The sequence below is a fragment of the Pelophylax lessonae genome (assembly GCF_965119305.1).
Source record: "Pelophylax lessonae genome assembly, chromosome: 5".
NCBI lineage: Eukaryota > Metazoa > Chordata > Amphibia > Anura > Ranidae > Pelophylax > Pelophylax lessonae.
This window is the reverse complement of record NC_138772.1, coordinates 117,761,746-117,833,834: the sequence shown is the minus strand read 5'-3', so window position 1 is coordinate 117,833,834 and position 72,089 is coordinate 117,761,746.

Sequence of the window (72,089 nt, the reverse complement as noted above, 5' to 3'; positions counted from 1 at the left end):
AAGAATAAGGGAGCCCATGCAAGTTTTTAAGGACATGAGTAGCAGACTCCTTGGGTTCACTGAGGATTACAGTATCTAGAACTGCCTCCTCTCAGCTACGTACTACTCCCAAGGGTTCTGGGGATGGCATCTCTGCGTCAATGCCTCCGAAACTGCCAGAATCCTCCTCCTTCTCCTCTCGTATGTTCTGTGGCATCGTAAGAATGGTGTCTGCATTAAGCGGGCCTTGAGAAGAAAGGAAGTCCTCCTCTTCCTTGCACTGCTCTGCCTCAAGTGCCCTGTACATATTGCCACGCGGAGTCTGCTCCAGCAAAAACACAACAGGGATTCTGTCGCATTGTCACAGCTCACCATACTTTTTGCCTCCTCAAATGGTGACAGTACAGTGCATGCATCCTCTATCAGCAGCCATTGGCGTGGGGAAAAAAGCTGAGTTGGCCTGAGTCTGTCGTTTTGCCATACTGACACATGTATTCATTGACGGCCCTCTGCTGCATGTGCAGCCACTGCAGAATTGCCAAAGTCGAGTTCCACCTGGTGGGCATGTCACAAATCAGGTGGTTTACAGACAAGTGGAATTCCCGCTGAATTTAAGCCAACTAAGCACTGGCTGTGTATGACCTCCCTAAATGGCAGCAGACTCTACTGGTCTGCTTGAGCAGATCTTCTAACCCTGGGTACCTATTCAAGAAATGCTGCAACACCAAATTAAGGACATTTGTCAGGCATGGCAGATGTGTCAACTTTCCCTGTCCAAGGGTGGACAGGAGGTTAGTGCCATTATCACACACCACAATTCCTTGCTCCAGCTGGCATGACATACACCACCTCTGGGCCTGCCCCTGTAGAGCTGCAAGAATCTCTGCACCAGGGTGAGTCCTGTCCCCTTGACAGACTAGATGAAGCACTGCATGGCATCTTTTATCCTGACTCGTTGAATAGCCCCTTAAATGCTTAGGGGGTACTGGTGGTTAATAGGACAGTTCAGCAGAGGAGAAATCTCGCATTATCACCACCAGCTCTATAGAGACGTGGCAGAAAAACAATCTGCAGCCCTGAGCCCTTTCCTGCATCCTTCCAAGTTTCAAGCAGAGTTACCCAGTGTGCTGTAAACAAAATATATAATTCCTGACCATACTTGCTGGACCACGTGTCAGCAGTAACATGGACCTTGCGGCTGACTGCTTTGCCCAACAATGCCACAACATTACCTTCCACATGATGGTACAGAGCTGGAATACATGCAAAGAAAAAGTGACTAGGAACCTGCCATTGTGGTACAGCACATTCTGAAAATTCACAGAAGGGGGCAGAATCCACCAGACCGAAAGACAGGAGTTGTAAAGCCAGCAGCTTTGACAAGCTTGAATTTAGATGCTGGGCATGTGGGGGGCAGTGACTGTTTTTTTTCCGCTGCAGCAGATGGGGCAGAACATTTTGCCTTATGAGTAAGCAAATTTAGTTTGTGAAACGTGTCAACTGCTCCTGTGCGCATGTCCTTGATGTCTGTACCTTGGAACATTATTTTTGTTCAACAAAGTCCATTTGATCTTCACTTCGGAGTGCAGTCTATCTTCCTGTGTTTGGATATTGCTGGGTTCGCGGATCGGGCGTGCACCTGTTATTTGAAGACTTCATTGCTTGCACCTGAGCGGCAGCAGCTCTGTGAGCTATTTGTGACTTTGAGAGAAATTTGCCTGCTATAATCTACAGCTGGTGGTGTGCTACTGGAAGATGTGATGCAAGGACCTGTGACACCCTTTGCTATAGTTTCATCCCTGTCAGTGGATTCTGCTGAGAGGAAAAAAGTACTGTGCAGCGCTAATAAATATACTATATGATAGCATATATATATATATGCGGAAAAGCAATAAAGTCCCAAGTGAAATAACACAAATCATCCAAGGTGAAAAGAGTGATTCAAGAAGGACATCTGATCCCAACACCAACAGGAGAGGTAATGGTTAGGCGCTCACCAGAACATGTGGACCCAACTTATCATATGATAAAAGGGTCAGGAAAGCTCATGTATATCCTGCAATTTTTCAAGCTGTAACACTGGAAATTCAAGTTTGTAGTCAAGGGTCAAGTTGAGATGAGTCTCCTCTTTCTCTCCAGATCATATAAAAATGACAATCCCAGACCAAACAAACATAGTGTAATTCCGCTTTAAACGATTTAATAAATTAATAAAAATACACTTACAAACATCCGGGATCAAAAAAGCAGTGAATACAGGTATACAGATCAGGCAATCTGTGACATAATCCTGGCTGCATAAGGCTAAATGCTGACTAGTTTCATCACAACTGATTTCTTCAGAGGTAAATGCCAAATGATTCTGCTGAGAGGTCAGGAGATAAATCGGAGGTAGACCGGAAAGGTGAGAAGTGAGGAGGAGCAGAATTGCATCCTTTTTGTGTGGTTTTCAGGTGCTTTTTCAAACAGGCTGATGGTGGGTGGTTAAATGCCTTGTCAAGCATGTGGTACCCAAATGACTAATGTTTTCGCCACATTTTATTTGATGATGGCTGCCTCGTTGGAGTTGTCCCTCACCCTCACTTTCCTCCTTTCCTCCTGGCACCCAAGTTGTTTCAGTGACCTCATCATTATCATCCCCTCCATCCTCATCATCACTGGAGCCAACTTGGCAATATGCTGCAGCTGGGTGAACATGACTACCAATTTGTTGTTTACCAGTGTTCTCTCCTCTCTGTGGGCTCATTTTCCTACCTTCCCCAACCTCAGGATCAACATCTGAATCAAGTAATGGCTGTGCATCGTCAAGGAGCAAGTGGCTGACGCTGTGTTCAAATAACTCAGTTGACTCCTCCATGCCTGATGCTGGGGCAATGGCAGCAGTAGCTGTGGACAAGGAGGCAGAATAAGCCACTCTGGGAGCTGTGGTGGACTGTGCACTAGTCTCTGCTTGGCTGATGGAGGATGGGAAGGTTGAGGATGGTTTACTAAGCCAGTCCACTACCTCCTCTGCATGCTGTGGCTGGATAGCAAGGGCAACATCCACAAGCAGAGAAAATGGTGCCCTTTGCTTGTGGACACAGACACTGCTGGCCCCCTCACAGTGCCATGGAAATGTCTGCCCCTTCTTGGTGGCCTCCCAGACAGGATGGGGGGGGCTTATTAACGAAACGTAATATAGATGGGGAAATGTGTAGGTAGATGCACATTAATTAAATGAAAGTGGTGTTTGGTGCACTTTAACTTCAGTACTCACTACACAGACACACTCCACTGACACACTACAATATACTGCAGTAAAACTGCCCTGACACACTTCACTATACTACAGTAAACGTGCACACATGCACTGCAATAAACCGCCATGAATGTGCGCTAAACCACTGAAATGCACTGCTGTAAACGTGCACTAACACACTGTAAGATACTGCGGTAAACGTGCACTAACCCACTGCAATATGCTGCCGTAAATGTGCATTAACGCTCTTCAATATACTCCAGTAAATGTGCACTAACGCATTGCAATATACAGTGGGTACGGAAAGTATTCAGACCCCCTTAAATTTTTCACTCTTTGTTATATTGCAGCCATTTGCTAAAAAGCTCATTCTTCTTCCTCATGAATGTACACATAGCACCCCATACTGACAGAAAAACACAGAATTGTTGACATTGTTGCAGATTTATTAAAAAAGAAAAACTGAAATATCACATGGTCCTAAGTATTCAGACCCTTTGCTCAGTATTTAGTAGAAGCCCCCTTTTGATCTAATACAGCCAGGAGTCTTTTTGGGAAAGATGCAACAAGTCTTTCACACCTGGATTTGGGGATCCTCTGCCATTCCTCCTTGCAGATCCTCTCCAGTTCAGTCAGGTTGGATGGTAAACGTTGGTGGACAGCCATTTTTAGGTCTCTCCAGAGATGCTCAATTGGGTTTAAGTCAGGGCTCTGGCTGGGCCATTCAAGAACAGTCACGGAGTTGTTGTGAAGCCACTCCTTCGTTATTTTAGCTGTGTGCTTAGGGTCATTGTCTTGTTGGAAGGTAAACCTTCAGCCCAGTCTGAGGTCCAGAGCACTCTGGAGAAGGTTTTTGTCCAGGATATCCCTGTACTTGGCCGCATTCATCTTTCCCTCGATTGCAACCAGTCGTCCTGTCCCTGCAGCTGAAAAACACCCCCACAGCATGATGCTGCCACCACCATGCTTCACTGTTGGGACTGTATGGGACAGGTGATGAGCAGTGCCTGGTTTTCTCCACACATACCGCTTAGAATTAAGGCCAAAAAGTTCTATTTTGGTCTCATCAGACCAGAGAATCTTATTTCTCACCATCTTGGAGTCCTTCAGGTGTTTTTTAGCAAACTCCATGCAGGCTTTCATGTGTCTTACACTGAGGAGAGGCTTCCATCGGGCCACTCTGCCATAAAGCCCCGACTGGTGGAGGGCTGCAGTGATGGTTGACTTTCTACAACTTTCTCCCATCTCCTGACTGCATCTCTGGAGCTCAGCCACAGTGATCTTTGGGTTCTTCTTTACCTCTCTCACCAAGGCTCTTCTCCCCCGATAGCTCAGTTTGGCCGGACGGCCAGCTCTAGGAAGGGTTCTGGTCTTCCCAAACGTCTTCCATTTGAGGATTATGGAGGCCAATGTGCTCTTAGGAACCTTAAGTGCAGCAGAAATCTTTTTGTAACCTTGGCCAGATCTGTGCCTTGCCACAATTCTGTCTCTGAGCTCTTCAGGCAGTTCCTTTGACCTCATGATTCTCATTTGCTCTGACATGCATTGTGATCTGGAAGGTCTTATATAGACAGGTGTGTGGCTTTCCTAATCAAGTCCAATCAGTATAATCAAACACAGCTGGACTCAAATGAAGGTGTAGAACCATCTCAAGGATGATCAGAAGAAATGGAAAGCACCTGAGTTAAATATATGAGTGTCACAGCAAAGGGTCTGAATACTTAGGACCATGTGATATTTCAGTTTTTCTTTTTTAATAAACGTGCACTAAGCACTGCAATATACCACAGTAAACATGCACTAATGCACTTAACTATACCGCAGTAAACATACACGCTGCAATATTCTGCCGGAAGTGTGCACTAACGCAATATTGCGGTAAACATGCATTAACGCACTGCAATTTACTGCAGTAAACCCTTTCAAATGCATTGCAATTTACCACAGTAAACATGCACTAACACACTTGGCCATACTGCAGTAAACATGCACTAACGCACTGCAATAAGTGCAGTGCAAGTCCCCAGATACACTACAATATAATGCAGTAAACCTGCCCTGACACAGTAAACTGACAGTAACTGAAACTGGTAAAAATCAACAATTGCACTACACTCACGCTGCACTTTCACTATATTCACACTAAGCTAACACTAATGTAAAAATGAATAGTCGCACTAGACTCATCACTATATTCACGCTAAACTAATACTTTACACTCACAATAGAATCACAATAGCAAACTATAGCACACTAACTCACTAGCTGCAATGAACAGAGCCCTGTTCTATCTCTCAACTCCTCAACCACACTGCAAATGGCTACTTTGGGAAGGATATTATTATAGTGTGGGGTGGGACTAAGAGCAATGAGCCATGATTGAAGTCATTATGACAGGGTCAAGTCGTGGCTGACTGTGCTATGTGCCCTGACTGGGCAAAATTAAAATTTTGCTTCAGCCAATCAGGGCTTCCAATGGATTGTGCGGCGTTCGGCGGGCATAACAAATGGTCGAACGTCCCTACAATTCGGATGGTGGCCGAATGGGCAAACAGCCAATGTTCGACCTGAACTCATGCTCGGGCCGAACCGTTCGTCCAACAATATTTGTATTTGTTTTCACAATATATGTTTTCACATTTAAATATTTTTATTGTAGTGCCCATAAAGTCCATGGATCATAGTCCAAATTTTTACCTGTAAATGCACAATTGAATTAGGATGTGGCACTTGTTTATATTTTTGTATATGAGTATCGAGGGTGCCACCTAGTGGTTTCTTGTCTAATTTTCTAAGTATAGCACTGCAAAACATGAATCAGGAACAGTATATATAATGAGCATATTTTGCTGCCCTTATATACAGTTACTAAACGCACATAAATACAAGTTTTTAAAAACATTAAGGCTGGGCTCCCACTGGTGCAATGTAAGACATTGCATGTGTTTCGCACTGCGCTGCTGTGCAGATCACATGCGATGTCTTTGCAATACCAATTCAGCCATACAGATTGTATGGCTGAATTTGCATTTCATTCGCACCAAAATGGTGCAGGACACTTTTTTTGGTCCGCACTGGAATCGGATCACATTAGTGTTCACACCTATGCGATCCGATTCCTGCACCATTTGGCAGTTCACACTGCAATCTGAAAACCAATCTTGGGGTGTCATTAACTTTTTACTGACACCTGCAGCGGTTTGCAGATGTCAGTGCGAACAGCCAGCAGGTGACATGCGATGCGGGAACCTACACTGGAATCACGCTGATTCCTGCATCGCATATATGTGAACCGGTACTAAAGCTCAATTGAAGTATTTTACAAAGTGGCATTCACTATTTCAGGATGCACCAAAATAAGGTTTGCAATGTCTTTCCGTCATATCAGTGTAAGAATACCACACTGGCATTAATACATCTTTATACCTCCCAACTTTTTGATATGGGAACAAGGGACACCTAATAGCAAAAGTATGTAGGTATAGGACACACCCCCTGCCACACCGCCTTATAGGAGAATTATACAAAAAAAGTTTAGTTAAACCTATAAATGCCTTGCGGCACTGGATTTCCCCGGACGCACCCACTGTTAAGGAATGGGTTGCTGTAATGGGGGACATGCTTAGACTAGAAAGGTACATATACCAACACAGGGGCAGTCCTGCCAAGTTTGAGAAGTTGTGGGCTCCCTGGTTGGCCGTGCCGGGCCTGACCCCGGTGGACTTGGTACTTGACAGATTGGTGGCTGGTGTGGGGTGAGGGTAGAGCTTGGTAGATTGATTGGGGAAGGTACGTAATTTTATGTAAAGTTTGTAACTGATACCTCCGTGTTGATATGTGCGGCTGAGCTTAGGCTTGGCTGCCTGGGGTGCTTTATGTTAATGGTGCAGGTATGCAGGATGCTGTTTTCATTTGCCTGTTCTATATACAATGTGGTTTATATGTTCTGGACTCTGTATTGTTCGTTGCAGAAAAGTTTAATAACGTTTTTTCTTGATATAAAAAAAAAACCTATAAATGCCTTTTTTACCACTACTATTCCTGTATATTGGAAATTTACAAATGCAGCAAGGTTTAGCACTGGGAAAAACTTTTTGAATGATAAATAGTACATTTTATATATAACTATATAGAACAGACCCAAATGAGGGACAAATAAGGAGTAAAGAGATACAGAGGGACTCTGTGCCAATTAGGGACAGTCCCTCGAAATCAGGGACAGTTGGGAGCTATGCATCTTGTATTCTACCACTTGCCTGCAGCTATTGAAGGACCACTGCTCTTACTGGGACATCGGTGGTCTCTCTGAAGCAGGCCTACACGACCTCTGCTTAGTCAGGCCAATCAGCAAAGCTCAGACTCCCTTGGTCTGACTTCTTAGCTGCAGGCAAATAGCACGGGACAGGCTGTAATAGTGTCAGTGCTGCATTCCAACACTGATATGACAGGTAAGTCATTGATAGTTTATTTTTTTGGTGCACCCTAAAATTGTGTGTGCATTTTTAGTAAAAGAATCTGAGTGTGCTTTAACATACACTAAACGATTCCATGCATTTAGCTTATACTGTATAGTTTACACGTGCAACTAAAATATATTGCAAATCATATAAATTCTCTTTAAAATACCTAAAGAGTTCTGTATTGGGATTTTGGCATAAAAATATCCTTCTTATTATAACATTCAGGGCTCTGACTTCTCATTTAATGCTGCTAGGGATAATTCATTTAAAACACACAGAAGCAGATGAGCCAATTATTGTAGTTGCCTAACCTCTACATACAAGAGCTCATACATAAAAGATTTTGCCTGCTAGTTCATCTGTCACCTTCTCCTGAGCACCTCGTCGATCATCTCAATGAAAGTGCACCATAGCCTTTCAGAGACATCAAGCCCCTTTGTTTATGACAACCTTGGAAAAATATTAACTCCTTCCTGCATTATGATAGGCAAGATTGTGCATCTTAGCTGCAATCTCTCTTATTTTACTAACGCTATTCTAAAGAAAATGTTACAGGTTTTATAGATGCATCAATCTCTATTCTCCCATTTTAATAATTAAAGAGTACCTGTCACAGACAGGAAACTGCAAGCTACTACCATAGTTTGGTTTATAATGTATGCAATGTTTATTTCTATATATATCATTTTATATGCATGCTTTTAACCGTCAAAGCTGGAATAGGCATTGACAAAAACCTGTGTAGCACCCTCCTAGACAGGTGCTAGGTAAAAGCATCTATTAGTTCCATTCTTCTGATAAACAGAATGGAGCTAATAGATGACTGTCTCAGTGGGTGGGCATTGTTGCAATGCATCCTGGGATTGGCTATAAACCTGGAGGGAGCATGTGACAGGGCGTCTTTTGGCAGGAGCAAAGCCCCAGGAGGAGGTGGACAGCTGTCTCTCCTCCTGCAGGTGTGAGGAAGGTGGTTCAGGTGGTCAGCCTTGTGAACCAGGTGTGTGGAGCTTAGCTGCAGAGGGCCCAGAGTGCTGGCAAGTGGAGTCGCTGGCAGAGACTGTTGGGAAAAACAGTATTGTGAGTACCCGGAGTTCTGCCTAGGGCTCTGCCTAAGAGAGGGGACCACTCCAGAGAAGTCAGGGGATCAAGAAGCTAGCTTACACTGGGAGTGTTACAGTAAAGGGGGTGAAGTGTAGGGATGATCGAATGGTTCGGGTCGACCATCGGTTCGACCCGAACATTGGCTGTTCGAAATTCGGCCGAATTTCGAACTTTTTGCGGTAAAAGTTTGGAATTTGGCAACCAGAACCGCCCAAAATGCAATGGGACAGGAACTGGGCTTTAAAAGCCCGTGATTGGAGTAAAAGCCAATTGAGGGGGCAGGAGTCTGCTAGGAATGTGATTGGAGTGACTAGGGGGTCCAGAGGCAAATCAGTAGTGAATACGCCACCCAGTATATAACATAGCCCCGCCAAATCTCTAGCACTGTAATAGAGAGGCTGTGGAAGAAAGTGGAAGCAATTCTGTTACTCCTGCTGCTCCAGTGTCATTTAGCAATTATTAGTGTGAGGAAAGGGATATGCAGTGAAGTTAGGGTACTGTATACCACTATAGTTAGATTCAATAATCTAGTTTCTGTAGGGAAAGTGTCAGGGTGACCGTAATGTAGTTTAGGGTGAACTGACTCTGACTGCTATGCCAGGGTGACCGAACTCATCCATGTCAGGGTGACCGCCAGAAGAAAAAGATAATTTTTCTTAGAATTTTTAGTAGAGCAGGGACTTTCACTTTTTTGTTATCTTTTTCCCATTGTGGAGATTTTTCTTCTCTTCACTTCTTCTTGCAAGGCAAAACAGGACATCAAATGAGATCTCTTTTAAAATAAAATAGTCAACAATGGAAGATTCCCCCTCTATTCCCATTCCAGTGACAACTCAAATTTTTTTCTTACTTTCAGCCCTGATGACAACCATGACAAATAGAAAATTCAAATCTTCCAAGTAGGGACACAGACAGCAATAAAAATGTGTAGGGGGTCTAACTTTTGCCTAACCCATTAAACCCAAAATTGGTATTAATACATTTTATTGCAAAAATGCAAATCCCTTGCATATGTAGGATAATAATGCCTAAAATTAATGTATAGGATTATAAACAAAACAAACAGTCATACTTATCCAAATGGTTTTAGCATCGATCCCAACTGCTGCTGTCCCCCACCACCTCTAAGACCGGGAACTAAGCGATCAAACACAGCTGATCACTCAGCTCCCGGTCTTCAGTCTGCAGAGGGTCGTGACTGTTAGGGCTCTTTCACACGGTCCGCCTCTGTAGGCGGATCCGTGTTGCTCAGCGGGGATCGATCCGCAATCCCCGCTGAGCCGGGCGGATGACAGCTCCGTCTCCGCTTGCAGAGCGGAGAGGGAGGTGTCTCAGCACCCGCTGCCCTCTATGGGGGATCTGAGGAGAGCGGACCGCTTGTCCGCTCTCATCAGATCCGCTCCGATTACTGAACGGATGGAAAAATAGGGTTTCCATCCGTCCAGATTTCAGCACAGGATCGGATGCGGATGGCAGCGGGTGTCAGCGGAGGTGTCTCCGCTGACACCCGCTGCCCCATAGAGCTGCATGGAGTATCCGATCAGATCCGCCTAAAAAACTGATAGGCGGATCTGATCGGACCGCCCGTGTGAAAGAGCCCTTAGTCACTGGCTCTCTGCTCTGCACCTTCAGCCCTCGCTGGAGTGCTGGGCTGTACAGGGGGAGGGAGCAGTTGTCTTAGGCTCTTAGCAGCTCTGGGTGGATTCTGACTGTATGGTTGGGATCTTTTCGGAGCCTGGACTGGGTTTGTGACATCAGCCAATAGCGGACTTTAGCCCACTGTCTCCTGAAAATGGGACACAGGAGTGCAGAATAAACTGGTATTTCTCTGGTTTTGGTGGATGCAGGGCCGATCCCAGGGTCACAGATGCCTGGGTGCAGAAATATTTCTGGCGCCCCCACATGGGCGTGGTCATCTTACTAACTCCTCCCCTTTAAAAATGTTTCTATGGCAACTGCTTAAACACAGAGATGCTCCCCTAAGGAGTCTTCCTTACCCCGGGACCCTTCCACGATCTCTTAACAATAAACAAATACTCTAATAGGACCTGGAGGGTGGTCTCTCTAATGGACACAGAGAGGGCCTCTGTTACAGAGTCTGTTAGACAGAGCCCCCAGACATACTATAGGAGATGGTCAGAGACTGCAGACTTGATACAAGAGATGGTCAGAGACTGCGGATATGATACAAGACATCATTGTATCGATGCAGCCTCACCAGTGCCCATCAAATGCAAGCTTATCAGTGCCCATAAAATGCTGCCTTATCATTTGTGCCCACCAAATGCAGACTCAACAGTGCCCACCAAATGCAGACTCAACAGTGCCCACCAAATGCAGCTTACCACAGCCCACCAATGGCAGCCTTATCAGTGCCCACAAAATGCAGCCTACCAGTGCTCACCAAATGCAGCCTTATCAGTGCCCACCAAATGCAGCCTTCCAGTGCCCACCAATTGCAGCCTAGCAGTTCCAACCAAATGCAACCTCATCAGTGCCCACCAAATGCAGCCTAGCAGTTCCAACCAAATGCAACCTCATCAGTGTCCACCAAATGCAGCCTTCACTACCTCCACCTAACCTCCTAACCTCTCCCCTACCTCTTCCCTGCAGCATGCATGCCCCCCAATACTGCACCTTCACTACCTCCACCTAACCCCTCTCCTACCTCATCCCTGCACCATGCATACCCCACTCCATACTGTACCTTCACTACCTCCACCTAACCGCTCTCCTACCTCATCCCTGCACCATGAATGCCCCCCCCCTCCATACGGCTCCTTTACTACATACACCTAACTCCTCTCCTACCTCATCCATGCACCATGCATGCCCCCTCCATACTGCTCCTTTACTACCTCCACCTAACCTCCCAACCCCTCTCCTACCTTATCCATGCACCATGTATGCCCCCCAATACTGTACCTTCACTACCCCCACCTAACCTCCTAACCCCTCTCTTACCTCATCCCGGCACCATGCATGCCTCCCTATACTGCACCTTCACTACCTCCACCTAACCTCCTAACCCATCTCTTAGCTCATCCCTGCATCATGCATGATCCCAATACTGCACCTTCACTACCCCCACCTAACCTCCTAACCCCTCTCTTACCTCATCCCTTCACCATGCATGACCCCCTCCCCAATACTGCACATTCACTACCCCTACCTAACCTCCTAACCCCTCTCTTACCTCATCCCTGCACCATGCATGCCCCCCAATACTGCACCTTCAGTACCTCCACCTAACCTCCTAACCCATCTCTTACCTCATCCCTGCACTATGCATGACCCCCAATACTGCACATTCACTACCCCCACCTAACCTCCTAACCACTCTCTTACCTCATCCCTGCACCATGCATGACCCCCAATACTGCGCCTTCACTACCTCCACCTAACCTCCTAACCCATCTCTTACCTCATCCCTGCACCATGCATGACCCCCTCCCTAATACTGCACATTTACTACCCCCACCTAACCTCCTAACTCCTCTCTTACCTCATCCCTGCACCATGCATGACCCCCAATACTGCGTCTTCACTACCTCCACCTAACCTCCTAACCCATCTCTTACCTCATCCCTGCACCATGCATGACCCCCTCCCTAATACTGCACATTCACTACCTCCACCTAATCTCCTAACCCATCTCTTACCTCATCCCTGCACCATGCATGACCCAAATACTGCACCTTCACTACCCCCACCTAACCCCTCTCTTACCTCATCCCTGCACCATGCATGCTCCCCAATACTGCTCCTTCACTACCTCCACCTAACCTCCTAACCCCTCTCTTACCTCATCCCTGCACCATGCATGACCCCAATACTGCAACTTCACTACCCCCACCTAACCTCCTAACCCCTCTCTTACCTCATCCCTGCACCATGCATGACCTCAATACTGCACCTTCACTACCCCCACCTAACCACTCTCTAGTCTTACCTCATCCCTGCACCATGCATGACCCCCTCCCTAATACTGCACATTCACTACACCCACCTAGCCTCCTAACCCCTCTCTTACCTCATCCCTGCACCATGCATGACCCCCAATACTGCACCTTCACGACCTCCACCAACCTCCTAACCCATCTCTTACCTCATCCCTGCACCATGCATGACCCCCAATACTGTACATTCACTACCTCCACCTAGCCTCCTAACCCATCTTTTACCTCATCCCTGCACCATGCATGACCCCCTCCCTAATACTGCACATTCACTACCCCCACCTAACCTCCTAGCCCTCTCTTACCTCATCCCTGCACCATGCATGACCCCCAATACTGCACCTTCACGACCTCCACCTAGTCTCCTAACCCATCTCTTACCTCATCCCTGCACCATGCATGACCCCCAATACTGTACATTCACTACCTCCACCTAACCTCCTAACCCATCTCTTACCTCATCCCTACACCATGCATGACCCCCTCCCTAATACTGCACAGTCACTACCTCCACCTAATCTCCTAACCCATCTCTTACCTCATCCCTGCACCATGCGCCGTGTCAGGCGCTGTGGTAGCAGGCGCTGTGGTGGCAGGCGGGCAGGCGCTATGGTGGCAGGCGGGCAGGCCCTGTGGTGGCACAGGCCGCCTGCAGCCTGCCACCACAGGGCCTGCCACCACAGCGCCTGCCCGCCTGCCACCACAGCGCCTGCTACGACAGCGCCTGCCCGCCTGCCACCACAGGACCTGCCCGCCTGCCACCACAGCGCCTGCCACCACAGGGCCTGCCCGCCTGCCAACACAGGCTGTGCCTGCCCGCCTACCACCACAGTGCCTGCCCGCCTACCACCACAGCGCCTTTGTTGGCAGGCGGGCAGGCCCTGTGGTGGCAGGCGGGCAGGTGCTGTGGTGGGCAGAGGGGAGAGGGCACTGTGGGGTCTGTCAGGTGTGGATGAGGCCTGAGGGCGGCTGAGGCAGTGAGGCCTGGCTGAGTGAGTGAGCTTCAATAAAATTGTTGTTGTCGTTTTCTTTGTCAATGTCTTACTCTGTCTTACCTTACCTGAAGCAGCAAACCAGACCTGCAGACCAGATGCCAGTTTCTTCAGGGGCAGGGCACAGTACTTCTTGTTTCGAACTTCCTCTTCTCTTCTTCAGGCCAGGCACCACCGAGGCAGATCACGCGGTCTTCTTCTTTTGTCTCAGGGGCTCCTCCAACGCACAGCGCGCCGCTGGAGGGGGTGGGGGTGGAGCGCCAGCCCGCCCCCAACACTGTTTACTTGCGGAGGAATAGGTTCCTCCTCCGCTCTCTGAATGCTGTGGCGGTGGGCCGGCCCGGGCATATGACATCACTGGTTGCTAGACGCTAAGCGGTCCTAGCATAGCAACCAGTGATACAGCGGGACTGTCTGGATGGATCGCGGAGGAGAAAACACTAGCAGTGAGGCTGCGGCTGCGCTTGACTGGTGGTCAGTAACCGTGCGCGCTTGGGAAGCGGGTTAGAGGGGAGCGGGCCGGCCCGGGTAAGCTCTGAGGATGTCACCGGAAGTGACGAAACGCGTCAGCTTGGACCACACAGCGTCATTGCGCCACTACGGTGGAGCGCAAGCCGGAAGTGAGTTGCTGGAGCACGGATTCCGCGGGTAAGACGAGCAGCTCACACCGCTAGACCACCAGTGATTGCTATTTTGGTTATTTCTGCGTTTTTAATTATATTCTTTGGAGAAATAAAGACTCTTTTAAAACGTATTTCACCATCTGGAGCCTGTTTTGTCCTTTCTCCCATATACGGATTGGAGTCAAGTACCCCGGCGCAGTGGGATATCCTAGGACCCCGGAGGGCCACACAGAGGGATTACATCCTCCAAGCCCAGAGGGCTTTACAAGTCTGAAAGGTTCTGGTGCCATACGGCATACAGAACCCACTGAATCTGGTAAGTGATTTCATTTCACTTATTTCTAAGGGAATTTACTGGATGGATTAACCACTTACTATCTGAGATTGAGGATATACTATACCTGGGATTAAGGACATTTCTTTACTTCCATCAATATTGAGCAGAGGAATCAATTTATTATTGGATTTATTATTAAAAACATTAGCCACTTTATATTTAATGGACTTTGTTTATGATCACGTTAACAGTACAATATTTTTTTATATATATATATATGTGATTGCTATATTTTTATTTTATATACAGTTTTATTAGTTTTTTTATGAATTTTTCTTATGAGTTTGTTATGATATTTTTATATTTATAGAGAGGTATTAACACAGGTTTTTACCCCCTATAGATTGTATCATTGATTTATTTGTGTTGCTATTTGCACTGATATATTTTTTTGCTGCTTGCACCATTTTGCACATTTTGCACCAATTCACAGTATTGATTCGTGAACCTCTATTCGACAGTTTATGGCCACCTGATGCTTTGATTCATTTTTCAAGCAAGCGCTGTATTTGACCTCATTTTTGAGTTCATTTATACTCCAATTCAATCCTATACATACAGCGGCTGCTATAGCTACATATACTTTTAAAATAGAGTCAGTGTTTTTAAAAGAGAGTCAGTTTTTTACATTTATATTATTAATTTTAAAAATAATTTTTTAATTCCTTGGCGTGTGGAATATACTTTGTATATCAATTTCAATAATAATTACATTACAGTAACTCTGGGTCTCTGGCAGCTTCGGCCGGCCGGCGGTGCCCCCCCTTTTTAACACACTGAAGCGCCTGGGTGCTCTGCACCCTCCGCACCCGCTTAGGATCGGCCCTGGGTGGATGGGATCAAGTTTAGAGGCTTCAACAAAAGGTTGCCTAATGCTGTCTTAGATCCCAAGAGAACTCCTTTTTCTCTTTCCTGACCTATGCAGTGTCTATGACTTATGACGTTTGCATTTAGGCTAAGCTGCTGTTGTTAACTGCTTATTGTTATAAATAAATCTCTATATGTACCCTATAAAAGATCCTGAGTTGGATGCATATTACAGAACGTTTATATATTTCTCCCTCTAGTGGATTCTCCATTTAAAATTCTTGTTTTAGGTTCTTGTTGAAGTTGTTGAGTTACCTTCTGCCTGGCTTCATACAAACTTTTAAAACCTTTTTAAAAAAGTTTAGACTAAATAAAAGAAAAAAAACTAAATCAGCACAAGGGAAATGTCTTACTATTGTAATTCTATTTGTCCTATGTGCTGCTGGCTTCTGGATTCCTTGCAATCTTCATCCTCCTATCACCCCTTCTGCTGCCGCCATAATCTTTTGGTGTGTAATAAAATGGAGGGAGCTTTAACAGACACAAAGAGTGCCCCACTATGCCCGCCCTTTCTGCCTAGCTCCGCTATTCATAGAAGCTGTGCTACAGCTCCCAGATAGCAAGGATAACTTGCCACAAATTTATGGCAGTGTTAAATTGTAAGTCTGTTAACTTGCTGCACATTTTCACTGGGAAGTTGTACACTCGCAGAGCACTTGAAGCACAAGTTCTAGTTGACACTTTTCCAATTTGTAGCAAATTTGCATAGCAAGTCTCTAGCAAGAGCAATGTTCCAGTGGTAAATCTACAGCAAAATCTAAAGGGGAGGATAACCGCTCTAACTAGGTAATGAGCTGCAGCTTCAGGCAAGAGAACACCAAACAGAGATAAGGGGAAAAAAGACGCGCTAGTACAACTTGATAAAGAACCACATAGAGCTACAGAAGACGGCGTGATTGGACGGCGAAACGCGTCTAGCGATTAGCTGAGCGGACCTGACGTCACTTCCGGCCGGTGAGGCACATGCTGTGAGAGCAGTGAAACCACCGAGCCGTGCTTTATTGTTGCTCGTTTTGTATTTATGTTTGTGAGTATACTTCCTTGCCACTTTAATAAACCTTAGTCTACGTACTTCACTATGTTTGGGCTTTTGTTTCTTACTTGAGGGAACTTGGAGCATACACTAAGAACCAGTTTAGGATCATTTCCAACCCACTCATGTGTTCAAGCTGGCAAAGAAAGCTGCTATCTTTTGATTGAACTGCAGATGACCGAGCGTTTTGTGGTGAGTACATTACCACAAGGGGATGAGCACCCAAATTAACCCAACAGAAGCACTATTTGCACTTTGATGCATTTATATGGACTTTTTTATGAAATAATCACAGTTTATCTGAATGTTTTTCTGATTAGCACAATACTTATGGAATTTTAGCAGGATGGTTTAATTGATTTTAACATTACTGTCTAGAACATATTGCATGAATTATATATGTATTAGCACTTTATATATATATTGTTTACACAGTTCACATTTGTTTAAATAGCAGCGCTGCGACACCAGCATCACATTCACTTAAAGGCACATGCACTTTAATTTGCAGCTGGCAGCTATTGCACAGTCACTTTGGAGTGATAATCACACCTTTTATTTATTTATTATTTGGATGATCACACCATAAGCGCGAGGGTTATTTACCGTTTTTTCATGGTTTAGATCCAGCTTATTGTTTTTGATTTAAATCGATGTACATTTTCTGTTATTAGTGGAGTTTTTCCTCAAAGGTTTTTTCAAGGACCCTCAACTTCATGTGGTTCTTTATCAAGTTGTACTAGCGCGGCTTTTTTCCCCTTAAATCTACAGCAAGAGCATTGCAAGTCACAGTGACCCCTTGTGAATCCTTGCAAGTCTAGCAATAGCTTTGCAAGTCATTTTCAAACGTGCAGCTTAAATCCTTGCTATCTGGGCTTCTATGAATGAAAGGTGATTAATGAATGGAGGTGTGGTCCTTTCAGTCTTCCGTCCCTCCTCCATTCATTTATCACGTTAGATTAATAGTACTGTAAGTCATATCTCTTGTGCTGATTTTTTTTTTAATTTTGTTCAAACTTGGGCTTTAAGTTTATTGGCCTTCACCTAAAATTGGCAGTACAATGTGTTGACCAGTAGGAGTATTGGATTGTGAGTTAGGTTGTAGTATAGGCTTATTAGATGTGTTAAAGTAAGTCCAAATGTACAGCCCAGAAAAGGATATGAATGGTATATAGATTTGAATTTTTTTGGTAAATTGCTCTGGAAAAATGCAAGAGAAGCATACAAATAAATAAAATAAATTACTTAACCACATGATATCAATCTCACAAGTAAGAACTCTTTTTAATGATTTATCTATTCTAGATAAATATTAAATGAGATTATGGAAATTTATGTTCTTAGTTTCCCTTTAGCATTTTGCTTTTTATGTATTAGAATTATTTTAGTGAATTCCTTTATGATGAATCAAACTGAGTTGAGTCATCGTAAAACACTTATAAACAACTTCATCATGTAGCTCAGCAGAGGGCGACATAGACTGCTTACTGAACACACTCAGAATCGTGTTCAGACTTTTCACTTCTCGCTGATAAATACTGCCAGCGTGCCCAATTATTTAAAGAACTTCATTTTTTTTTAAGCCCAACTAGCAATTTAAAATATGCATAGGCATGATTATCTGCACTCCAAGGGTTAATTGCTTATTATGTCCAGGGGTGCATGAATAAGGTGTAAATCCTTACCTTATTCTTTGCTCCAGCAGGGTCCCTCCATAGCGGTGATTGGGCCCTGGAGTCTGCTCTGTAAGCTACAATTGGTTCTGGTCGCCCTTCAGCCTCCTTTAGGATACAATACAGGGTTAATGTTCCTGTCCTGTATACCATCCTGTGATGTATGTGCTATGCTGTAGCATGCGTGCAGAGTAAATACTACAACCTGTACTTTAACCCTTAGACATGACCGGCATTTAAACCTTGGAGTGCAGGGTGGGGGTACTGCAAGGATGTATTTTTTACAATTAAGTTTTAAATATAGTTTGCCCAGCCTTTTTAAAAATAAAAAATAAAAAATCTCTTGCTGCTTTACTAAATTTGTCTATAGTAAAGCAGCATGCCTAAACTGGCTATACACCAGTAGAATTCCATTTTATAAAAATGTCATTTTTGGAACATTTGATTTTTTAATAGTGACAAGAAAAATTTAAGGAGAAATATTGTACATATTGTAATGCCCATGTGCATCCTGAAATTGAACGGATGATTCAAATCATTGTCATAGCAATGAAACAAAATTTGTCATGGTTTTTTAATAAAAATTGCTACCATCAATGCTTTGACAAATGATTTTTCTGAATTTCCATACAAACGTGCAAATTAAATTTTACTGTTGTATGGTCAGTTTACTCTTCTGCTGCTGGTAACTACATTGAATGATGGCTAATATTCATGCAACCAATTTCCTGTGAGCTCAGGCTGTCGTGGACACTCCCCCTAGGGGTGCATCAGCATATGAGCCTGGGCTCACAGTACACAGCTGCAGAGCGAAATGCTGACTTTAAAACATGGCACTGTTCTTCGTGTTGTTGAAGATCGCCCACTGTCAACTTTGGAAGAAGAGTATCTCAGGATGACACATAACTTCTGGAAAAAATGTTTATATAGGATGAACTGAAAAAAAAAATGTATGTGAAATATACTGCGTTCTGCTTTAAGGTACAACTATCTTTCTCACACGTTACTTACTTGAATGTAATTGGACAATTCTTGATATATCTATGGTGAGCATAACACGCGCCTCTACCTGTGTTTGTGATGCCATTAAAAAATAATGGCATCACAAGCCCAACGCACATTTTGGCACATTTTTCATGTGCTTCCGGGAACGCACAAAGAAATGTGTGTTTCTGCAAGTGTTCATGGAACACAAAAATATGAATAGAGCCTAAATGATGAATTCTGATTTGCTACTCTAGATTATTGTATTTTTTCAGTAATTCCCAGTTTCTCTTTCAAGGTTGAGAATAATTTAAAGATACAGTATCTTGTGAATATAAGTTTGTGGAGTGGAATTTTAGAGCAGAGCCAGGGGGCAAGGTGCGATTGAAGGAATTGCTGTGAGCTGGGTTGAACTTTATGGGTGGGTAGCACTATGAGCTGGGGAGTGAAGTAGAAAATATGGAGGCACTCTGGTGTAAGGTGCTGTAAGCCAGCGGGCAAAGTGGGTCGGAACTAGGAGCTTTACCTGGAGAGGTGAGGTGGGTGGAAAGGAGATGCTGGGGGATGGGGAACAGGGAGGGATGCCCTGTGTGTGTAGGGAAGGGGGTTAGAGGCCAGGGAAGTATGTTCTGTTTCTGGGGATGAAATGAGTAGGAGGGAAATGCTGTAAGTTTAGGGGCAATGTTGGTGGGAGGCACTGTAACTCTGTGTTGGGGTACTGTGAGCAAATCAGGTAAAGTAATATATAAATAAGCTGCGCTACTAAAGTGAACAGTGCTATAACCACACATATGTATATGATAAAGTGATAAAGTCCATAAAAGTCTCTTATCAAAAACTTTTCAATGTGATGAGTCCAATATTGTTATTCACTAAATACATTGGGATCTCCACCAATGGTACAGGCTGCTTACCAGAACTGAATATATAATGCGCAGGTTAGAAAATTGGCACATCCAAGGTCTCCAAAGGGATATCCCACTTCGAGAACGGGTGCTTCTGCTGTATTGCCCAAACTTGGACTATAAGGTAGACTCAGCTGATATCATACCACGTACACATAAAAAAGGAAATTGCATCCCATAGCGTAAAACTGATATAATTAAGGACGTGAATAGAGGAAATATATATAGTGTTATGCGTGAAAGTGGATCACACAGATCTATAAAGGATCCACAAGGTGGCAGATGTTCAAAAGATTCCAAACTCCTCCAATAGTGTATTACCACCACCAGATGTACAAACTGCTTACCGGATAAATGTACGTTTCGTCAGATATGACGTTTTCAAGGTAGCGTACCTTGAAAACCTCATATCTGACGAAACGTACGTCGGTCGTGGCGTGCTGACGTCATCCGAGTGAGACAAGAAGGGCAGGCAGAAGAGCCGACCGGCCGGCGGCTCGATACTTTCCAATCTGCTTTGCATCTATGTTTGTAAGTGTGTTTCTTTTTTTAATTGATTAAAAAATGCGGTTTTACACTATGGGGCATGTCATATCTTTTTTATGATCCGGTGACTGACGCCCATTGAGTCTGAACCCAAGTATCGATTGGAAGTCAATTGAGTCTCCCTTTATGAATTGCTGGATCTGGACACTGGATTCAAGTGATGGATTTCAGGAGACCTTGTGGTGGATCTATTTGGCTTAATTTAAATCTACATCTGGTAAGCGGTTTGCAGATTTGGGTGGTGGCAACTGTCCCTGCTGGCTGAATTGATCCACTTCTAGATTGCCCTTTCTTTCATCTTCCTATGGCAATTTATATGATTACTTCTGGTAAGCAGTTGGCATTAATGGTGGTGGTCACTGTGCTGCTAATCCTTCGGTGAAGTCTGGTGTTTAAATATAATTTATTATTGTGCACTGACCTTTTATTTTTATCCGGTAAGCAGTTTGTACATCTGGTGGTGGTAATACACTATTGGAGGAGTTTGGAATCTTTTGAACATCTGCCACCTTGTGGATCCTTTATAGATCTGTGTGATCCACTTTCACGCATAACACTATATATATTTCCTCTATTCACGTCCTTAATTATATCAGTTTTACGCTATGGGATGCAATTTCCTTTTTTATGTGTACGTGGTATGATATCAGCTGAGTCTACCTTATAGTCCAAGTTTGGGCAATACAGCAGAAGCACCCGTTCTCGAAGTGGGATATCCCTTTGGAGACCTTGGATGTGCCAATTTTCTAACCTGCGCATTATATATTCAGTTCTGGTAAGCAGCCTGTACCATTGGTGGAGATCTCAATGTATTTAGTGAATAATAATATTGGACTCATCACATTGAAAAGTTTTTGATAAGAGACTTTTATGGACTTTATCACTTTATCATATACATATGTGTGGTTATAGCGCTGTTCACTTTAGTAGCGCAGCTTATTTATATATTACAGTTTTTTGGTGTTGTCACACTTGAAGCTGCTGCTTCAACCTTTCTTTACTTAGCGCAGTTATATTCTTTTTATTAATCAGGTAAAGTGGATGGGTATAAGGTAGAGGGGGTAGGGAGGTGGATGGAAGAAAGGTGCTGTAAATTTGTTTGACTATGGAAATGGTCACCAGGGAGGCATTGTAAGTGGTGTGGTTGAAGTGACTTAGAAGTATAGAAAGGGGACTATCACCAGGGACAAGGTGGTCAACTGGACAGGAGGGAAGCACTGTGAGCTGGGGTGAGAAATAAAATGTATACTCCTTCATTCTGAATGGATGCTTGGAGAACCATTATTGCATTTTAAAATTATTTATTTAGCTTTAGATGGAATACATTACTGATATACAAATTAAGCTTTAAAGAGGAGTTCCGGGCACAAAAAAGATTTTTTTTTTTGTGCCCCTCCGCTAGGTATGCCTCACCTGAAAAGGAATTGGATAGTTATTTTTTTTTTTTTTGTTTACTCACCTTTTTATTGAAGATCGTAAATACTCACCTATGACAGCTTCCTCCTCCAGCGCCGAGGCTCACCCCGTCACTTCCTGCCTCGCGATGATTCCTGGGAGCTAAACGTCATAGCTCCCAGGAATCAATGCGCCGCACCGGCCCCACTCGTCATTTCCGGGCGACGCCGCATTCCCCTGCTAAACAGCTTCTGGGCATGCCCAGAAGCTGTTTAGGAATGCGGCACCGCACCGGAAGTGACGAGAGGGGCCGGTGCAGTGCATTCTGGGACACGAAGACGCGGAAGAAGACAGAGAAGAGGACCGCGCCGGCTTCAGCTGCCCACAACCGAGATGGAAACGCTGTGGAAGAAAATTTCTAAGTAAGTATTTCTTCTTACAGGTAAGTGCGAACCGGGACAGATCAGAGGCTAGCCATTGTGGAATGTGCTAGCCCTGACTGTCCCGGGGGTATGTTCAGAAAAAAATCGTTTCTCTGCCCGGAACTCCGCTTTAAGGGCTGTGGATTTGTATGAACTTTTGATTTCCTTAATCACCTCTGCTATAGAACTCATTGACAACTTACTGCCTATTTTACAGCTTTTCTCTGTGGCACTACCTGAGTTATGGTAGGGACATGTTGTGTGTATGAGTGAATTAAACAGGCAATAAACTCATCTATGGAAGTTCTCATGCATTCAGGTCATGGTATACCTAGTAGTAGTCACATTCAACTTGTTATATAAGGTAAAGACATTTTATAGCTTCTCCAAGCCACTTAGAACTGAAGGAGTGGCTTGGGCAAGCTACAAAATGTCTTTAATGTTACAGAACAAGTCAGGTTGAGTGTGACTGACTGCTACTAGAATAGGGCAATCAACTGATACTAAATAAATTTACCCCATAGTAATTTACATGAGAAAGATTAAGAGTAGTTGCAGGTGGGGTGAATGTATTAAAAAAGAACATGTCGCCAACTAAAAAAATTGTAGATAAAAGCACAGATAAAAGCACAGATAAATCAAATATTTTAAATAGTTACTAGCAGCATTTTTACTTTCCACAAACACTTTTTTATTCACTTGTAATGTGCCTTTAAACATGCTAGACAACATGAATACTTCAGGAAAGTAAAATCTCTAGCACAGTCCTTCATCTTATTGCATATCATAGTGTCTTCCCCATTTCTGGGAGTGTCTAATAACTGTCTGTGCTGGTCTGACTCCTCTGCCACCCCCTCCATCTCCCATACTGTTTTGAGTTAAGTTACGCTTAAGGACCCTTTCACATGGACCGATCGGGTCTGCCTGTCAGTTTTTTAAGGGGACCTGATTGGATCATTCATAGCTCTCTATGGACATGTGTCCACTGACACCCGGCAGAATCTGATCCGATCCGGTCTGCTAAAAACAGATGCATGAAGATCCATTCCCCATCCATCCAGCAGATCGGATGACAGTCAGATGGAAACAGGCAAGCAGTCCATTTCTATCAGTCTGCCCCATAGAGAAGAGTGGACTGTGTCCGTCTCCGCTCTGCATCAGTAGAGTGGACACGGACCTGTCATCCGCCTGCTTAGTGGGGATTAGCAGATCCCTCGCTGAGCAGGCGCATTTGCTTGATGGAGTCCGTCCCATCTGCAAGGGGCCTTAAAGAGTACCGAAAGACAAAACTTTTTTCAGTTTTAGATTCCAGGGAGGGATTCCAGTTTTTATCCCTGCCCCTGTTAGGGAGATTCATACTCTCTATTTGTCTTGTTTACAACTATCATTGAACGTTAAAGTAAAAGAAAATGCCAAATTTTTGGTTGACATCAGAACAGTAATACAGGAGAAATTTTCCAATAGGGACACTAGTTCTGGTGACTTTGGTGACACCCCAGGATTCCCTCACTTTGGAGGGATTTTCGCTCACTTTGGGTTTTTTAACTATGGGACAGGAAGTGAAGAGAAATCTTCCCTATGAGACAGATGTAAAAAAAAAAGAGAAAAAAGGTTATAACCTTCCCTTACTTTACCAAAAACGAAAAAAAAAAAAAAATGTTGAAATTAATTACACTTTAAAGGCCTAGAAAAAGTAGATGTTGGGTGCTGGACTTGTCTCTTTTGTCTATGAAGCAGGAGGTGTTGGTTGGGCTTGTTGACTCAACCTTGGCCGCTCTATCACAAACTGGAGGTCCTCAAAAGGGGCCGTAGTCTCCCAAATTAAAAAAATTAAATTAATTTGACAAAGGGGTCATCGTAAGGGTCCATAACCATTTGCTACACAAGTATCTCCAGCACACGTCTATTATGAATACCAATGTTCCTTTTTCTGATATAGAACACCTGCAGGAGTCCTTAAATAAGGTCCTAAAGAAAGCATTATTATAATTTAAACATGTTGGCTACCTTTTATCCTCTTGTTGTCACATATCAGCACTTAATGACCATTAAGACATTTTTTAATTTCAGCAATATATCTAAGATTTTAATTTGGAAATAGCATTGCAACAATTCTAAGGTGGATGTAAAAAATTTGGTAATTAAATGTTGATGTGTACATAAACACAAAACTTTTTTAACCCCTCTTTTTGACCTGGTGACCATTGTCGCCAAGAGAGAAAGTAGGTAGAATTTTTACTACTTAGAGTTTTCATTAGAGCAAGAGGAGAGGGCATACAGTACAGTATATATCACTTCTAGATATAGATGCGGACATGGATTCAGAAACAACAAAGTTCTTCCATCCTCCAGGCTATGCACAGATTATATTTCTCTAAATAATGAAATATGCATTCCATTCTCAGTATATTTGTGTATTGTTGTATGTCATTATGTCAGTTAGATAAATAGTGACTTTGTTGCCAATGCATAATACTTGTCAGGGCGCTGCACGCGGAATGCTGCTTGTTTTGACTAACACCCATTTATCAACAGAGGCTGTATACAGGAGAACAGTGCGCTGTTGGAATCTCCTCCAACTTGAACACCAGATACTTCTCATGCAGAGAGACTCTATACAGAGGCGAAGTGGGTGGCTGGCCTGATGGAGCCTGTTCAGTGGTTAAATAAATGGATCCGAGTTATTTACTTTTTCCACTGCTATGTCACCTCTAGAGAGGGGGACTTTAAACCCCTAGAATAATATACACAAGGCTGTGTGTTATTATACAAAGCAGCTGTACAGTGACACAATGTACGTTCTTGCCAAACATCTTCCATCAACTATTTCCCCAATTGTCTCCCTTGTAGTCTCCAATGGTTTGTAGAAATGTAGATATTTCTACTTCAAGTGTTTTCTTTTGTACTCGAACGACTGATCTAATCTAAGCCAATTGAAGTACAGATCCTTAGGACATCATCTTCACTTTTTAACATAAAAGTCCTACCTTAGCCCAGGGTCACACTGATGCAGTTGATGAGTGCCTTGTTTGTGCTGACACAGCAGCCCCTTCATTTGAATTTACCTACGTGTAAAAAGTCCCTGACCCCTTTTTTCAAAATGTGGCAGCATGGAACTGCAGGGTGCTTTTGTACCCCTGAATTAATGACAACCCCTGCGCATCTCCAAAAAGCAGCGCTGCAGGTGCCTCTGGGTGACCATTTCTGCAAAAATGTGAACTTACACTGCCTGGCTTGCCCAGGGCCTGACAGTGCTTGTAGGCTGCAGTGTTGTGGTCTGCTTTTATCAATTAAGCTGGCTATACACCAGTAGAATTTTGTGCTAACTTTGTGCATAAATTCTGTAAAATAATTTGTCAGAGCATTTTTCCTTGTCGTTAATAACAGAATCCTTAAAGTATTAAAATTGTTGTAAAAGCACAAGGTTTTTTACCTTCATGCATGAAAGTAAAAAACCCTCTGTGTGCAACAGACCCCCCAGCCCAACTAATAATTACCAGAGCCCCCTCTCGATCCAGCGATGAGTCAATCAGGAGACAGAGAACTCCATGTGTGAATGGACACACAGCGGCAGGTTCTGTAGCGTGCCTGTTTGAGTGCCCCGAGAGCAAGCCGTTCGCTGTGGGGGCACCGGGCAGGAGGGAGGGGCCAGGAGCACCAACTTGGGACCCGAGAAGAGAAGGATCCAGACTGCTCTGTGAAAAATCATTACACAGAGCAGGTAAGTATAACATGTTTGTTATTTTAAAGCAAAAAAAAAAAAGGCTTTAACCACTTCTGGACCAGAAGATTTTCTCCCTTATGACCAGGCCATATTTTGGGATTCGGCACTGCATTACTTTAAGGGACAATTGCGCGGTCGTGCGAGGCTGTACCCAAATAGATTAACAAAAAACACAGCGCTTGCAAAAATGAAAAAAAATATATAAATATGTAAATTGAAAATCAATCAAAGTCTAATAATATAGTGCAAAATATTGCAACAAATTACACAATCCCGTGCCATACATCAATAAAGTGCCAATAATACTGAAATAGTCCAATGTAAAGTGCAATAAAAAAGTGAAATCACTGCTGAATAGTCCAATATACTGTGCAATTTGAAAAAGGTGCTGGTGATATTTTGAATAAGAGCTGAAGTGCTCCAAAGTGCCAAACGTCTCAGTCCCCTTCAGGGACCCTACTCACCAGAACTGTTGGACCCCTTAGGGGTCAAAAGAAGCTTATCAAAAGATATTTCCTCCAGGAAGACTCCCTGTTATGACCTTGTATGAAATATTTGAGGAACGGAGCAAGGGATCCTCTCACTGAAGTCAGATTATAGCTCCCTGTAATTACGGCCCCTTACATACAATGGCCCTGGAGAGCTCCAAAACAATTGAAGTTCCACATAGTGAAGCCCGTATAAAAAGAAGTTTATTAAGACATAGAATACTACTTACAAAATAATGTAGTGATCAGGCATGTAAAAGAGCATAGAGCGCTGTAGTACAATCAGTTCCGGGAGCACTGCATCAGCGTGTGTTCCATGGAAACCAGGAAGTGATGTCAGACTCTGAGCACCGGAATTTATGTTGACGCGTTTCACCCTACCACTTGGGCGTTACCAAAGACCGCGGCGTATAACTGTGGCGAACGGTCAGGAAGTGGTTCATATCCTGTCAGGATCTGGACTTGAACCTGGGACCTCCACTGTGTGTGACAATGACTCTACATGCTGAGCCACCTGGAATGTTGGACGGTTCCCTGGACAAATCCTTGAATGATCCTTGCCTTGAACCTTGAACCCTTTGGTCCTCCCATGAACTTCCTGATTTAAGCCATGTCTCTGCACTACCTGTTTGCCAGAATATTGTGCCTTTATAGCCAATATCTTGCTTGTCTCTCCTGCTGCCTTCCGTATCTTTGCTTGGAAAGGCAACAGGAGGAGATTCATACACTGCAGAGACTACTACTGGACCGAGGTGATACTAACACACACATGCCTCAGCTTCTACCATCTAATTTTAATGGAGACCGTCATCATTACAGAGGTTTCCTAAATCAGTGTTGTTTTTATTTCCAAACGCACCCTGCTTCATTTAATTCTGAAAAAAGAAAGGTAACCTTTATTCGCGAACTTCTGACTGAAGAAGCTCTAGCTTGGGCCTCCCCATATATTGAACAGGACAGTGCCACTTTAAATAATCTGCAGACTTTTTTGAACGCAATGAATCAGGTTTTTGATGATCCCAACCGCTGTGCTACTGCCGAAGCAGTAGCTTCTACATTATATGTATGATTCTACATTTGTGAGACTTTTTCACAGCCTAGCCACACAGAGAATCCATAAATACAAGGAGCATTTTCAAGTGTTCCAGGGGCCCTGATTATGCATGTAATTTCCTGACTACCTATCACATTTTTGGAGGCCCTGGAGCACCAGGACAGTGGAAACACCCACAAAATGACCTCATTTTGGAAAGGAAACACTAAAAAGGCATTTTCTGAAAGGCATAGCAAGTCTTTTGAAAATGTAATTTCTTTGCTAAAAGTGTTTAGAGAATTCAGGAAAGAAAATTAGATTGCAATTTTTTACATAAATTTGTCATTTTGTTAAGATATTTCTCACACACAGCATGAGCATACTTAGAATTACACCCCAAAACACTTTCTACTACTTCTTCTTCTTCTGAGTATGGGGATACCACGTGTGAGACTTTTTAACTTTTGGACTGATTATTTCTTTGTATCATTGTATCTTGTGTATCACACAAATAAACTAATTGCATCAAAACCAAGTACTGTTATGGTGTGGTGGAGATAAGGGACAATATGTGTGGCATGGCAGTGATAAGGGAAAAAATTACTGGCTTCGTGGTTATCAGGAATACTGAGACTAGTGTGGCAGTGACCTGGGAGACTGTAACTGGTGTGGCGGAGATTAGGGACAATATGACTAGTGTGGCAGAGGGCACAGGCACAGGCATTGTTACAGCCCTGGTGATTGGCAGAGAAAAGGGCCTCCGTGCCTTCTGGGTGACTATATAAATGCCAGGAGCACATGTACTCGGGGTCTTTGGCTGGAGAGCGGGGTCCTGGAGGGAGGGGGTGGCCCCTCCTCTGTAGAATCTTCCATGTGGCCTTGGGTAGTCGACCTGAAACCCGAAAGTCAGGTTGAAGCTGAACCCAGATGTCCTGCAGAGCTGACTGGAAAGGATCTGATTTGGTCTCTAGTGAGTACAGTTCTGTGTTATAGGGCCTATCATGTGAGGGCCACCCCTTCAGTGGAAGAGTCAGTGGACGGTTGTCAGTTAAGGGATGCTAGAGAGTGTCCTGAAGATAAAGTAGTTGCATTAAAGCGGAGTTCCGGCCTCGGAAAAGTTTTTTCAATAAAAATACTCCTGGTACAGTCAGGGCTAGTGCATTTCAAAATGGATAGCCTCTGTACTGTCCCAGGTCGCACTTACCTTTTAGAAGAAATACTTACCTTGAAAATTTCTTGTCCAGCGCTGCCATCTCAGGTGTGGGCAGCTGAAGCCAGGGCATCCTTTTCCGTGTCCTCTTCCGTGTCCTCTTCGGTCCCAGAATGCCCTGCACCGGCCCCGCTCGTCAGTTCCAGTGCAGGCGCGTCATCCCTGCACAGCTTCTGAGCATGTGTCAGAAGGTGTGGCATTGCAGGAAGGGAGCATTGCCATCTGGAATCAGGGAACCCATACATCAGTGGCTGTGGCTCCTTTTTGGGTAAACACTATATATACAAACCAAAACCTCATACATCCCGTCTCTTATTAATAGCTACATATTTGCAAATGACACACACAGTCTTAATTATTCATGAGTAGGAAAACCTTTTATAATCAATGCATAAAGATTCCACTAGTACAGTGGGGGTTGCAGACTTGCAGATACATTTGAGCTGGAGCCTTCAGGAACCATGGTACTCTTACCCTAGTTGCTTTTCCAGTGTTGCTGTGGGTAGTGGAACACTACTGTAAATTGCGCTGTTACTAACAGATCCTTGCATTGTGGCCATGTTATAATACTTTATTCAGATAATATTCCATTTCAATTTAAACCTAAACCTTTACCAAAGTTGCTAATCCAGTCTAGATGTGGTCTACCTCCAACGTGTAGTGTACTCTGGAGCTGCTATATTTGATTATGTATCTATGAATATTTGCACAAGCATTCGCATGAAAGTCCTGGGTACATTTGATGACTTGACAAAATGTAGTTTGAAAGTCCTTTTTTAAATTAACATTTGATTTCGGAATAAAGGTAATTTCTTGAATGAAAACCACATACACTGTCAGAAATTTGTTGCCTCGAGAAAACTTTTCTATCCTGCTCCTTTGAATTTCCCAGTCACTGCAATTGAAAATAAACACCGATAGAACCCCACCAACAGAGAATTGAACAAACATTCTTAAAATAAACATTTCAAACATACTGTAGTTCTACTAATACATAACCAACTTTAGTTTTTTGTTTCTCTTAAAAAGCATTTGTTGTAAGATTTCAGGCCCACAGAGATCATTTGAGAATTTATGTAATATTAGATATTACGTCAACAGCGCATACCTTAAAGCAGGGTGTTATGGGAAAAAATTTTATTTTGCTGCATGAGGTGGTATATGGATATCAGATATGTTGGTATTGACATCAACGAGTCTACCTGTGACTTAGGGGTTACTACTGCCAGTAGACCTAAAAGTGTACATATAGTACTAGGTAGTATGTTAAATGTTACCTACAGCGTGTACCAAAATATAGGAAGTATCTGATACCACCTATATGTTGTTCCCATGTGTTTATATAAACCACAAAAAAATTATATTATATATTGTGCATATACTGTGCTATAATTTGACTTTGCAGTCATAAACAATAATCATGCACACGCTAAATCCAGTGTGCTTGCTTAACCAGATGGAAATTGTATAAAGTGCATAAACTGTGCTTATTCCGATTATTACAAATAAAAAAATCTATACATTTTGTAAATAAATATGCAGTGATAAAAAGTTAATTAAAGAGTCCAAAAAAAACAAAGGAAAAGTGCTCAGTGCAAAAGAGTGGTGTCCGTATTTTTCAAAAATAAATAGTTCCAAGTGACTGTTCTGATTTCAGTGTTGGTTCAAAACAACAGTGCAATAGTGGTGTCACCCTCCGTGCTCCTGTATATATGAGGTGGGCAATACAAACTCACCAGATGTTGTTGACCCCCAATGTCATACGGCAACTGGGTCAAATGACCTTGTATGGTGAGTATCCAGCTGTCCATGCTCGGGTGGTCCTGGATCCTATTGGTTGTTGTATGGAGACAAAAGTATCGCACTCCTCATGGTGTAGTATAAAACTCCATGTTTATTTTTAAAAGAACAAAAAAAGTGCAATAGTGCTTAAAAGTAGTTCATATATAACGTTGGTGGTACAATTTGAGTTAACAGTGGATTACCGCAGAGAACTGAGTACTTGGAAGCCTTGCGGGACGCTGGTGAGGGTTCGCCCGCTCTCTGCACGGAGCTTCCGGGTATGACTCAGCTTGCGTTCCACGTACCACAGTGAGAACGAGGCTACGTGCGGTTCAACTTGACGCGTTTCGTCATCAAATCGTGACGTCTTCGGAAGTTTTATTTCCACAGAGATCATTGTAGCCCCGAGCTCAGGAGGAAAGACTTTACTAACATTTCATCAGATGTCCATTATAGGAGAAGACATTCAAAGTCACCTCCCTGCTGCAGCATGAGACCAATGCTGCAGCTGTTCCCCACATGTAATAAGCCTGAGAACTAAGGGATCACATGACCAGTAAACGCTCATTTCTCTGTCTTTTCTGAGCAGAGAGCAGTGACTGTCAGTCACTCGCTCTCTCCTCTGCCCCTCCAGTGCTCACTCCAGGATTTAGCCTGCTGTTGGCTGTTTCTTTTGTAGAGGTACCCCCGTAGGAGTCACTTGATATTAGTTTGCCTGGGCCTCCCACTGATTAATCCACAGCCAATTACAGGGTATTTTCACACAGCCAGGTGCACACACTCTTCTGCTTGTTATCTTCAATGACCAGTCTGGGCAATTTGTTTTTGTAATTTATTTGGAGAACCGGGATAGGAGAAGGGAATTAATAGGATGCTCCAAATCAACTGTTCACTGGTGAGGACAACATTCTCATTATAATTGTGTAGCAGATTATCTGTAGGACCATACAGCGCCTGTATAGGATGAAAAAGTCCCTTCTGTAGCTGAAGGTACTCAGTGAACCTCCTCAAGACACTAGCCAATGTCCCCTTTAGCTTTCACCCAGCAGCTGACTTCTACCACCCAGAGGGGGATTTCCCTCCTTAGATGATGTGCACTGTTACATTTTCCAGGAGGCAGATCCAAATTTTCGGTAAAGAGAGATAGATTTATCTGTTCTTAGTAAAAATGGCCACCATGAGAAGAATTTTAATAAGCTTTACTAAGTATTTACTGATGGTGAATGGCTTTATGTGGGACTGATCATTGAATGTACACATACATGACATATCACCAGTTCCCTTTCCTGCGCAATAACAGGTGTTATGAAATGTATTCCCATCATTGAAAATGATATGTTTCGTTTCTTTCTCTTACCTAATAATATACACACGTATTTTCATATCTCCCTTTCAATTTCCCTTCTAGGAAACGTGACTCAAAAGAAACTTTCAAAATCAGTTTCTTAACTTATCTAATGTCAAGTACAGGTGTTATAATGTGTTAAAGAGAATATATATGTATACTATATTTATATTTTTTTCTCTATTTATGTTATGTTCAGAGCTAAAAACACATCTTTGAAAACTATTTTTCTGTTTGGTCAGGCAATAAGAAACAGTATATAATAATATATACAGTAAACGTCTATGTAGTATAATATAAATTATATATTAATATACTAGGCCAGCAGATGGAGCTCCCGGCATATTTTTACATGCTTTTTCACACTATCCTTAAAGCTGAATTGCATCTTGAAATGAAAGGGGAAAAAAAAACCTCAGCCACATATAAAAACATTATACTACCTCTGACCTACTTGTTAGTTTTTTCCAGAGCACCCTGATTGTATTTTTAGTCAGTGTTGCTCTCAGTATCCCGCACACTAAAGCTGATGTCATAATAATCACAGATCCCTGCTTCTCTTCCTGGTAATGCTGCCTGCTCTTGTGCTTGCATCTACATGTACATGCATAGTTCATGTCTGTTTTAGGCATCAGCGATACAGAGAATGAGAAGAACAGTGCACAAGCACAAAGGAGTAATTTTCTTCTTGAAATACCATCTGTTGTACTTCTGCAGCCAAGTAGATGTCTGTAAGTAGCCAGATGTTACATTGCATTTAGTGCATTGCACAGTTTATGGCGAAGGTTCCACTTTAAAAGCTTTACCTCAACCACTTGCTGACCACCCTATAGCAGTTTTACTGCTACAGAGCTGCAGCTGTGCACCGAAACACATATATATATATATATATATATATATATATACATACATAATCCTGCTCTCCAGGGTAGTGGGCGTGAATGCGCCCTGCGGGGGGCTTGCTCCTGCTGTGGCTCGATGTCCGCCGCCACCCGCCGATCATCCTGCAGAGACACAGAATGGCGGTCTGCCTATATAAACAAGGCAGATTGCCATTCTGACAGGAGGTAAGGCATGGATCCTGTGTCTCTGCAAAGCAAGGACTAGGATCCATAACTTCCACTAGTAAAAGCACCACCCAAACTGTAATAGGCACACAGTTAATCCCTTTTATTGCCCCTTCCCAGCCAGTGTGGATAGTACAGTGACAGTGCATATTTTTCTAGCACTGGTCACTGTATTGGTGTCACTGGTCCCTAAAAAGTGTCAAAAGTGTTAGTTAGTGTGTGAATGTCTGCCACAATATTGCAGTTCCACTGTAAGTTGTTGATCACTGCCATTACTAGTAAAAATAAATAAATAAAAATGAATAAAAATATATGCTTATTGGGATTTTTTTTTTTACCAAAAATATGTAGCAGAATACATGTTGGCCGGAATTTATAAAGAAATTATATTTTTTAATTTTTTTTTTATAGCAGAAAGTAAACAATATTGTTTTTTTTTTTTTCAAAATTGTCGCTTTTTTCTTGTTCATATTGAAAAAAATAAAATATGCAGAGGTGATCAATTACCTCCAAAATAAAGCTCTATTTGTGGGAAAAAAAGGACATACATTTTATTTGGGTACAGCGTCGCACGACTGCGCAATTGTCAGTTAAAGTAACGCAGTGCCGTTTCACAAAAAGTGGCCTGGTCATGAAGGGGATAAATCTTTTGGAGCTGAAGTGGTTAAAGGCTATCTAAAGAGCTTAAAGCTTTACCTTCAGTCATGCATAAGTGTACAAGTTCCTCTCTGGTACCCACGCTGCTGACTATGATTTCATTGTGCACTGCAAGCTTCTCATAGTGTGCATTACAAGCTGCAGAAAGTCAGATTGAGCCTACCTAGTTTCCTGGCTGAAGAACGTCCATCAGCATCCAACTTTTGCCCACCCAACTCTACTGTTCCTAGTTCACGCCTTTCATTCATTGGATTTCAGTTCAGTCAATCATGGAGCCTCCAGCATTATTTGTGGACCTTACCTAGGGCAGTCTGCATGCAAATACAGTCTATCTAGGAATGTCCTGCCTAGAGATGTAACATTTCCTGAAATTTTGAAGCCATGAAAAAAAAAGTTTTTTCCTCAATGTTTTTTCTAAAAAAAAATGGAAATTTATAGGAAAATTGTAGAAATTTTTTTTACCGTGGAATAGTTTTACAAATTGAAAACTGTTTTGTTGCACTGTGAATGTGAAATGCAGTATTATATTCAAAATAGAAGTGCAGCCTATTCAATAAAAACATTAAACTGGCCTTTCAAAATAGTTTTCTTATTACAAAAGGAATATCAAGGACTGCATTAGTTAGGGACATTTTGCCTACTGTATACTTGAGAACAGGTAACCACCCACCTTTCCCTCATAATAATGTAAAAGCGTCCTGCCAATATGAATTTTCAGCTATGGATAATGCATATATTGCCCTTGCCAGAGCTTGATCAATTTTCTTCTGATTGTTAGGTGTCATTTTCTCTATAAATAAAGAGATTGTGTATTTTTTGGAGGCCATGGTTTACAACACTTCCTTAATTGAAGATACTGCTGGTGAAGAAACACTTTGTGAGGATCCAGAAGCAGCAGAAAGAGTGTTTCTGGAATGAGAACGTGCACTTTCATTCTGGTCCTCATCATTGAATCAAATAAAGTATTTTTATTGTCTTTAGGACACCTCTGGCATGCAAGGATGTGTTCTGTCATCCTTGTAGCATTTGGAAAAGAATATTTCTTCTCACAATATTTTCATATTGCAGCTTGGCTCACAGCAGAAATTGCACTGTGTAAATGTTTCCAAACTCTAGATGTTGGTCTCACGATTTGTCATCTACTGTATCCGAACAATCACCCAAATCTAGGAGTTGCAGTTTTCCCAACTGTAGGCAAACTAAACTGGAGCCTTTCCCCCGAAGTGCCCCCTAGTGGCCGAAGTGCATATTTCTCTTGTTTGAGAACTGCATTGAGAAGTACAGTGTTATTTGAATTGTATTCCAGGATGACTCTTTCTTCAGCTGAGAGAACTTACAATAATTTAAGACTTTACCTAATGTTTCAGAAATCTTTCATTAAAATCTTCATGTTATATAAATACCATGTCATATATATTATTTATATTTGTAAAAGAACATATTCCACACTTTTTTTTCAGTTTTTTCAGAAACAAAAAACGGCTTTGAAAAAAAATGGAAAAAATATGTATTTTCCCCAATTATTCCATTTTTTTCCAGGCCTTCCATCTCTAGTCCTGACTGATACCCACCCATCAAGACCTGTGGAATATTGAGGCAGCGTGCTGTGATGCCTTCAGGAAGCTAAGTACTGCCTTGCACAGAGGCTAAGTGATTACATTACTGGGTCTAAAATAGGGTATGTAAAAATTTCAGTAGCATGTTGATGCCCTCATCAGCAAAGACCAGAAAAAGTAAAAAAAACAATAGCTCAAGCTAAAACATGCACTAAGAACTAAACAATTTAAAGTTCTTAAAGACTTTTCTTCTTGTTTCCCCAATGCACCTCCTCCTTCAGAAGGCTCTGTACAAAGTTTCATTTAGAGGCAAAAAGTCTGAAAGCTAATCCTTTTTGATGTGCTCTCTTGGGTAATGCTCTGTGAATCCTGCCATGTCATGGGTGAGCCTCGTATTATATTTTTTTTGTATTTTGTATATAGAGTGGGAAAATATAAAACTTGACTTGTACACTATATAATCTTAAAAACAATTAATAAAATGGCTACCTGCTACTATAGTTTCCCTTTGATCTTTGCATTATTTTTTTTTCCTGTAGTACAGAGAGACATGGGCTTCTGGTACCACAAATGGTCTTTCTTAGGGCTTTTTTTTTTCAGGTGAATAGGTGCAGGAGTTCCTTTCTTCTGAGTGACCCTTCGTCTCTACCCCCTTCCCACCTCTGATCTCCTTCCCTTGGTTTCACCCCCTACCCACCTCTCTGTTCTGCCACTTTTAGAGAATACAGAACCAATGATCATTTTGTGCGACTAAGTAATTTGCAAGGAATTTGATAGACCCCACACCCCAGCAACAATAGACCCCAACACAACAATAGACCCCCCAGCAACAATGGACCCCCACACAATAAAATACAACCCGAGCATCAATAGACCCCAGCAGCAACAACAGATCTCCCAGCAGCCATCATCAATAGACCCACCAGCAGAAATAGACCTCTCCCTCAACAGTAGATTCCTCCCAGCAGTGTTAATTTTGGCAGAAAATTTTGATTTAATTTTAGTCATAGTCTTTTGACTAAAATGCCATTTTAGTTTTGGTCTTTTAACTAAAATGCTATTTTAGTTTTAGTCATATTTTAGTCATTTATGAATTGTTTTAGTTTTAGTCATATTTGTTCCGTATATCCGATCAGATCCGCCATGCAGCTCTATGGGGCAGCGGGTGTCAGCGGAGACACCTCCGCTGACACCCGCTGCCATCCGCATACATAATTATTAAAGTGAAACTGAAAGCCACATTTATACATGGTGATCATATCTTCAAATAATTGTCTTTTCTCAAGAGAGAATAAATTCAGTTAACACATACTTTATACATATTTGAACTCCTCCATGCCGCTTATCAGTTTGGTAAAACTTAAGGAGTCCATAGATGATACTACTTTCTTTCCTGCAGCCCAGACTCACAGTCAGTGTTAATGGGGGAATCCCTCCCACTGAGCTATTGTTTTCTCCCAGCGGGGGAGGGGGGCTGGGGAGCTGTCCCTGCTGGGAGAACACAGTGATTATTGCTAGCGGTTATATTCTAAAAATCCGACATGCTGGTTGTACCCAAGTTGATTGATGATTGACTTGGGTACAATCAGCCTGCCCATACATGGTTTGAATCTCAGCCAGTCCCTGCTGAACCAGCCAAGATCTGAACGGTCTATGGCTGGCTTTAAACAAGGCCATGGATGGTTACAGATCCACACAAATGGGATTGATAGAGCAAGCCCCCCCCCCCCCCCCACCAGCATCTAAAATATTGTATTCTGATATTGGGACCCACCACTGTCAGAATACACTGATCAGCAGCTGTTGACTGATTTATCTTTTCCAACTTGTCCTTTCAACAGAAGTCGATCAAACTATCAATGTCTGCCGAGCGAGGATAGCCACACACTGATCAAAACTCTACCGGTCCTTGCTGACCTGGTATAACTTCGATTTGTGTATGGCCAGCTCTAGATACAAAAATTTAGTGGTGGCCAGACAGGAGGAAGTGAAATAAATAATAAGGACAATTTGTAACTTTTGTATTTTAATGCTGACTATCTTTCCCCGTATTGCTCTAGGAGGTATTAGTCCCACCGCATCTGCTATGAACCAGCCTTCAGGAGGTGATGTGATGCCTTCTTACCACCTGTTTTAACCCAATAATTGCCACACCAATGTACCACAACCACATGAATTGCATGCGGTTGTGGGGCATGTGCTTTACTCTTCCATTCTCTTGAATTGCAATAGCAATAGTTTTGCTCTTTACTTTACCTACAGGTTGAACGAAAAAAGATGACTCACCAATGGCCCGCTTAAATCAGGTTTTTGCTGCTGTTTGTGTGCCTTTTGGGGAGATTACCGTTCTCTTCCTTTCTAGGTGAAAAGTGTCATACAGAACAAGAAGTAATGGAAAATATCGCCAAGAGGGAGACAGATTGCAATAATGATGGTTTTTTAATAGATTGAGTACAGCTTACGCTTACATACAGTACCTCCCAACTTTCTGAGATGGGAAAGGCAGACATCTATTAACAAAGGACACCCCCTGCCACACTTCCTAAAGGAGAATTATACAAAAAATTGATTGGTTAAACCCACAAGTGCTTTTTTACCACTAATATTCCTTTATATTTGCTTTTGGAATTTACAAATGCAGCAATTTAGAAATTGGATAAAAGGCTTAGCACTGGGAAACACTTTTTGATAGATAAGTAGTGCATTTTACATACAACTATATACAGTAGATCAGACCAAAATGAGGGACAAAAGAGGAGGAAAGAGGGACAGAGGAAATTTATTCCGAGATTCTGAATACGGGACATTCCCTCGAAATCAAGGAACTATGCGCTTAGCAGGTTTTTGGGAAATTTTTCCCATTGTTCTGCTTGATTGACATGTCAGAGAAAACAGGAATTGTGGGGAAATCTTACTAAATAGGACACAACATTTAAAACCAAGCAGAAGTTTTAAACCTTTTACACTCTATCCCAAACTATAAAAAGACAACCTTTTGGCTGTAGTTATTTTACATAGCTTCCTCTATAACATACTGCTGATAAGGAAGAGACACTCCTATATAGAGAAGCTTTCCTTGGATAGTAATGCCATTTAGTTATGAGTTTTGCATGCTCTAAAAATGAAAGCTGAGACTATGGATAGATGTTTATTCTGGGCAATAAGTCATTCATTGTTTTTTTAACATTGCAGATTTTTTTCCTGGACATGTGACATGCTGGCAAATTACTGAGCCTTTACTATCCTATGTTCTGTCCGGCTGTAATTTCTATTCCTGGAAGACTTTCTTCAGTGCAGGCTTCTTAGGGAAAGCCTCCAGTAAATTCATCATATCTTTCAATATATAAAGTCAGTTAATCTCCTGTAACTACAGAGCTGACAGATTTGTAGAATGTCTGCAGGTATTCCCACCTCAAGGGAATACGGTACTTAACTGTGTGACTATAAAACATGCAGCTAACTGATGACAGTCATAGTAAAAATAATATAATGTTTTATCCTGTGTAGCAATGTCACACACATATTGCAGAAAATGATGTCTGCCTGTTCTGTATTATTCATGATGATCCAGTCAGTCTTATCAAAGATGATGAGTAAAAAAATATGTAATCAAGATTTAAAAGGGCCAGTACATTTAGACTATACATGCGAAAAGACTACATAGACCCCAACTCAGAGCAACAAAGTTTGTGCAAGTATAGAAACAAATCATCTTCCATCCTGTTACGTCCTTACCTCAAAATATTTGCAATATTTATAACTGAAAAGACGTATAGACATTAGAAACTGACACTGGCTGTCTGTTTTTGAAAGAAGAAGAAGAACCCAGGTGCAAACCAAAAACCATCAAGTGATGCTCACATGCACAAGGTGTCATGACCCAAAGGGGCTTTATGTATAGTGGAAAGCAACATTTGGTACAATATAATGTATAATATAAAGGGGATATTAAAAACTTGAAATGTTTGGCTATGATTACAACAATCATAGAAAACATCTTTGAATAACAGTCATTCATTCATTCTTTCCTGCATAAGGCATTGCCCCTCCAGACACTAGCCTAGAGCTAATAGGGTTTTATATGTAAAAGTATTTCATTTAGCAAGGTCAGTGGCCTAAGAGGGCGCATAGTTAAATTATAATTATACAAACAAATTACAGTTTGGATCTATAAATAACTTAAAGCTACCATGTCATATAAATCAATTTGGCCAAAAAGAAATCCCTTTTAAAGAAGAGTTTAAATACTTACCTTTCCCCTACTCCCATGCTGCTGAACACTGCCCCACTGAAGAGAAACCTCCCTTTGAATTCTGCTGAGAACCCAATGCTTCCAGCATTGTCAATTCCCTTTCTCCCCCACTGTGCTCAGTGGTTCCTCCTCCCAACCATCTCACCAGTATGTAAGGGGGGCAGGCGGGAGATGCCTTCTATATTTTTCCCTCCTCGCGCCAAGTAAGGGTCAGTGAGAGGCCTTTCCTGGGGTGGGTTCTTCTGGGCATACACATAGGGTACCTTTACTTGAGCAACCTACACGACCCGGTAAATGACAAACATAAAAAAAACTCTAGTAAACTCTCTTGATATAATAAACATCACCACAGTTATTTGTGCATTTATGAGGGACATGCAGAGCCAATGCCCTCTCCAGCGTATCACCACTACCTTACTCCCAGTCATGGTATGGAGTTCCGCCATGTACCTAGCGCGGACTCCATGCATGCACTTCACTTTATTCTTTCTCTTCAGTACTTGTGCACAAGATAAAGGTCCCGGCAGTGTAGCTCTGCTCCCAATGCTGTTGGAGGCCGAAGGAGTGCCGACAACATCTCCCTCGCTGCAAGAGGCTGTCTTACATGCCACATGTACATGCTTATGACAGACTGCTAGAGAAACCTTTGTTACAATTGGTAACCACTGTTTCCTCATACTGCATTAACCCTTGTACAAATGTCTTCATACCCCAATGTGTTTAGTGACCTGGGCTGTAAACAATATGTGCTGGTTGCTTCTATTTCACCCCTTCAGTAACTTTAGGCTAGACAAAGACAAAGTTTCAAAATCTTTACTCAATTACCTTAGCATGATGGCATTCATTGGTAACAGTTCAGAAAAATGGACTAACATCCTTAGTCCCTAACTCAGGCTTGTGGCTGACCCAGTATACCTGTATAGGAAAGAGTCCACTTTTGGCAGAATCCAGGAATTGGCATCTTCAGGTAGGAACACAGGTTCCTTCAATCTTCCTACATCTTGCTAGCTGCCTGGGTCTTTCCTCCCATAAAGACTGTGAGTGTGACTTCTCTCTTGCGCCTCTCTCTCTATCTGGATCCAGGCCCCCTGTCCCTTTTTAAGCACACAGGACCGGAGGGTCAGACCCAAGAAATCCCACCAAAACAAAACACACGGAAGTGCAGTTAACCCTGAACTTCCCACTGGGGAAGCATTACCCACTACCTGCCTACAAATACAGGACATTTTGGTTGTCAGGAGGAACCTCTGAGCACAGTGGGGGACATAGGAGTTCAACACTCCCAGAAATGTACTTACATTGTATATTGTTGATAATAATTTATTCATCTTTTAATGAAGTGGCTGCTGTGGCCATTTAAACCCAATAAAGTCCAGGTTTTATAGGGACGGTCTCTTTGGTGGATACCTTTGTAACCCTAAGCCATTAATGACAAATCACTCAGTCATGGAGGACAAGAATTTTTCATGCCCTTCTAGGGGCTAGACTGCCTTTCTCAACCTCCAGCATCATCATTTGGTTGAGGGGGGAGAGAAGTGGCGCAAACAGACAGTGGAGTGACTGCAAGAATATACTGTGGATAGATGGTGGAATGTAATCCAATGGCTGGACACTTGGATGGCTGCAGGCTTGTAGAGGGTGAAGCGACCCTGTATGGTTTCAGGAGAGAGAGAGAGAGAGAGCCAAGCGCCGATCACAGCAGTAATTTTAATGACACACAATAAAATCGTTACTCACAAGAGGTCCATAAAAATAGGCATTGGTAAATTCCAAGAGGGGAAGGTCTCTGGGGTCACATCCGAGGTGGAACATCCAGTCAGGCGGTGCCGCTGTGATGAGGGAGGACAGCCACAAGAGGTGGACCTCTTGTGAGTAACGATTTTATTGTGTGTCATTAAAATTACTGCTGTGCTACACTCAGATCATCATTTGGTTGGCTACAATGTGACTTTACTTTGGTACAAAGGGTACCTAGTAGACTTGAGTAGAAGGAGGGACTGCACATTACAATTGGCCTTTGTGGGGCAGGAAGCATAAATCTGCTTAAAAGTAGATTACAGATCACAGCAGCCAGTCAGATTTATCCTTTCATTTGTCATCTGCTCTAGAAAAAAAAACGCTCTATGTTGTGGTCAGATCGCCATGAGGTCCTAATCAGAAAATCTGAGACAGTTGTAAAACATATCATGTTTTTTTTAATCAAGTGGTATGCGTCTCAGATGTAGCTTTTCACTTTTGCTCATGAGTCTATATTTCAAGTGCTTCTGTGGTGTTATAAAAAAAAAGCCAATGTGGGAGCTGAGGACAACTGGAGTGGAGAGGAATTTGTGCACAGAATTAAAAAGGCCTGAGACTTTGGAAAAATGTTTTCTAAAATAACGGTTTCATGCATAAAAGGTTTGTCATTCTGATCAAAAAGCAAAACATTTTTCTTTGTTAAAGTCACCAAAAACTACACTAGAAAACCGAAAACATGTGTCAACTCAGAGATTTCAAAGAGGTCTGCCTGTTGGTTTATGAGGAAATGAGGTGAGAATGCTCTCAGGGCGGCCTTTGATGGGGTGCCAGACAAAAATGCTTTACCTAAGCTGCTGAGACTCAGGGAAGACAAAAGTGGATCAAGATGAGCTGAGGGGGGTTTTATTTTTCTGATCTAAGTGGTTACACAGCCTGGAGCTGACCTCTCATTTAACTGACTATAAAAGATCCTACAAGGAAAAGGAAACCACATTTGTAAGCTAAATAAAACAGAATGAGCTGTTTACTTTACTATATATGTAAAGTTTGCTCATTTTTCCAACATTATATCATTAGTTCAAATTAAGCTTCTGCCCAACATCAGCCTTCTGGTTGTTTAATCAAGTACTAAGTCAACAAAATCTAATTTACAACAGGTGGTTTATATACAAAAATACGGGTTCATGTTCTTTTGTCATACCAGTGCTTAGAATATTGGCTCTGTCCAGTTTTACCAATCTGCATGTACGCAGATACCTACAAAGGGGTTAATGCGTTTGCTGTGTATGCACTTATTTTCCCCTGGCTGAGCTCATTTCTGAATGTTATCTGAGCCAGCCAGGGGCCAAATATTACAATGTTGAATGTCCCCTGTGTACTTGGGTTGACCTGAGAGCTAGGGGTAACCAGGCTGTAAGGGTTAATGCTTTTCTCGCTATATTCAGCCGGGTTACTGCCCCCTAAAGGTCAGTCAACATAAAAAGGGGAACCCTGAGTCGATCCGGGGGTGGGAATACTGCCAAAATGTATTGCGGGGGTGTGATAGGAGCCTTATGGGGGTCCTGGAGAGGGTCTCATGCCCTCATGCCTGGTGACCTTATGGACTTGTAGCTGTTAATTCTGGACTGCCTTTGTGGATTACTGCCAATCATGGACATTAAGGGACTACCTCTTGTGGATTATTGCCTAATGGACTATTGCATTAAAATGGATTGCTTTCTGGACTTGCCTTCTGTATAAGGTATGCACACTCTATTGATGTTAGAAGAGCTCTGTACAAGATTTGTGTTGAAACTGCTTTTTGAGAACTGAGCTCTATTCAGCAACGACCTCAGTAGAGGATCTTGTTTGTTTAGTTGCTTTGCCTGGTCTAAAGTCTCTCAAAGGGATGCATGCACAGCGTATCAGCAGAACAGGCTTGTAACACAAGGGGACTGTGCTAGAGGAAGATGCAACACATGGGTCTAACACACAGAGTACTGACCGATGGAAGTTAATGTGTTGTTGCTAAGGACTACAGTGTTGTGTCATTGCAGCCAATTGGCCAGGAGATGGGTGACTGGCAGGTGTGACGGTTCCTCTGGTAGTGGGGGGGATTAAGTGCTTTGCACCTCCACTAGTGGCCGGTTTCCCACTTATTGGGATCTGCAGCACTAGGTGCATATAGACCCAGCCTGGAGTCAAGGAAAATAATGTGTAGCGGGGCACATAGAGAAGAGAGCAAGCAAAGAGGTTGGATAGAGAAAAATTGCATTTCTGTATCCAATAGCAACTATGGGATGTGTCATTGGGAGAGAGGTGACATAATCTGCTGGATTGGTGGTGCCCAGTACAAGCTCAGTGGTACTGGCCTCAAAATACTACACACTTGGTGTCCTCTAGGCATAAGAGTGCAGGAAGTGTACAAGTGTCACCAGTGTAACAAAGTCAGCACAGACAGCAAAGAGTTAACAGGGTCATTGCAGCTTGCTTCTAAGTCCAGGAGACCTTCCTTAATGTTGACTGTCACATGATCGCAGCTCCCAGCCTAAAGTTCAGCCATTAGGGAGTGCAGTTCTACTTGTCCCCAGACAGATGCCTAAGCCCCATCCAGATGCATACCTGTTATTGGTCCTGGCCTAGCGTAGAGGCAGAAGAGGCACCCACTATGGGAACAGTGCTGAGGGATGCAGTTGGATCTGGCACCTATTCTTCCACAGTACTGCCTGGCCATCCCCTGCAATATAAGGAATCAGGCTGTACAACTAACAACACAGTCCTGTACATTATACCAAAAGATCAGTACTCATTAAGGTCTTTTTTCAGTTGTCTGTGTTTTATTCTGTGTCCCCTTCACTTCCTGTCTTGATGACACAACAGGAAGTGAGAGAATATCCCAAAAGTAAGGTGAAATCCCCTCTTGGACTGGAACTCCCGTCCCCCTCGTTAGATTTCTCCTCACCTCCTGTGCTGGTGGCATCTGTAACATATTGGATTTCCTATAATTTTGCATCTAGCTGATAATGGTAACCAGGACAAATAGAGAAGGTGAATCCCCCCAGAGGGCGCACAGACAGCAATAAAACACTAACAGAGGTTTTGGCTACAAATTTTAAAATAAACCTGTTGAAAACCTGGGCAAGTTAGCCTGAGAATATGATTAAATATATCTGGTTATCAAGTGAAAATTACATGTCAAAATGATCAGTGGATTTCGAGATAAAGGCAGCTGAATTTATACTCTATGCAAATCTTGACTTTTGCTTCCCAAGCCTCCTATTGATCACCCTGATTGACTTATATGGGCACTCAAGAAACTTTATGGGAAAATTGCATATTACTTCAGTTGCCTCTAGCTTTAAACCAGGTCCTGTTTGACATGCAGTTCTGACTGAAAGCAACCTATGCTTATCTCATTTTTTATCACATGCTCAGTCTGAATTACATAGGTTTACTTAACCACTTTAAGACCGGAAGATTTTCCTCCTTAAGGACCAGGCCCTAGTTTGCGATTCGGCACTGCGTTATTTTAACAGACAATTGCGCGGTCATGCGATGTTGTACTCAAACAAAATTGATGTCCTTTTTTTCCCCACAAATAGTGCTTTATTTTGGTGGTATTTGATCACCTATGTGATTTTTATTTTTTGCGCTATAAACAAAAGAAGAGCGACAATTTCGAAAAAAAAAAACAAAAACAATATTTTTCACTTTCTGCTATATAACATTCCCAAAAAAAAATTTAAAAACCTAATTTTTTTAACATTTTAGGCCAATTTGTTTTCTGCTACATATTTTTGGTAAAAAAAATCACAATAAGCGTATTTTGATTGGTTTGCGCAAAAGTTATTGCGTTTTTAGTAACTACGGGAAAGATTTATGTCATTTTTATTGTTTTTGATATTTTTTTACTAGTAATGGTGGCGATCTGCGATTTTTTGCGGGACTGCGACATTGCGGTAGACAGATCGGACCCCTGCGCTGACTCCGAAATGCATTGTGAGCCCAGACTGCCCACACTTCCTGCCCACACTCCAGTGACGTCAGACGCCGCCGCAAGACGCCGGCTGCAGCACCAGCCTCCTCACCGCTGCTCTTGGAGATCCGGAAGACAAGAGCAGGCCCCTCCAGTCCTCCGGAACCCAGGGACTGCCTGGATGCCTGGAATCTGCCAACACCACCAGCTGCTCTTGGAGCAGCACGTCTGACTTGCCAAAGTCCTTACTTATATGTAAGTCATTACTATATTGTTGTAATAAAAATTACTTTTACCACACTCAAGAGGCGCTTTCCCCTCTTTTTACTTTTACGAAGTGGTGCTATGAATGCACCAAATTCCAAAATAATTACCTACAGTTTGTAGGTAATGAACCTGGAGGTAATGAAAAACAACTTTTTGTTAGCATGCAGAGACAGGCAGAGTGTCTGTCTCTGTACTCTGTGAAGCAACAAGGCAACCTGTCATTGTTTGTTAAAGAGGCTGTCAGCTTCACAGCCAACAGCCTTCTGACAACCAGTGATGCTGACAGTGGGCGAAGTCTGGCAGGGAAGCTAAGACACTAGTTCCCTATCAGGTCTGCTCTCACCTTTTGATTGGCAGAGGGCAGTGGGTGAATTTTATAAAAAAAGCAGGTTGTCTATTGGCTAATGATCCACCCACTGTCAATTACAAGGGAGTGGACCAGAAGGGTACTGGTGTCTGTGAATCCCCATCAGGCTCTGCCCACCAAGCTTCCAAACATCCTGCTTTTGCGCTGTCTGTGTAGCAGTTGCAGAAACAGGAGGAAGCTCAGCGGCACTGAGGGTGGAGTGTCTGTATGGATACCTCCACATGCGCTTAGCTTCATATACCCGCTTACAGGCACATTACATGTATGTTGTGTGGAGGTACATTTGAATTTTACAGTGTGTTAAGCTGGACATACACGGGTCAGTGTTTTTTGTTCAACCAGCGAGCTAAACGAAAAAAAAAAAAAACGACCCTATTCCCCCATTCGCACATTCAATATGGATGCAGGAACCCTCCCCACTGTGTCATTGTATTCTAAAATCAGGAAGAGTTCCCCTCCATCAAAATCCACAAATCAGAGCTGCAGCCTATTGCCTGTGGTGCTGACCAAGCGAGAATATACCAACAGGGCGGTTGAACAGAAGTTTAACCACAGTGGCCACACATGGATTGAAATTCAGCTGATACCTGATGAACCAGACAAATTTTATTCCATGTATGGCCAGCTTTAGACACTCTTAATGAATTTCTCGAACTGGGTTTCTGACAGAATAAAATTTACAGCGTTGCTCAAAGCAGAGGTAAGAATATACACATGGACCTCAGAAGACAGGGTTCCGGCATGCCCTGATACCAATCCAAAGGGCAGACAAGTGTAAGCGAAGAATTGTCACTACTCCCGACCAGCCCATGTAGATTTACAGTGAAAAGGGGCCTCAGTCTACAAGTTTCGTCCTGTCCACCGTGGCTTAGTCATAGGGTAGGACTATGACTAAACTAAGCCCTGATGGGTAAGGTGAAATGCATCAGGAGGCTGAGGCTGCTCTTCACTGTTTTTTTGCAAAGTATATGGGCTGATTGGGAGTAGCGGCAATCCTTTCCCTTGTCTGCTCTCTAGATTTCTGGCAGATCAGTGGGTATTTTTTCTGTATTTGCAGTGTTTTCAAAAGAATATATAATTGGAAAATATATTGCAGGGATATAATGACTTTTTTTTTTATTTTGCCCATTTTACACTTTATTTATTTCATTTACCTTTACAGCGAGTCAAGTGCTTTAACACAACACTAAACCTTTGCCAAATCTATAAACCTAACTTTTAATGTTGAAGTAAAGGCAAAACTAACTCTAAACCTACTCCCACCCACATTCTAAGCCTAATCTATCTAGCCCTGTAAAGAATAGATTGCTATAACTATCAATTCTGCAGCCATTTACCTCCACTTTAACCACAATCTAACTAAAAATCTAAACATTAAACCTATCCAAAAGTCATACCTTACCCCGTAACCTTAAACCGCAAGGTTAACCATACATAGTACAAGCTGCTATCACAGCAATTAATCCTTTCACAAGTAATACCAATATCACACCGAAAATGCAATACACCAAAACAAATACCATAATATATCAGTTATAGACATTTTTGTGCTGACATACAGTATGCCAAATTAAATTAAACTATGTTCATCAAGAACAAATGATCCATATATTAAAGTGGGTAGCAAATGCATCCTTGTCTGCTATATCTGGTTTCACATATATTATATTTGCCTTACTAGCACTATAAAAGGGTATTCAATCATTCAGTTTTTCAAAGCTACACTATTTTATGATTTTACCTAATAGGCTATTATTCATTTGGGAGCCATAAGAAGTGAGGTCCAAATCTGAAGCTTGCCTCGCTTTGCAGGAAAATGCAATCAGTTCTATCATTTCAAACACATAATTAATTTCAATGTAGACACCTGAGCAGTCTTCGAGTACTTTATGTCCTGCAGCTAAATATCAAAGACTAGGCTTGTTACCAAGGTTATTCTAGTGTGGAATCTCAGAGGAACTCTTGAAATTCCATCATACAGATAATAAAATAATTGAGACAGGAAGAATATTTTTTAGCAGTGTTTTTATTTAAGCACCAGCAAATACTGTTATTAATGTCAGGCATTAGAGGGGATATATCTTAATCTATATATCCTATTCTATATCATTTTACATTTTAACCGCTTGCCGACTGCGCACAGTATATTTACTGCGGCAGTCGGCCCCGGCCAGGCAGAGTGACGTAGGTCTACGTCGCTCGCCTGTCACTCCTTCCAGAGCCAATCGGCTCGTTCACGGAGGAGTGCGGGAGTGTGACTGGCGGACCCGATGTCCGCCGGTCACACTACGATCGTCGGTACAGCGGGAGAAAGACAGAGCGGCTTGTGTAAACAAGCCACCTGTCAGTTCTCCCTGTGTAAAAGTGAAGATCAAACAGTTCTACTATGTTTTTACACCAATAGCCATGTCCCTGCACAGTTAGAATCACGCCCCTAGGACACACTTAACCCCTCCCTGTCCAATACTGTTAACCCCTTCCCTGCCAGTGTCATTTTTGCAGTAACAGTGCATATATATAGCACTGATTACTGCAGTAATGTCACTGGTACCCCCAAAAGTGTCAAAAATGTCAGTCAAGGGTCCGATCTGTCCGCCGCAATGTCGCAGTACCGCAAAAAAAATCGCAGATCGCCGCCATTACTCGTTAAAAAAAAAACCACCAAAAATGACAAAAATCTTTCCCTTTGTTAGTAAACGCGATAACTTTTGCGCAAACCAATCAAAATACGCTTTTTGCGATTTTTTTTACCAAACATAGGTAGTGTAAAACAAATTGGCCGAAAATTTTAAAAAATTTTGATTTTTACATATTTTTTTTGGGGAATTTCATATAAAAAAAAGTGAAAAATATTGTTGTTTTTGCAAAAATTACGCTCTTTTTTTGTTTATAGCGCGTGATCAAAAAATCGCACAGGTGATCAAATACCACCAAAAGAAAGCTCTGTTTGTGGGAAAAAAAGGACGTGAAATTCGTTTAGGTACAGCGTCGCACGACCGCGCGATTGTCCGTTAAAGTCACGCAGTAAAAAATCGCAAAATAACCCCTGGTCTTTTAGCAGGAAAATCCTCCGGTGGTAAAGTGGTTAAACACAAACATACACTAAGGAGGATAGATATTGCTGTATATAATTTCTATATTATTTAATACATTTTTAGAACACAGACATGTACAGTGTACATTTAGTTTACTGAGCACAAAAATAATTGAAAACCTATTTTCTGAAACTATGATGCATTTGAAACAAATCACACACATTAACCTGTGTTCTGAGAAACACGTCTCCTATCAGCTGTATCATGCAGCTGGCTGCATTTGAGCAATTCTAAATACCTGAACTCCTGTTAATAGTAATACATTCCTCCACATTGAAAATCTGTGCAGTTTGGTAAAACATAAATTTGATGAAAAACCATGAAGGCTTGGGGTGAATTATTTTTTTTTTTTTAAGGCCTGACTCCTAGAAGCCCATAGCATGTATGGTATGCTTTGTTCGTTTCTTTTATATTTACATTTTAGTGGAACTCTTCAGGTTGTTTACATGACATGCTGGGTCCTCTTCAGTCTTTTCTTGGTAGTGGGTCAGTCATGACGCAGAGAGAGATGCTGACTTATTTATGTAGACACCTGCACCAGGAATTTTTAAAAATTTTTTTTTATAAATAACACTTTCACGAGCAGCTACCCTTCTGTGTCAAATTACAAACAAAAAGAACAATAAATAAGGCAGCACTAATAAATTTATGTGATAGTGATTTTGTGCAACATCAAATAGTTATCAATAAAGTGCAGAAATTTTAAACACCCAAAAAGGGGCCTCTGGGCATAAATATATTACAAAAAAATCAATACATTCAATAAATTGTCATTTCAAAAAAAACATTACTCATAATCCATGAAAATGCAAAACAATAAATTACAATCACAATTTATTCTGCAAACTTGTCCACTGAAAAAATAATCAAAAACATGAGTTTCAGGATGTGCTCCACTCAAAATAACATTTAATTCACCAAAAGGAGATGGACCTTCAAATGAATATAGGTCAAACAAGCGCTCACTATGCCAGGAGCAATGCATTACGCTCCTTCCTCCTCACAGACCAGGGAAAGATACACTCAAACATACAGCAACGTTGTTAAAGGCATGCTCTGCATCATTACACAGTGAACAAAGGGTGCTGTGGTGACGCTCTCATAGAGGGCAGGACCATGACGCATTGCATTCATAGTAGTGTCCTCAGATACAAACAGTGAGAACTCCCTTCTCACTGGCCTACCTTTTACACAGGCTATCACCCCTTCAGTTTATCATGAATGCTGCTGCTAGAATAATACACCTTACTAACTGATGCGTGGCTGCTACCAATCTCTTACAATCCCATCACTGGCTTACACTAGCCCAATGTAAAAAATTCCAAATACTAACCACAATATACAAAGCCACCCATAACACAGCCCCCAGCAATATAACCAACCTCATCTTGAGATATTGCCTATATTGTCCACTCTGCTTCTCTCAAGACCTCTTGCCCTCTAGCCCCCCTATTATCTCCTCCTATACTCACCTCCTGGGCTTCTCCAGAACCTCTCTTATCCTCTGGAACTCTATACCCCAGTATGTCTGGTAAGCTCCTACCTGACCCGCTAGACAATCCCTGCAAAATTATTTATTTAGGGAAGCCTACCCCTCATCCACCTAAAAATTGTACTGTGGCCACCTCCCTCAGATCATCCCCTGCAACTATTATTTTTCTACCATCTCCCCGTCTTTAGATTGTAAGCTCCATGAGCAAGGCCATCCTAATCCTTCTGTATTGCACTGTATTGTAACTGTACTGTCTCCTTTTACATTGTAAAGTGCTGCATATACTGTTGGCACTATATACTGTAAATCCTAATTATACTAATAATAATAATATAAAGCAACAATGTTTAAAAATTTAACAACGTAAAAAATATTAAAACTGACCCAAACCCATTACATATTACCATTAAAAAAGGAGCTGGCAAAGTATATATTACTAGATCATCCCTCAATTTTTCTTTGCATTAGAATGTGTAATCAGCATCATTACAGGGAATCTGTAATGAGTACTTACATAGTCCCTGCCTGCTGTAATGATGACGTCCTGATCAATAGGGATATCTGTATTTTAATTGAAACTTCCAGGAATAAAGATGATAGGACTTTACAACAACCCCCGACCCCTATGTCACTGCAGCAATTCAACAGCATAAAGAAGACTCTCATGATTGGCACTAAAAGCTGCTACACAGTAAAGATGTGCCAATTATAAAAGTCTTTTCTGGGTCTATGCCACCTCCTGCAAGCCTCTCCTGTGCTTCTTCTATTTGACTTCTACAATCTGTTGATTACTAAGTAGTTTCCTTTATACTCTAGTGGTCACCAGGGATTTGTCTGTTATTTGGACATATTTCGAGACTGTCCTTCTTGGTGTTTTGTGTAACCCTTGACATATACTTTGTTTGTGTATGATATTGTGTGATATTGTGTCTTATGCAATTGACTACTGACATTGCTATTGTAGCCACTGGTGCTTTAACACTTTGATTTATAGTCTTGCTGTTGTGATATATACTGTATAATATTTGAATTACAATTAAAAAGCAAAAAGAAAAAAAAAGTGTTTTTCTTATAATTTTGAAATTCTGTGATAACTTAGGGGATAGGGGGCTTTGTAGGTGGCCTGAAAGGCAATACAGGTATTTATTCTGATTGAATATCTTCATAGCAGGCAAAATCCTGGCAAATGTAATGCGTAACAAAAGAAGTAAAACACGGGTTAAGTTCACACACCAAAACACACTCTTTCTATAATGCTATATTGTAAATCTAGCCTCAATCAATGGGTACAAATTATACCAGCAGACACTTACTGTCAGGCCCTCATACCCAATTATTTTTTTCTCATTCAAAATATTTTTATTGAAAGGTATTTTTAAATTTCAGACAAAATTACAAAGCAATAAAGTAAGTTGTATGATATACAGTAGGTGCAAAAAATATTAACAAATTGGGGTTTTAAAGTAAAGGGGAATACATATGTATAGTCCTAGGGGCAGTTAAAGCACACTGAAGTAGACTTTTTATTTTATGAAGTTATTATCAGAAGAGTAGGCCTAACCACCCATCACCAGATCCCTCTGTCGGGGTTATTGGGGGTTGATTAAAATAATAATAGGTAAAAAGAAAAATGATTTTAAAAGCCATGTATATTTCATATTATGCATATAAGGGATTCTGAACAGGATGGCGTCCATCTTGTTTTTAAGGTGAAACAAAGTTCATATATACTTGTTAAACAAAATGTCTCGTACAAGCTTACAAGAGAGCATAGAATTTCAACAATAGGGTCCTATACTTTCAGCAGACATTTCTATTTTCTTTTGTCATAAATAAGATTTCTTTTGACATCTCGATCAGATAAAACTTAGTCAGTCTGACGCTAAGTTAAGGGGGGATATCTCTGTCTGTCTATAAGTATATAACAATGGACAATACCCCAGTATATTCTAGCAGACATTTAAAGATGAACCATATAAGTTTTTATAGATACATTATCATATGTGAGAAGATATTAGCCATAATTATGTCATTATATTATGTAAGGCATATACATATATATTTAGGAATGTTATATCACATTTTGGGTTTATATTCTCAGTAATAATCTTACTTAGAATTCTTTTTCTAATAAGTGTAAGGACATATGTATCTCGTCACTAGTTGCCTCACTTCAGAGAAGTCTAGTCTAAGTGCTCAAGGTGTTGTAAATCCTACAGGCCAGACATCTTAATTGACAGTGTAAGACATGGTCAAAGAAGTAATGGCTATTCACTAGCCAGAGGTCAGAGAGGTCATCAGATAAGGACATGGTGGTAAAAGTGTTAAATACAAAATCTAATGAAAGGTACGATACTGCCCTCTGGAGGCGAAATACCAGGTGCAGTCTTGAGATAATTTGAGATATTCCAATATAAAAATATTATATTGTGTTAAATAATATAATTATTGAAATGGCATTACTTGCCAAGATGAATAATGGAAATACAGGTGGACATTTATGTATGTACTGGTAGTCTGGACAAAGTTCTATGTTGTGTTTTATGATTAATCTCACATATAGAGAAATCATCATTTAATTTTATTATCCAAGTATGGGGTTAATTATCAAAAGAGGTGTCTATGATCTCATCAGTTTAGGTATAGAATATCCCAACCAATTGGGATAATGTTTCATCCCTCTGGGTTTTACTTATGGTAATTTTTATAGCTCTTTGTTCTTACCATATAAAAGACCAACCCAGATGAGAGAGAGCACACACTTTACACTACTGACAACACACCTCACACTTACACCACACACGCTATTACATTTTTCGATAGACTCATCCAGACATACTTCCTGGTCCATCATTCATCTGAAACTTGGAGGAAACTCCTCCCTCACTGGCATCCATCTTAGGACTCTGGTAACACCATCTTAAGTGTGGTAATTATGCCTTGCTGTATTATTTGATTTTATTCAACAATTGTTTATTCTTTCCTTATATGTTTTATATTGCATATTTAAGGGTAATGAGATTACAATCCCAGCCGTATAAACCATGGTAGATTTTTCTCTAAAAAGCTGATTTTTGTTTTTATACATTTTTATTAATATCAGATTAAGTGCATTATTTGCAAGTTTAAGTCTTCCGTTTTGCATGGCTTATTCTCATTCCTTCTGCAGTGGAATGACTTTGGGCCCTGTGATTCGCAGACCATTGTAGTCTGTTTATATAGAACATTAATTTATGGCTTATACTATACCTGGGAAGAAATGGTAATCTTGCTTTCATTTTGTTTTGGTTTCACTTTGTTTCACTTTGTTTTAGTTTCACTTTCATTATTGAGCTAAACATCACATTGCATTGGTTATTTGAAGTTAGCATTTTTATGTAGAAGTTATCTTTTTGTGTCATTTCTTGTTTGATCATATATCGTGTTTGCATGTCTTGAGAATAAATATTTTTATATATATTCCACACTGTAGACTGTACTCACTAAGATTGGTATATGCTTTTAAAAAGAAATTAATCAATTAAAAAGAATTCACGACATTGATTTATGGCATAAGTGGAGACTCTCCTTTCTCACAGATCTTTGCTTATTAACCATAAATAAATACACTGCTATATTCAGAGCAGTATAAATATTCTGACATAAGTACGAGCGCAAGATATTTATTATTAAATATTCTTACATATAATGGAGGCCCCAGCGAGATAATTATTAATTTCTTACATATGCCAATCATAAATATTGATCAGGTGACATAATCAATAACTTAAAAAAAAAAAAAAAAAAATTTTTTTTTTTTTTTTGGAATTTTTTTTTTATTAATTGCAATGTGATAGAAATGCATTAAAAATGTCAACAGCAGGTAATGTTCATGCTGCCAACTCTGGCAAGGTGTCAGTCCCTAGTGGTAATGCCACAACCCTAGTAGATTTGGCACAGATCATAAATGTGTGGAAGCACCTCTCTGAGTCTGAAATGGTGGAATATGTAAATGCTGGTTAGAGTCATATATCAAAATCCTCAAAAGTCGGGCCAATAAAGGGCATCTGACATGGGTAGAGGACAACCTGTATATATGAACTCACCAATAGCTTATCTAACACCAAAAGACGTCAGGAAGTGTGATCACATACTTTTTGGTCATGGCTAATCTTACTGTATCTTTATGAGGAACTGCACTAGAAGGCTCAGCAAAAAGGAGTTTAGTAAAGTTCCAATCTCCACTCCAAATAAATGAGAGATTGAGATTAGGAACCTCCTTGAGCAGGTGAAAGTTAACTCTATTGGGACACATAAGTTAAGAGAATGTAGCGTGAAACTGCAAAATAAAGTAGAACTGTGGCAGAAGTCTTATCAAAAGTAAGCTGTAATGAAAGTAATCATGTGAAAAAGAGAAATGTAAATCATTAATGCAATAATTAGGAAGTTTTAAGCAAGGAAAAATGTTTCCAGCAAAAAGTTGCCGAGTAATCAGCAGTGGAAAATTTAAAAAAAAAAAATAAAATAAAAATGTAACAGTTCAATTCATGACAGGAACTCATCAGTAAATACATAGCAGAGTTCCAAAGGTCGTGGTGTCCATGTAAAAGGGTAAATGCTTAATTAGCCTTGCATTATAAAAATATGAAATAATTATTCATAGACCCAGATATGATTCCCAGTCTGTTGGTTATGACCCAGACAAAGTGGGGGGAATCAGGCAAAGAGTCCCTGTCCAACCCCAGCCATATTCCTAATATAGGAGGGCAGAAATTGGGCAGCCATGCATAAATAGGTATGAGTCATATCAGGTCACTGCAAAAAGACTAGCACCCCTAAAAAGACACCATACACCTCCAGAATAATAAGTTTTTAAAAAGAGTACTGTCCTGATTTTTGTCATGAAAAGGTCCTTAGATATTATTGATTACCCTGAGGCCTATGAAAACAACTGTCTGTGTTTTGCTTGCAGGGTGTCATTTAAAATGCAGCCCATATGAAACTTTACTGCTGCTAGAGCTGTAATCTACAATTTAAAATGTACACAGCACCAAAGCCCCACTAAAAGTTCTTTTTCAGCTGTACTCAAAAGTGCCTAACACCCTTCAATGAAGGAGCTGAGTACAACCATCTGAAATTTAAATCCCTGTGCTTTGATGCATTGCCCATGCACATGAAAATAATAAGTTTGGCAAAGGAGCAAGAGATGCCACCTAGGCCCCAAGGGGGACACCGGATACCTTAAGGAGGACACCGGATATCCCATTAACAAGGGGGAGACACCCACAAATAAATAGGGATTTCCAAAATCCTCGGGAAAGTAAAGTGACATTAAGGCCCAGACCTCGTGCCAGAACCAAGTAACTGGTTCTGATGGGGATCTGTTCCATCTGTCTGAACCCGAGAGACATAGGCACCGCAGGAGGCGGAGCCAATAATTTAATTCTGTTAAAGTTTTCAGCAGAATAGAAGCCAAGTTGGAACAGCTGATCAATTGGTTCCCTCAGGGCACTGCAGCCCAGAACTAAAATAATTCCTCTTCAGGAACAAATCCTGTGGCCAGCCATAGGCCATAAAATCCTTTAATGCCCAAATGGCAGGAATCAGAAGGGATACACTGAATAGAGGCATAGGATGCAGAGGTTCTAACACCCTTTTATCCCAGGTCACAGCATTGAGGATCCTGAAATCCCTGTCAGGGGGGGATCTTGGTTGTGAGATACTAACTACCCTCCTATTTTTCAGTGGTCACTTCATCCCTCTGACTCAAACAGGTCGCTTAAAGCGGACACATTTCCAAAAAATCGCCAATGACGGTGATATCAAGGAGGATCAAACCCTAATGACGTAATGCAGTCAAGAGGTTAAAGGTTGTATACGGTAACCAAGAAGGAATCCTCAATGCCAGGTAGTTTGTTGTGCATTGATGCCCCATAGGGGGAGAGATATATATCATATTTTTTTCCTAAGTAGTAGGTAAATTTTAAACAAAATATTGTATTATTGTGTCATTGTCCAATGTGTGGTATCCATGGCGATAAATACATTCCATGTTAATAAGCCCCAGAAGTCAGTAGCCCAAGGAAAGGTTGCATATATAGTCTCACCTTCCCTGGTGTCATAAAAGGACTGATCACACGGTTGATTAAAGGAGAACTCTGAGAAAGCTTAGGGTACCAACATCGCATTGAAATGTCAATTGATAAGAATGTATATTCATACTATATGTTTCATCCAATAGGAAGAGATTAACCTTCCATGCCAGGTCGTTGATTGGTACAGACGATGATGTTTGCCAAAGACACAGCGATTGGATGGGTCATCTCTCCTTAGAGTCCAGTTCTGGATGGAACCCCTCATTGAATCGGATCCCTCTTCAAGAATCAAGCTGCGAGACGCCCCAGATTCTTGTTGACGGAGAGGAAGATTTGTTTCAACTGATCTTTGTGCATTTGATCCGAGGAAATCCATTGAGAGAAATCGCACTACCTCCTGTATTCGGTTGAAGGAGATGTGAGAATGGTGCATTGCACATGTGAGCAAAACCTCAGTCTAGGTGTATGACACTCTAGGCCTTGCTGAAACCATTCATTATCCAACCAATATCCAAGGATGAATGTCCAAACAGATTTCTCAGATTCCTGATTGCCAACATTGTTTTACTGCGCTTTGAATGGTAGTTGCTAATGCCATTGCGGCAGTTAATTTCTGTCTCCATCAAGACTCTACAAGCTGGAGATGCAGATTTCAAGGAACATTTGCGTTTCTTTACCAGGAGATCAGAATTCAAAGAGACTAATAAGGAACAGTTTGTGACATAGCTAACGCTAAGCAAAGTCGCTACGAACTGACATTTTTAACTGATTTTTTTTTTCTCAATTTTTTTTTTATCGCTTTACTTAAAAGTTATGAACAATTCCCAATATGAACTATTCTCTTACAAAAAGAGAACAAGACATTTTTTTTCCTTTTACTACTCCTTAAAAAGCTTTCTTTCCAGATAGGCCTAAGTTGCTCACTTGTCTACTGGGAAGAAAGGGGGGGGATATGTCGGGGTTATTGGGGGTTGATTAAAATAATAATAGGTAAAAAGAAAAATGATTTTAAAAGCCATGTATATTTCATATTATGCATATAAGGGATTCTGAACAGGATGGCGTCCATCTTGTTTTTAAGGTGAAACAAAGTTCATATATACTTGTTAAACAAAATGTCTCGTACAAGCTTACAAGAGAGCATAGAATTTCAACAATAGGGTCCTATACTTTCAGCAGACATTTCTATTTTCTTTTGTCATAAATAAGATTTCTTTTGACATCTCGATCAGATAAAACTTAGTCAGTCTGACGCTAAGTTAAGGGGGGATATCTCTGTCTGTCTATAAGTATATAACAATGGACAATACCCCAGTATATTCTAGCAGACATTTAAAGATGAACCATATAAGTTTTTATAGATACATTATCATATGTGAGAAGATATTAGCCATAATTATGTCATTATATTATGTAAGGCATATACATATATATTTAGGAATGTTATATCACATTTTGGGTTTATATTCTCAGTAATAATCTTACTTAGAATTCTTTTTCTAATAAGTGTAAGGACATATGTATCTCGTCACTAGTTGCCTCACTTCAGAGAAGTCTAGTCTAAGTGCTCAAGGTGTTGTAAATCCTACAGGCCAGACATCTTAATTGACAGTGTAAGACATGGTCAAAGAAGTAATGGCTATTCACTAGCCAGAGGTCAGAGAGGTCATCAGATAAGGACATGGTGGTAAAAGTGTTAAATACAAAATCTAATGAAAGGTACGATACTGCCCTCTGGAGGCGAAATACCAGGTGCAGTCTTGAGATAATTTGAGATATTCCAATATAAAAATATTATATTGTGTTAAATAATATAATTATTGAAATGGCATTACTTGCCAAGATGAATAATGGAAATACAGGTGGACATTTATGTATGTACTGGTAGTCTGGACAAAGTTCTATGTTGTGTTTTATGATTAATCTCACATATAGAGAAATCATCATTTAATTTTATTATCCAAGTATGGGGTTAATTATCAAAAGAGGTGTCTATGATCTCATCAGTTTAGGTATAGAATATCCCAACCAATTGGGATAATGTTTCATCCCTCTGGGTTTTACTTATGGTAATTTTTATAGCTCTTTGTTCTTACCATATAAAAGACCAACCCAGATGAGAGAGAGCACACACTTTACACTACTGACAACACACCTCACACTTACACCACACACGCTATTACATTTTTCGATAGACTCATCCAGACATACTTCCTGGTCCATCATTCATCTGAAACTTGGAGGAAACTCCTCCCTCACTGGCATCCATCTTAGGACTCTGGTAACACCATCTTAAGTGTGGTAATTATGCCTTGCTGTATTATTTGATTTTATTCAACAATTGTTTATTCTTTCCTTATATGTTTTATATTGCATATTTAAGGGTAATGAGATTACAATCCCAGCCGTATAAACCATGGTAGATTTTTCTCTAAAAAGCTGATTTTTGTTTTTATACATTTTTATTAATATCAGATTAAGTGCATTATTTGCAAGTTTAAGTCTTCCGTTTTGCATGGCTTATTCTCATTCCTTCTGCAGTGGAATGACTTTGGGCCCTGTGATTCGCAGACCATTGTAGTCTGTTTATATAGAACATTAATTTATGGCTTATACTATACCTGGGAAGAAATGGTAATCTTGCTTTCATTTTGTTTTGGTTTCACTTTGTTTCACTTTGTTTTAGTTTCACTTTCATTATTGAGCTAAACATCACATTGCATTGGTTATTTGAAGTTAGCATTTTTATGTAGAAGTTATCTTTTTGTGTCATTTCTTGTTTGATCATATATCGTGTTTGCATGTCTTGAGAATAAATATTTTTATATATATTCCACACTGTAGACTGTACTCACTAAGATTGGTATATGCTTTTAAAAAGAAATTAATCAATTAAAAAGAATTCACGACATTGATTTATGGCATAAGTGGAGACTCTCCTTTCTCACAGATCTTTGCTTATTAACCATAAATAAATACACTGCTATATTCAGAGCAGTATAAATATTCTGACATAAGTACGAGCGCAAGATATTTATTATTAAATATTCTTACACCTCTCACGTAAGAGTCTTTTGGGGTAGAAGCTGGACACAAACGTCTGCTATGTGAAGTCTGGGTTTTAATAGAGCATGGGGATAAGATGTCAAGGAAGGGGCAGATAGTAGATCAGGATATGAAGTGAAAGGAGGAGTGTGAGGGGGATTCCCAATGGCATGGGTATTTGTATGGGGTAGCTAGACTGGATATGTTTGGTAGGTTTAGTGTGAGGGGAGATGGATGTGGTGGAGGAGAGGATAGGGAAGGCTTTGGGAGTGTGGCTTAGACCCTTTATGCCTCATGTATGTATATTTAGAACAGTTTATACAGGAAGAAAGTTATGATCTTCTGCATGCACACCCCAATCATTTTATTCATGTATGCCTCAAGTGCCAAGAAGAAAAGGAAGTGGCACATTACATGCCAGGTTTTAGCAGATCAGATGACCATTGTAATGTCAGGAAATACTCTTCTGGTGAGAATGGATTGACTTTGTTTCCAAATGGTTAATCGCTGTCTCTAAATATGAGCAAAATCCACTGGCTGTTGCAGAGATTGGTGAACCCTGTAATCAGTGTTGGGGTAGTTACTCAAAAAATGTAACTAGTTACTAGTTACTAGTTACTTCTGTAAATTGTAATGAGATTACTTTACTAGTTACTGCATTTGAAAAGTAACTTCACTACTTATTACTTTACTTTCCTCTTTCTTAATTGACCGTGTAGAAGAAGATACATGACACTCTTTCTGCATAGAGTTTATTGTATAAACACAGGCTTTGGGAAACATGAGAACAAAACCTGAAAAAACAGAATAAAACATAAAGTGCAACAAAAAGTCATAAAATTCATCCCTCTCTAATCTTCGAAATAACGATTGTATCGCACGGCTTGGGTAACGCAGGAAAGCGCGTTCCTATAGCCTAGTAAAGTAGTGTAGTTACTTCCTATAGCCTAGTAAAGTAGTGTAGTTACCAATATTAGTATTGTAACTAGTTACTTTACTTAGTTACCAAAAAAAGTAATGTAGTTACTGTAATTAGTTACTTTGTAACTAGTTACCCCCAACACTGCCTGTAATAGTAACTTGTCAATAAAAGAAAAAGAAGTAAATGATTGTTGGAATGACTATTTAGCACTTTAAGGGAAATGTTTTGATCAGGAATTGAAATACAAGATAAAAAAAGAGAAAAGTTTGTTTTATGAAGCATTTATAATGATTATGTTCATTCTATATCAGGCTAATTACATTTATAAAATGACAAAGAGGATCGTGGACAACATGTAGGTGGTAGTGTCCTCTTTCAATTAAATTAAGTTTGGAATGGTTATCGTGTTTCTTTTAAATTAGACACTTCTTAAAATGTTAATGTACTGAAATGAAATTGACAATTCGCAGCAAAACAATGTCTCAGTTGGAGGCCTATTATCACCTACTCACAGCTAGCGGATAATTACATAAAATGCATAGTTCAGAAAAGGACATATACAAGTCATGTGGAACATCAGGAAACATTCTGTACAATCTAGGACAAGTCTAAGAACACAGGAAAATGGCAAAATTGTAACAACATATTAGCTTTTTAACTATTTATTTTGCTTATTTGAAACATGTTAAAGGCAAAGTGGTTTTATACATTATTCCTTTCTGCATTTATCATGGTTAGGTGGGTGGGACGAGAAAGCTGTCCCTGCCGGGAGAAGACAGTGATTATCGCTAGCGGCTATTGCAGCCGATTGTAATAATCGGATGTGAATACAGCAGGCTGGCTGTACCCAGGTTGATCGATCAATCAACTTGGTACATTCAGCCTGCCCATTAACGGTTTGAATCTTGGCAGGTTTCTGTTGAAACTGCAGAGATTCAAACCCTGTATGGCTGGCCTTAGTCTAAAGTTTAGTTAGACAAGAAGCATCAAAGCAAGCAGCACTGAGGCTCTGTCTCATTAGCTAATCCATGGTGCACTTGGAATCATTTGTCATGTATTAAATGTTTACTTGTAAATACTAGTATAAAGCAGCACAGTTGGACAACCTATAAACTTACCAAGAATCACAAAATACAAATCAGGTGTTCTGACTTTACTTTTACTTTTCTGATGTGCATGCTTCTTCTGGGTGAGTACAGAGAAAAGAGTGTAATTTTCAGTAGATAATAACGGGTCTGAGTTTACCATAAATTTATATTAAGACAAAACAAACATTTTTATCTGTGAGTTCAAAATGTTCTGCCCTCTGTCCCTGAATTTAAATAACTGCTAGTTGCCTTATTAAATATTGAATTGACTTACTTTCTAAATGAAAGGATAGATGAAAACCTTTATTTACTGAAAACAAATATATTTTTTTAAAGTTAGTTTTTGCTTTGTTTTTATGGAGAGTGAGAGATGTGTTCAAGTTTTTTTTAAAAATAGTTTTGTGCTCAGTAAGTGCCGGTTCACACATATGCGATGTCAGACATCGCATGTGATTCGCAGCGCACTGCTCGGCAAATCACATGCGATGTCTGTGCGTTGCAAATTCAGCCATACAGATTATATGGCGGAATTTGAATCGCATTCGAACCAAAGTTGCTAGGACCCTTTTTTTGGTCCGCACCAGAATCGGATTGTATGGGTGTTCACACCAATGCGATCTGTTTCATGTCCGAATTGACAGTTCGCACTGCTATATGTGAACTGATCTGGGGGTGCCATTAACATTGTATGGACATCCCCCAGTGATTCGCATATGGAAGTGTGAACTGCATGCGAGTTGAGTGTGATGCAGGAACCCGCAGTGGATTTGCAGGGTTCCCGCAATGCATATGTGTGAACCAGCACTAAAGGATGTTTTTCTATTTTGGTGTAATTCTATTAGTTAGGCCTGTGTAACTTTTTCTTTTGTGTATATGTACAAAAATGTAATTTACATTCAAAAATAGCATCCTTGTAGTCAGATGACTTTGCTGATAATATACTGGGGTTTTGGGTATTAATGTTGTGCAGAAGAAGAAATGTTGTAATCTAATTATTCCCCATTCGTCGCTAGTTACACCTTTGGGTGAATGGAACTAAAATGGTTCATTACCAATGTGCTATGAAACATGGCTAAAGTCAGTGTCATTTGACTTTAAATGATCACTTTAGAGATAAGTTTTATTTATTTAAAGAATTCAAAGTTGGGCCCTCCTGCCTTTCGCAATAAATCGCATAATAGAAATACAGACTTTTAGATGCACAGAAAGTAAATCTTTGCATGGTTACAGCCAGCCCAAAGTGGGCACTGTTTACATATTGCAATGTTCCAATGACCTGTGAAAAATCATGCATTCAACAGGTCCCGACTATGGAGAACAATGGTTGTCTCTATCCTATGTAGTCCATTGTAGAGAGTTGTTCCTTTTACCCACAACCAAGGTCTGAAGTTACAATTTGACGATGAGATATATAGGAGCTTAAATATTATTTGTAAACATATCTGTTCAGGTTAAATAGAATATATAGTTGTATTGTGCACATATGTTCCTTTATTATGGTCCGGACCAAAAAAATAACTTTTCAAAAAACCTAACTTAGTATTTTTAATTAGCCAAATATTACATATTTTATATGAATATTGTATATTCTCATACCCAGGCAACAGGTGGAGCTTTTGACTCCTTTTGGCTCGTTCAGCCTGTATAGGAGAAATCTAAACATGTATAGCACAGGTGTCAAACACAAGGCCCGTGGGCCGAATGAGGCCCCCCAGGTTATTTAGTGTGGCCCTTGCACCTCTCCTGCACCCCCTTGTTTCTACCCCCACCTTGTCTCAGTAGTCGGGAGCAGAGAAGACAGAACTCCTTTGCCAGATCCTGCAGCAGAAAGGCTTGTCTTTGATCAACCCCCCCTACTCAGCAGCCCCAGCAGAGAGGTGGGCAGAACTCCCCCTACAGACCCTGCACCTTTCTGTGCAGAAAACCACCTTGCCATTGTCTCCCCTGGTCTCAGCATTCAGCAGACTCTGGAAGCTGACTCCAGCCCTCCTATGGTTCTCCTCCAGACCCTGCACTTTTCCCAAGAACCACCCACATCTTCTTCCTGGCAGCAGCACAAGGTAAGGGGGTGCATTGTGATGTAAGGAAGGGTGGATGACTCTTGACTTCTGATGGTGGGGAGGCTCCTGAGATCTCATGTGAGGGTGTAAGGGAGCGTGGGGTGCTCTGGACATCTAATCTTACAGATATAACTGGCCCTTTGAGGGCAACGATAATGCTGATGTGGCCCACAATGAAATTGAGTTTGACACCCCTAATCTATAGCAAAGGGCCAGTTTACTGTCCTTCAAACATCAGGGGGCTGAACTGTGGCCAGCAGCAGTAGAAAATGTCCTGGTGTCAGTGGGAGTCAACAGCGTCTCCTCTTTGGTATTAGGGGGGAGGAATAGTGCCCTCATCATTGGTGTCAATAGGAGGAAAAAAGCCTTATTGTTGGTGTCAGTGGGAGGAATAGTGCCCCATCACTGGTGTCAGTGGGAGGAATAGTGCCCTCATCATTGGTGTCAATAGGAGGAAAAAAGCCTTATTGTTGGTGTCAGTGGGAGGAATAGTGCCCCATCATTGGTGTCAGTGGGAGGAATAGTGCCCTATAGTTGGTGTCAGTGGGAGGAATAGTGCCCTATAGTTGGTGTCAGTGGGAGGAATAGTGCCCTATAGTTGATGTCAGTGGGAGGAATAGTGCCCTATAGTTGGTGTCAGTGGGAGGAATAGTGCCCCATCATTGGTATTAGTAGGAGGAATAGTGCCCCATTGTTGGCATCAATGGCAGGAACTATGACCCACTGTTGCTGACAGTGAAGGGAATAATGACCCAAGGGCCAGGTAAAAGCAAGCAAAGGGCCGCATTCGGCCCCCGGGCCACCATTTGGGGACCACTGATGTATAGGTTTAGGCTAGCTAATCATGAATAGATTAGCCCACGTTGTCATACAGCTGCACAAGTGCAGTACTTTTTTTGAAAAGGATTGAAGAATCTGACCCCCATTACAAAGGTTCAATCATAGCTTTTTTAAGTTGGGCTGTTTGTGACCACACGTCAATGAATTTATGATCTCTCATTTAATTTATCCTAATTACCTAAGCAAGTAAAGTCACTAAGAACTGACAGAATATTGTTGAAACTGATTTTGTTTTCTGTGAAGTAGTAATGTGTTTCAAGAGTGAGTTTTCCACCCATTCCTCTGTGCTCACAGTGGATTTGTACAGAGAAGCAGTAATTTCAGAGCCAAGGGTCTAAGGCGGACCTTTGGTTTCAGAAAAGTCACCAGTTAATGTGCTGTAATGGAGGTTGTAGCTGAAAATGTAAAACATTGTAAAAACCAGGAATAAATATCTTATGTAGATTAAATGTGTCACACTACGTTATATAAATATATATAAAGCACAACACCAGATACATTTTGATATTCTGTTTAGGATAGATTGGGAAGGGGTTTTGTTGTATATTTGTTAACATCTATGTATTGCCATTTTAAGAAAATTTTATGGCATTTCACACTAGAACACAGTGAAAGGCACGTTTCATGCGTGTTTCCCGCACTTGCAGGTGATTGCAAACCCCACTCACAAGGTTGAAGCCACCAAAAAGAAAAAAAGAACCCCCAGCATCAGTGAGCTAGACTGGAGAGGTATCATGTTTAAGTAAAAACTTACAGTGATGCAGTGCTTTAAGTGGCCCAAAAGAGGTGCCGGTACTCTATTATAGCCTATCAATTTTGTCGCCCCACCCCACATCAGGGTCCCCACAGAGCACCCCCCTGGCCTGGGCTGGGACTCCGGAGCAGGGGGACTCACTGGTGGTGACTGGTCTGGCTCTGGAGGGGGAAACATTCTTAGGGGGGGGGCAATTGAGGGCGCAGATGTCCAAAATGAGCGTACTGGTACGCTAAGGCGCACGGAGAGGTGGCGGTATGCTCAAGAGCCATATTTGGAAGTGGCGGTACTGAGTACCAGTGCATACCGGCCCACTTGAAGCACTGCAGTGATGCAAAAAGAAATGCCAAGACAAGTATCCTCATTCCTGGCCAGTGGGTGAGAATAAGGAAGCCACCAACCAAGTCAAGGTTTAGCCCCAGTTTATCTAATCCTGCACACATCTACAGCTAATTGGGACCAGTAACCTATATGCTAAAGGATGGATCAACTTGGCATGTGAGCAGCTTACTTGGCTGTTCAAGATCCTTTGGCTGATCAGCACATTAGTCTTAATTGGCTCACTTGGGATGATGCGTCTAGCCCTACCACAGAACCACAAACATCTGGAACCCTGGACAACAGCTCCCATTCTCATAAACAGTAGAGTGCAACTCGGCAGAGTTAAGAATGTTGTTAATTAAACCAATTGAAGATGGGGCGCACCCTGTGTGTCTATGGACACAGGCTTACAATGGTGGGCACTCGGTGAGGAGGGGGGAGCCAGGAGTGCCGGCAGGAGACCTGAGAAGAGGAGGATCGGACTGTTCTGTGCAAAGCCATTGCACTTAGCCAATATGATGTGTGGTGGAGTTCTGAACACTTGCTAAGTACAAAAGGCCTCCAGGTAAACTTAACCTGGCCAGCCCGCAAGCCTGTTACAATTCAATGTCAGTTTCAGTAATAGTTGATATCATATTTTCATGTACTTAAAATGTATTTGTGTCTCTTTTCAGATAATACTCCAGATCGTCTCACTACATTACATCCTCTTTCTTTGCTCTAGTAACACCCAGTTCATCATTGACACATGTATGGGACAGGTGTGCTCCTTGAGAAGTGAACATGTCTTTGTCACCTCCTTTGATAACTAGCTGTGTAACTTGCCTTCACAGCCAATATAAAATAAACCAAGTGAAATTATTCAGGTGCTACAAAGAATAAAACTGTACGTGTATTGAAGCTTGAATTATATCCTTTTTTCAGTTTGCCTATGATGTGTCTGAACACTCAGTTCTGTGTCCAGTGATGTATTCACCCCATACAGCTCAAGGCTGTTCTGTGAATTCATGAACTAGCATAAAACTGTACCTGACATATTCTAGAAATGGGAAGCTGAGAGAACTATCAATCACTTTGGGGATATGCTCCAGATGCTATATTATTCTAGGTAGAACAGGCCAGGTATATACAGCATCTCACAAAAGTGAGTACACCCCTCACATTTTTGTAAAAATTTTATTATATCTTTTCATGTGACAACACTAAAGAAATGATACTTCGCTACAATATAAAGTAGTGAGTGTACAGCTTGTATAACAGTGTACATTTTCTGTCCCCTCAAAATACCTCAACACACAGCCATTGTTGTCTAAACCGCTCGCAACAAAAGTGAGTACACCCCTAAGTCAAAATGTTCAAATTGGGCCCAAAGTGTCAATATTATGTGTGGCCACCGATATTTTGCAGCACTGCCTTAACCCTCTTGGGCATGGAGTTCACCAGAGCTTCACAGGTTGCCACTGGAGTCCTCTTCCACTCCTCCATGATGACATCACGGAGCTGGTGGATGTTAGAGACCTTGCGCTCCTCCACCTTCCATTTGAGGAAGCCCCACAGATGCTCAATAGGGTTTTGGTCTGGAGACATGCTTGTCCAGTCCATCACCTTTACCCTCAGCTTCTTTAGCAAGGCAGTGGTCATCTTGGAGGTGTGTTTGGGGTCATTATCATGTTGGAATACTGCCGTGCCACCCAGTCTCTGAAGGGAGGGGTTCATTCTCTGCTTCAGTAAGTCACAGTACATGTTGGCATTCATGGTTCCTCAATGAACTGTAGCTCCCCAGTGCCGGCAGTACTTATGCAGCCCTAGACTATGACACTCCCACCACCATGCTTTACTGTACGCAAAACACACTTGTCTTTGTACTCCTCACCTTGTTGCAGCCACACACGCTTGACACCATCTGAACCAAATAAATTTATCTTGTTCTCATCAGACCACAGGACATGGTTCCAGTAATCCATGTGTTTAGTCTGCTTGTTTTCAGCAAACTGTTTGTGGGCTTTCTTGTGCATCATCTTTAGAAGAGGCTTCCTTTTAGGATGACAGCCATGCAAACCAATTTGATGCAGTGTGCGGCATATGGTCTGAGCACTGACAGGCTGATCCCCCACCCCTTCAACCTCTGCAGCAATGCTGGCAGCACTCATACATATATTTCCCAAATACAACCTCTGGATATGAAGTTGAGCACATGCACTCAACCTCGTTCGTCGACCGCAACAAGGCCTGTTCTGAGTGGAACCTGTCCTGTAAAACCGCGGTATGGTCTTTGCCTCCATGCTACAGCTCAGTTTCAGGGTCTTGGTAATCTTCCTATAGCCTAGGCCATCTTTATGTAGAGCAACAATTCTTTTTTTAGATTCTCAGAGAGTTCTTTGCCATGAGGTGTCATGTTGAGCTTCCAGTGACCAGTATGAGAGATTGAGAGCAATAACACCAAATTTAACTCACCTGCTCCCCATTCACACCTTAGACCTTGTAACATTAATGAGTCACATGACATCGGGGAGGGAAAATGCTTAATTGGGCCCAATTTGGACATTTTCACTTAGGGGTGTTCTCACTTTTGTTTACAGTGGTTTAGACAATAATGGCTGTGTGTTGGGTTATTTTGAGGGGACAGAAAATTTACACTGTTACACAAGCTGTAAACTCCCTACTTTACATTGTAGCAAAGTGTAATTTCTTCAGTGTTGTCACATAAAAAGATATAATAAAATATTTACAAAAATGTGATGGGTGTACACACTTTTGTGAGATACTGTATATGTATATATATAAATATATATATATATATATATATATACATATACAGTATTGTATATATTTCTTTTACCATCACAGCCACAGTGCAGTTTGCCAAAAAAGATTTGAAAATAGCTGCTGACTCCAAACATAACAGAGGAAAGACTACATCTCACGGCAAAGAAGGGAAGCAGTGGTTTGGCTGCTATTCCCCCACCTGGGAACACCTGCAGCCCTTAAAAAATCTTTTAAATAATGAGCTGTATTCAAGCTGTAAAAATCTGGATGAATTTCTGAAATATTACTCATTTGGCACAAACAAGCAAAATTATTACCTGTAAGCATTTTATAGTGTGTATTGAAAATAATTAATCCTCAGATAAACGTATAGATTAGATTGCAGAAGTGTCACCAAAGCCAGGAGCCAACGCAGATATAAAATGAATAGCTCCCAACTTTCTCTGTCTAGGATGTAAATCCCCTTTTCCAACGCAATAACACAAAAGTATAGATGAGTGAATATACCCTGGTTCTTTTTCCAGAGGGTTCGTAGAATCTTTTTTGAAATTCGTAAATCCCATTGAAATCTATGAGGGTGGGCAATTTTGATACTAACAACAATTTTGTTGAACCTATGATGTACTGCCTGGCCTTTGAACATAGGTCAGCTTGTAAAGAAGGGCCAGTAAGTAGGGTTTTGTTATGTGCCAAACCCCTCACTATAAAAAGTGCAATACTGCACTAAATATGGTGTTGTGGGCTACAAAGTTTTGTGTACCCCCGTGTTCACAGTTCAAAGCCTTAACCTGTAGGGTCAAAAAATCCATCTAATTTCCTGACTACCCATTACATTAATGGAACCCATGGAGCACCAGGACAGAGGAAACAAAATCACCATGATATGGAAAGCAAACACTCCATAGTATTTTCTGAAAGGCATGGTATTTTGAAGACTTCGTTTTTTGCCAAAAGTTTTTGAAAATAGGGAAAGAAAAATATGACTTTAATGGAAGCCCTGGAGCACCAGGACAGTGGAAACAAAATGACCACAATATGGAAAGCAAACACTCCATGGTATTTTCTGAAAGGCATTGTGGGTCTTTTGAAGATTTCTTTTTTTTGCCAGTTTTTGATTTTTTTTTTTTACACAAAGTTGTGAATTAATAAGATACACTAAACCTAGCTGCAAAGGGTGGCCCAACTCAATATTGAACCCTACCAACTAAGACTGGGATGCCATTGCATTTCATGTGCATGTAAAGGCAGGCATGCCAATACTTTTGACAACATAGTGTGTTTCCAACACACAGACTAGGCATTACACCCCAAAAAACATTCTGCTACTCCTTCTAAGTGTGGCGCCACTTTATACTGAGATTTGTTTCACAGCCTAACCACACAGAGAGGCCCAAAATCAACCTTCAGGCTTTTTTTACATTTTTTTTTTATGAGAAAAAGGCAATTTCTAAATTATACAATTGACCATACACAATATAATAGAAATACAAAACAGAACTAACAGTCCAAAAAAGAGTCCAAATTCCATTCCATTAACATAGGTCAGAGAGGTATGACAAATAGACCAACCTCGTCAGTAAAAAAAAGAAAAGGGGGGAAAAGAACAGAAAACACATTTAGGCATTTTAGGGGCTTAAATTATGCATCTAATTGACTAATTGTCATCTGATTAACCCATCACATTTTTGGAGGCCCTGGAGCACCAGGAGAGTGAAAACACCTACAAAATGACCACATTTTGTAGGGCAAACACCCCAGGGTATTTATTACTTATTCTCTGGGAACTTTTACCCCCTTCATAACCAGGCCAATTTTCAGCTTTCAGTGCTCAAACATTTTAAATGACAATTATGCAGTCATGCAACACTGTACTCATGAAATTTTTGTCTTTTTTTTTTTTTTTTTACACAAATAGAGCTTTCTTTTGATGGTATTTATTCAGCCCTGTTTTTTTTTTTTGTGCTATAAATTAAAAAAGACCAAAAACTTTGTAAAAAAAAATGCATTTTTCTTTGTTTCGGTTTTAAAATTTTGCAAATTTAGTCATTTTTCTTCATAAACTTTGGCCAAAAGTTATACTGCTACATATTTTTGGTAAAAATAACCCAAATAAGTATATATTATTTGGTCTTTGTGAAGGTTTTAGAGTCTACAAGCTATGGTGCCAATTATTGAAAATTTATCAGACCTGATCTTTCAGCAGGCTGGTGGGCCTTGTGCATAATGATTGACGAGCATCTGCATCATTGAATGCCATGATTGAAAATGGACTTACATCATGGTACATATCTTGAGACACTAAAAAGCCAGGAAAGTACAAATAACCCCCCCCCCCCAAATGATCCCTTTTTGGAAAGTAGACATTCCAAGGCATTTAGTAGGAGGCATGGTGAGTTTTTATTTTAAGTTGTAATTTTTTTTCTACAACTCTTTGCAAAATGAAGATTTTTTTTCACAAAATTGTCATATTACCAAGTTATTTCTCACACACATACTTGCAACTACACCCCAAAATACATTATGCTACTCCTCCTGAGTATGGCGATACCACATGTGAGACTTCTCACAGTCTGGCCACAACATGCAAGTAGCAGCTCCACGTGTTCTAGGAGCATAAATTTCACATATCATTTCCTGACAACCTATCACACTTTTGAAGGCACTGGGCAATGGAAACGCCCACAAAATGACCACATTTTGGTAGGCAAACACCCCAACACATAATCTAGAAAGGCATTATGAGTCTTTTGAACATGTCATTTTTTTCCCACAAGTTTTTGATAAATGGGGAAAGAACAAAGTTGTTCATTTGATGGATGTGGCACGGAAGAACACTGATGTGGCATGAATGACCACTGATGTGGCATGGATGTGGCACAGAAAAACACTGATGTGGCACAGATGAGTAATGATGTGGCACGGATGACCACTGATGTGGCATGGATGTGGCACAGAAAAACACTGATGTGGCACAGATGAGTAATGATGTGGCACGGATGACCACTGATGTGGCATGGATGTGGCACAGGTGAGCACTGATGTGGCACAGGTGTGGCAAGGATGAGTACTGATGTGGCACGGATGAGCACTGATGTGGCATGGATGTGGCACAGATGAGCACTGATGTGGCACGGGTGAGCACGGATGAGGCATGGGTGGGCATGGATGAGGCATGGATGTATCACGGATGGGCAAGAATGAGGCACAGTTGGGCATGAATAAGGCATGGATGAGGCACATATTGGCATGAATGAGGCATGATTGAGGTACGGATGAGGCACAGATTGACATGAATGAGGCACGGTTGAGGCATGGATGAGGCACAGGTAGGCATGATTGAGGCAAAAATTAGAATGCATGAGGCATGATTGAGGCACGGATGAGGCATAGATGGGCATGAATGAGGCACAGATTGGCATTACTAAGGCACGGATGAGCCACAGATGGGCATGGTTGATACACAAATTGGAATGAATGAGGCACAGATGGGCATGACTGAGGCACAGGTTGACATGAATGAGGCAGTATCGAGGCATTGATAAGGCACAGATGGGCATGTATGAGGCACAGATGGGGCATGGGTAAGCAATACTGCAGCCTCTCTTCTCTCCTCACACACTGTACCGATCGGTGTGTACAGCGCGAGAGGAGAGGAAAGAACTGAACCAGACATGTGCC